The sequence below is a fragment of the Melanaphis sacchari genome, unplaced genomic scaffold, assembly GCF_002803265.2.
Source record: "Melanaphis sacchari strain LSU unplaced genomic scaffold, SCAv2.0 Contig47_pilon_pilon, whole genome shotgun sequence".
Classification (NCBI taxonomy): Eukaryota; Metazoa; Arthropoda; class Insecta; order Hemiptera; family Aphididae; genus Melanaphis; species Melanaphis sacchari.
Window position 1 is genome coordinate 1,077,677 of NW_020271320.1, and position 72,089 is coordinate 1,149,765.

Consider the following 72,089-nt stretch of genomic DNA (forward strand, 5'->3'; position numbering starts at 1 on the left):
CGTTAATTTTAATCTACTAAAACTCTTTGTAAATCATAACTTATTTTATTTTAAGAACAAAAACAGATAAAATTAGAAGTTATGTAGGTATACGCTTTTAAAATTTTTTCAGTATTTACTACACAGTCCATAGGCATCTATTTAAAAAAATCTCGTTCTTGTTAAAAATCATTATCTCTAAGATGCAATAATTTTAACTGTCTCTCATAATACAATTAATAATCATAAAAATGTTAATAACTCTTCAGATATAAATTTACATATAAAAAATGAAATCTATAATCTTCAATATAATAACTTAAAAATTAAAATGTTTTGAATTTTCGACGACTTAACATATTCTATTGTAATTATCAGGTCACCAAATACAGTTCAATACATGTAGTCATTCTTTTATCAAATTGTCATTCTCAGAAATATCTGTACTAAGTTAAATAAAAAAAAAATTAAATGCAGTTAAATTACCCCAAAAATGGTGGTATCGTTCCACTAAACTTCATGAAATCAAACAAAATAATAATAATATTGTTCTTCTCCCTTCGAGTTATCTAGAAAGTTTGAAGTAGATAATTATCAAAAGAATCAGAATTGGTCGCATAAAAATATCACACAGCTTCCCAATGGCAAAATATAACGCCCCAATATGCACCTTCTACGTAGAATTCAAATCAATATAAAACATATTTTCACCAAATTCCAAACATAAAAGATATACCCGGAAAAAAGAAAATTCTAAACTTCTGAAATCACACGCCAAATCGCTCAATAAGGAGCCCAACTCTATCTTTACCATCGTTTATTTATATACTTATACGAGTTTATGCCACCAATCTACTCGGATAAATTAGAAAACCCTCTTAAAAGTATTTATTAAAGTTAACAGCTTTTTTTTTATTTAATTAAAATATCGATTCATCCTAGTAACCGTTATGGCTACGGGTTATTTTAAGTTAAAAAAAAAAATAGGTGAATATTTTAACCTAACCCATAGTTAAAACTTACAACCTATATAATATTATATTACGATTTTTAATTTGATAGTTTTGTACAGAAAAATAATTGCTCTTACAAATTATTTTCAAACGGTAATACAACAATTTATGTTGGTTCACCTTCTTTAAGAAAACTTGTTATGAAGGTGACAATTAACAATTTATGCCAGAAATTAACATGGTATGTTTATATGATAAACAGATACGATTTATATAATATTCCAGCTTGAAGATATAAAAGGTGTTATTTAGCTAAAGTATTTATGAGGAAGAATATGTATTCAAAAAATTGAAGTGTTTAATTTTGGCCTTGACTTACACCGATATAAAATTTGATAGAAATAAATCAGAATAAATCAACTGATATGGTTTGACAAGCAAACATTTTGTTATTGCCATTAAAATATAATTTATAGACTTTAAACATAAATAATAATATGGATTATTTACTATAAAAAAATAAAGTGATTGCTCTCTGTATGTTTTAACTTGGAATTTATATTTTATTGCTCCACAGCATGGATACCACTTAAGAAACCCTTTTTTTTTTTTGTTTTATTCTTACATAATACGTACAATATTATACATTTAAAGATTTTATAACAACATATATCATACGATAAAAAGAAATAATATCGATGATGTAAACTTAATAAAATATTATATAAATAAGTGATAACTGTGGTAATACTGATGTAATTTATGATAGAAATAATTAATTTAGATTAAGTATTTCAAAAGATTGTAATGCAAATTAATATTAAAGTTATGTATTAATATTTATACACACATACATATTATAGATATATAGAATAAATAGATAACATATATTATGAACAGATATAATTTGTATTTAAAACAAATAACATTTTATCATTGGATGAATTTGAAAATTGATTTCGATCAAACTATAGTTTACATTTTATAATAAAGTACTTTTGAAGTTCTTATCTTAAAGTATCCGTTCATCTAAAATCATATAAGCTGTATTACTTTAATAATAGTTTTCTGCCAAAATAAAAGATCACTAAATGATTAAAATTTCATATTATATTTCTAGGAACGAATTGGAACATAACTTATATAAATACACACTGCAGCCAACATGTAAACTAAGTACTTGTAATAATAGCCAATATGTATATGTATCACAATTAACTACAATAATCTCTTTCTAAACGAATGAATGGTGATGAAAAAATACCTTTCGAATACACAAAATGATGATAAATAATAACGATCTATATGGTTATATTACAGTGCATTGAGCGGAATAATATTCCATTATCAAAATACTATTAGAAAATATTAGATAAGTAGCTACTTTTATATGCATTCGCGTTTATACATAATTGTTCGTACAACGCGCCAAAAGATTATTCATTCGATCTATGTTTGACTTATATATACATATATTATAGTTATAATATTACATTTTGGTGAGTTCTGCGTACAGATATATAGAGGTTTGTATTTCGTGGAAATAAGTAAACGATAAAATACGTATTAGTGAGAAACTTATTTTCATCGAAAAATATTATTTTTATTACCGCTCACTCATTTGCATTCTCCAGAAAATCCTTTAGATGATTCGCCACCCCAAGCATATACTAATTATTTTCCTTTGATAATAAAACGAATTCTGGTTTTCGGAATTTTTAAATGAAAATATATTTAACGATTTAGATTTTTATACTATTCCTGAGTGATTTATTTTTTTATAAATGATAATCAAACTTAATGTTACTTATGCTGATGAATTATGAATACACATTTAAATTCAAACGAGTAGGTTGTTATGGATTATTAAAATGTATATTCTAATAAGGAACATTGCTTTGAAACGTTTTTAGAAAAATACAAAATATAATATGTAATATTAAATCTAGTATTTATTACATTAGATCAATTTTTATAATTTTTACAAATAACAACAATATATTTGATATTTAACTACTACAATTTTCAAACCATCAAAGTTCCCTAAGTCTTCCGATTCTTTCCATTTTCCATAATACAAAAAATTAAGTAACTCAATACTACGTATTTTTTTGAATTTTGATTTAGAATCATCGTCCGTCAACGTTTTTATAGAAGATATCTGCTTCATAATTTACTGGAAAAGGGGTAATTTTCATACGAACAATTAAGTTGGTATCGTTACAGAACAGTACCTACTTGAAAATACGTTCCTTAAGTATACTTACTTAAAAAATATAAAATATCAGAATTTGAATAAAAGTTGTTACGCACAGAAACATAGTAATGCGCAAAAGAACAAAACTGAAATAGCAACAACAAAGTCGCGTAGGTACCTATTTTGGGTTGTTTTTTCCATACCATAAAACTACCGAATTGTGATTATGACGCGGTTCCGACAGCATCGGGTTGACATTTTCGCGGAAATTCTGCACGCAGCCGTGTTCAAACTTCAAACCACGGAGTTGACGTGGCGCGGGTCGTAGCCGGCAACGATATGGCTATGGCCCCACACACCAAGTCCTTGGTCAGGGAAAGCTCGGGAAAATGCTGTGGTCACAGACCTCTATTATCACTTTATTATTATTATTATTATTATTATTATACATCATCGTTTTCGCGGTGTTTACGACGACCCTGGCGTATAACACACTATAATAATAATAATAATTATTATTATTACTATTACTATTACTATTATTATATAACAATACGGCGGCAAACTAATAAAATGTCACGGACTCGCGTGCGTCTGTATAGCCGCGGTGGAGGTACTGTAAGAGAACGAGACCGACCGTGGAGGACCCTTCGGCACAAACGTGATGTATCAGTGATGTAAAATCGGAAAAATTTCAGCTCGTTGTGACGTCACGACGCGTTTCGCCGTATACCTACGCCACATTATACGATTTATACACCCTCTTCGCAGAGACGGAGGGGGCGTGGTCGTCGCCGTGTACGCCGCGTATGTATTATGAAGGTAGTGTCGGATGGGGGTGTTCGCGTGGGAGGGTTCTCTGGCGGCGGGAAGTGGTATTACGACGTCGCGGGGGCCGCGCCGCAACGCAAACAGACAGACGCTGCTGTAACGTAAAGATATTCACACTGGGGTGTACCTGAGGCGAGGCCTATGTACTGCTGGCAATAGACAATAGTATTTATACGATGAACGTCGCGCAGTTTTGTTATCGTATAATAATTATTGTTGTGCGTATAACCGCCGATAGATTAACATCTCATTGCGAACCATTAGTTTGGGATATCGTTTTCGGAAAGAAAACTTTATTAGACGTAATTTTTATGTTGAAATCACTGCCCGGATTTAAATGCCCTGAAAACTATCGAAAAATAACCGGAAATACTTTTTAAACGCAATAATTTCCATAAAAAGTTACCCGGTTTTTTGTTGATATACAAGCAAGCGAGAAAAAACCGTGGTTTGATTTTCGGCATTTTTTACACTTATTTATCTTAGTCGAACTATGAATAATACAAAAACTAAACATACCAAATGTGTACGCACGCTCAATAAATGAACAGTATATGTAAGAAATAATATTTAAAATAAAAGTGTCACAATAATTGAAGAATTAAGTACACGAAACGAATTATGTACTTAGGATGCATTGAATATTATTAACATACCCAAAAAAAAATAATGCAATCTCATTTAAATCCAGGTCTTAGTTATAATGGTGGCCCGTACGTTTTTAAACGTTACAGTTCAATGGTAATAATATGATTCCTCGTCCAAGAGACCATTTAGGTCTTTTGAACTTGAAATTTTTATTTTTTTCGGTGGACATTTATGGACGTGACTCGTAAACGTTTCAGAGACTAGAAATAAATCTTTCAACAGAAATTCGATCGTGGTGCTCAATTCTCTCCCCACTCTATACGATTATAGTGGTAAATGTATAATTTAGCAGCAGCAATAAGATTGCAAGTGTTAAAAACATATTACGCAATGAAGTCTAAAATTGGATAATGTATAATTTTTTTTAAATAAAGTCTCTGTTAAATATTTAAATATTTTATTATCGTATAAGCATAAACGTAAAAAAGACAAACAGAATTAGACTAGGTTGAAAATTATTGCATAGAAAATTATATTGAACTAGGCTATTTTGAAACCAAAATTGCTTAAATAGTTTAGGAAGACAGAACAAATCAGGTTTAACGTATAGAATGGGAAACACACTTAATATTATAAAGAGAAAAAAAAATGTTTAGGTTCAGGATAATAGTAAACAAAAATAAATTAAACTATACAGTATACTCGTACACTGACGAAAAAAATTTAATTGTCATATTTATAATATTTATACACTAATGAATAAAAAGTTGTATTGTTTTAATCATTTAAGATTCGAACAATATGATGTATTGTGCATCGTTAATTTGTTGTAATATTATTTATTTACTGTAATGATTATTTTTTGAATTTTCAAAAGAATTAAAAATACGTAATATGTGGATTGTACGACAAATCGATTATCTAATTCAATGGTTCGATAAAATTTAATGCGTTACTAATTATACTCGAGGGACATTCAATCCGACAATAATGTATTAAGACAATTATAAGCTTTATGGAACTCACACTGTTGCATAGACATAGTTTTCTCTATGTTTACGATTTCTGATTTGTGACTGTTTATATATTATTTAAGGCCTATAGATAATTAAATTAATACTGTATCCATATTAAAAATATTTTAACACAAATAACGCTATTGAGTATAGTCTGTTTTTTTTTTTGTTAATTATTAAAAACTTTAATACGAACTATAATCAAAATAATGTCATAAAAAATATTCTATTAACTTAAACAAATAAATAATCATAACCAAAAACATAATATTATGATTCTTCTCTCTGGTACGCGCGTAATAAACTAACACAAAATATAAACTATACTTCCATTATTATTGCTCTCTGGGTCGGTTTAGATAAAAGGGTCTGATTATATAATAAACCAATCTGACTTAATCCACAAAATATTCCTCTTTATAAAACTCATACAATAATTGTTTATTTTCCTGTATTGCCTATTCCACGTATTGGTAATTAACGCAAAAACGTAAGTTGTTGTCATAAAAGTATTATTGTTTTAGTACTTTCATTACCTATTCTTATAATTATTTACAAAACTGTATATGTGTAAGTGCCAGATTTTCAAAAAATCAACTGGTACTCAAATTAAAAAAATGTGTATACATTATTTTTGAGAAAAATTAAAAACAATTTTAAAGGATCCTCCAAATCCCGAAGCACCCACTATGTAGTACGTGGAAATATAGCACACATTACTTAATAGGTATATATTATTTTACGTACTAAGAAAATTTAATACAGTCTATTAATTATTGGCATAAAAATATTATATAATCTTGATTTAAAGTGAATATTATTCTGACATCTAATCATAAGGTATGCACGAGTATATGTCATTATTAAAAAAACCCCTTAAAAATGCAGTTAACCCATGTTATAAATAATTATTATACTGGAATCTAGGTCAAAATATCCAAGGTTATTAAAATATCTAGAGTTAAAATAATCAACTTCTAAGGGATGGTAATATTTTTTTATATATCTTTTTATAATAATGTATTACATCTGAGTATGTTTATAATCAAGTTGTATTCGGCGCTTTCATATTACAGAGTCAGTACATCAGAACGTTCTTACGTTGATAAGGTTTTGTATAGCTATATATATATGCCTCTATATATTTACATCAAAATATACGTGGACGGTGGACATATGGTAATTTATAGACCATAAGCTGACTTATAGTAACAGTAACCTGACGAACGCGTTAATGTTTCCATAAACCTAATCCTTAGAGACTTTGGAATACAACTAGCCTAACGTTTAATGCTTAACGTTTTAAAAATTGTATTCAGAAGATAGTAGTGGCTTTAATTTGGACCGATTATTAAATTAATATTTGTTTTTCGTTTCTTAATTTAATACTTTGTTACATAGTTATACTCGTAGTTTAATTGGTTATAAATAATAGTATTCCCAGTATTTCAATAAATTATGTACTATCTACATACATAGTTTCGTTTCAAACGAGTTACACTTAGTGCCGGATAAACCACCGGTGCAAGCAGTGCATTGTACTGCAAGATCCGGAACTGGACTTACACTGATTATTAATCTTTATTATCTATACTTGAAGTTTTTTTTAGTTTTAATAGTATTGAATCATAAAATACTCATGTTTCATAATATACTCATGTGTATATATTATTGTTACATTTATTTACTGAGCGTAAAAAATCTAAGAAAAATCTCTAATGGCTTTTATTTAATAATTAAAACATTATTTATTATTGAATTTTTTTTATTTATTAACAGTATAATTATCATTTATATTTATTCATGCGTATTTATTATAATGTTTACCATTATGAAATTTATTATTAAGATCTATGATTGTAATAATAGAAATTCCATTTAGTATATTTATAAAAATAAAATAAAAACAAGTTGACAATTATGATGTATCATTTTTTTTTTTTTTTTAGGAAAAACTTGTAATCTAAGTAATACTACCGAATAGTATACAGAGGTTATGGGATTGGAATTGTTTGAAATATTTTATTTAAAAACAATATTTTTTATATTCGACAGAATACATTTTATTAAAAATCAAGAATTTTATTCTAGATAAAATACATGATACTCGTATTATGCTTATCTATAAACGCTTAATTGTAAGATCCAGAATTGAATATGGATCTTAATAAATCTGTATTGTCAACTTTTTTTCATCAAAATGTATAATTACAACTACTTGGATGGTTATTTACTATGCGTATGTGCATGATACGTGTGTGATGAATTTAAACTTCAGTGATTTATGTTTAAATGTCGACAACAATTTATCTTATGTAAATTACTTTTAAATAATTAAGTAGGTAACGTAAAAATCCGGATTATCAAATGAACAAATTGGTATACCTATTATATTTATATATATAGTTACGATATAAATAAAAGCAAAAAAATTTTCATTTAAATTATTGAAAGTCTATGTTGAAATTTATTTAAAATAATCTTCATAACTAAATCATTATTCTTAATAAGTGATATTTATTATTATAGTTTAACATTGTTTATTTATGTCTAATGTCTTAATTGAATAATTGGTAGTTTGTGATAATATAAATATGAAAACACACTCACGTATTCATTCTATCGTTTTGTGTAAAATGTTCAATAGTGCTGTTTAAATAATATCAGCTAAACATTTGATCATAAAATGTGCACGTGCAATAATACCGAATTGTGTGAAGTCATACTCCGTTAGTACCTACATTTACTCACACATAATTTCTTAGAGCCATGTACACGAAATGGTTTCGGTGACAAACTAAATAATATTCACAAAAAAAAAAAAAAAAAATGTTTTTTAATTACATATAATTATTCCGTTAAAAATAAAAATACACGATATGTATTATATATTGTATAAGTATACTTAAAACAATAAGTCGTGTTTTAGAGAGTAAACAACTTGGCGTCAATTACCGATAACGACACGGTGCAGCGATATAATATATTATGATATATATATATATGTATATATTTATTGTTTATATATATTAGTTATATATATGCTATACGATCGGGTCCAAGGTTGATAGTAAGTCCGGTGAGCCTAACATATATATAAGTACGTTCACACACACACACACACACACAAACACACATTAAGCGTATCGTAAGTACCTAATATATATTATTACGACAGCTATATAGGAGCACCGTGGCCACCACGTAAAATTGCGCGTATATCGAGTGACCTATAGTATATATATATATATGTGTGTGTGTGTTTGTATGTATGTGTGTCATTATATTATATACTGTGCTGTATAGATTGGAGTTTGTGGTTTGCGACGTTTGAAATTGTACTGCCTTTACGTATATAAATAAAATAATCGCAAAGGAAAAAACAATATTAGTCGTTTGAATCGTCAGACATCCGCGCGCAAGAGTTTAATTATTATAGTGACAATATTGACTGCACGGAATGATTTCAATCAAACGGCCTATTAAAGTAATCAAATTTGATAAATGCCATATTTTTTTATATTTTGAAATACTTTAGATGGAAATAATACTATTGTCAATTACATGTAACTCAATTTAATAATAACTATACAAAATAAGACTAAACTTTTATTATAAGATTATTGGACTCGTGCGTATCATAGGCGGAGCCAGTCTTCGTGTTCATGAAGTAAAAATATTTTTGGAGATATTAATCCGTCACCTCTATTTTAATATATTATGCTGTACTATACTGTGTATTGCACTTAGCAGGATAACTCACAAAATAAAATTGAAAAACTTCAAGTTGTCAGGTTACTTCGCAGTTACCTGCTGCAGTATAATTTATTAGTATAATGACTCGCTCTGTTCAGAATCTAAAAGCGTCGTGTGTAAAGAGCTTATTTTTTGTCTAGGGGTGCCACCGTATACATTGCACACCCACTTGCTTCATCTACAGTGCACATTTGTATATCTCTATCGAGTGTTATAATCGCGTCTTATACATAGCAATTATGTATTTATATGATGCGATGACATTTTAATAATTCATAATAGGAGCAAACGTTTCATTAATCACAAACATAGCAGTTAGGTTTTGGAAATAATGGTTTCATTCGGTTCTTAGTTGAAGATTTCTAAAAGATAAATACTGTTAACGCAATGGTAAGAATACAAGAAAATCGATAGAAAAAACTGAAATAAATCAACTGAACTCGTTTAACTACGTTAAATAGCTATATTATCTTATACAATCATTATAATTTCTAACCGTAAATAGGAATATTGAGTAACGGACGTTTTAGTTAATTTTTGGAGTGTTATTTATGTAGGTATATATATATATGAATATGACGCTATAAATATTGTATACAAGCGGAGATTGATACAGTTATGAATGTGAGCCATGTTATCGTACGGTGTACATATATTCACAAACATATATATACATATATTACTATTGTATTGCGTATTCATAATTTATTATTGTAAATTTCGTCGAACAGGGGCTTTTTTTTTTTTTTTTTTGTGAGTAATTTTTATTCGCACCACGCGCATAATAATATTATTGTGGTTGGTCGATATACGATCCATGGCGCGATATCGACAACGAAATAATATCAATCTTGATACATGCACGTATATTATTAAAATTTGTTAGACGTACTGTTACTTATTAGTATATAATAATTGGCGTTTTAATACAATAATATACGCATAGGTAGGTAGGTATCGTGTGTGTATACTGCACTGTGTACGCGATAACGATTAACAAATAAGCACGTCCGATTTTTGAAAACCAAACACAATATTAAAATATTTGTATATAATAATATAACATCACATTGTGTGACACTCCGACTTTCCGACGACGTGATTTTATTGTACGTTATTATTATGTTATGATTCTCGTGTATGCGTTTTCCTGCAGCGTCTGCGGTTATTCTGCCGCACAGTATGTGACGCCGGAGAGAAAACACGTGACACAAAATAATATCAGGTGCACAGTTATTATAGATTGCAGCAATACAATATATTAATATACATTTATACGTATAGGGAATCGTTTTGTATACACAATACCCGTTCACGTCGTGTAGCCCATTTTTTCATACTTTATTAACATCAACTTATCAGCATAATTCACATATCAATAATAATAATAATTATTACCATCAATTGCAGACGACAAACCTACAAAAGTTTAGGTAGTACAATCGTGTAAAACAATACTTAACAACTATACAACAATTACATAATATAAACAAAAAAAAAAAATAATAATAATAATAATAATAAAATAAAATAAAACGAAATAAACAAATCTCATTAATAATAATAATAATAATAATAATAAAAAAAAAAAAACATTAATTATTACCTAATTCTAAATAATAAAAAAATGGCTGAGAGAAATTATACAAACAATTTCGGAATTCAAAGCCCATTGTCGAAACATAGAAATAGAAGACGAATTAGAAACTTATCGTTGATAATGGGTATATAAACGTGACATGTTATACCTATCGATTAGTGTTTGATTTTACAGAGTCGATAATTGTAAGCTGACAATAGTCATCGACAAGCGTGAGCCCCTTAACTTTAGCATACACGAAGCTTAAGATGATATAATATAATTTGTTCACTGAAAATATTAAAAAATGAGAAACAGCGAAAAGTAGTTTTATTCGATTGGCTGAATTATTTATCGAGCGTCCTCGTTTTTTAAATTTTTTCTTAATAGATATTAGCTAACATATTTTCTGTACACAGATAATTGCATGAGCCAAATGTCTGACTAATATCATTCATGCAAACTATCCACGCCATTAAAACATTTAAAATAACTACGTAAATAATTATGACTTTACGCGCAGTCGAAATTACGCATTAGAGAAGGTTTGTGTGTCATATATTATCATAAAATGACACCGACCTTTCATTCCGGGATAATTCGTTAGAAGTCAAATTAACATGGGGGTGGTTCAGTGGTAAAGTGTGCGATACGTAGATGTACAGATGATACACGATTCGGATCGAATAAATATCACAAATAATATCAATACCCTATTAGATTTAAACCTAATCAAGATCAATATACATATAGGTGTATTAATATCAAACGGGACGGTAAAATACATTTTATTTTTGATATTAATTTTTAACGTTTCTAACTGTCTTCTATCTATGTAAATATATATATATATATATAAATAATAATAATAATATAATAATAATAATAATAAAATAAACATTTTAGCACTATTTATTTAACAGATGTTTGTGCGTGTACATTACTGTGGCGTTGGCCAATACATATATATGCGAAACAGCACTTTGTACGTTTCTGCGCCCAGTTTAAGTCGCGTCTTACAATTAGTATTCAGATTTAATCTTTTTAATGTTACTTTAATAACGGCGTATTAATAATAATCATTATAATAAAAACAAATTATATATATATATATATGGAAAAAAAATCTGTACACAAACGGGTGTTCGGGTTTTGGTGTTTAGACATTATTAGTATATAATCATCTAAACATAAACAGCTAAATAATAACGAACAGCAAATTTTATGCTCATCGAGCGGAGGAAATGCATTTTATTAGGCGAAATTGGGTATGAAAATATAATGTCAATAATTTTTTGTGAAGCGTATTAATTGTACGCTTTAAACGGGAACGAGTGGCCAAAAAATCGTTTTAATAATACCGTCATTATTTTGTATGCGTCGTCGTGTACCAGATATGAGCACATACGTCGATTCTATACATAATTTACGCATTTACGCGTAATATATACGGGAAAATCTCGACCGGCGCGTTTAAGGGTAGTGAAGCTGGTACCTACTATAATGTAGCGTTGTATAATAATACGGTTGAAAAGTGACTATATCCGAAACGGTCAATAGGCCGTAAAAGAAATATGTTTGGAAACGCGCCAACTGCGATGGCGTTTGGAGTGAAAAATATTTTTGACGTATAGTTCGTGTACCACTCGTACCTATTTAATGATAATTATGCGCGGTCGAATGAAAAAAAAAAACAAAAAACATTACGCTGTTGGTGTCGGTGTTCGGAAGCGTTCAGAATAATATGTACACGAGCGATGAGTGGGTGTGGTTTTTGTGACCTCCGCGGGAATGGCGGAATGGGTGATTTGCCAAATTATGGTAATTAAATTGACGTCGTAATAAAAGAAATAATACATAATAATATTATGTCTATCTGTGTACTGTGTATAACACGATAACGTAAATATAAACCGATAGTATATAATTTATAAATGAAACGATTTCAGTTTTCTGGGTAACTATAAAATTTTCAAAATATTAAATATTGATTATGTACAAACAACTATTCTCGCGAAATTCAAACGCGTATAAGTTATACACCCATAAAGCTTTATTATTGTTATGATGGAAAAAATCAAAAATGAAACGATTATAGCTGTACGCGTCGCGCGCTCCTCGATGTGAACGAGGAAAGTCTATATACGTATTTGTCGATAGGTATACGATTAAGTTACCTATACACACCTACATTTTTTTAAACATTAAGCGTAATAACATAACGCGTATACATGAGTTGGTATATTATTATAATTATTATTATTAAGCGTACGCCGATTTCACATTGTATAATATTATTGTATACGTTTATATACTTATCGGGAAAAGTCCTTTGGCGTTGAGAAGGAAAACAAATATATTATCACTGTACAATAACAAAATAAAAAAAAAATAATAAAAAAAAAAAATCGCATAGGCACTATTAAAATATAAATATATAACTACTGAAGAAAAAAAAAACAAAACAAAACAAATTACTTTATTAGTCTTATCCTTTTGTTATTGAAGTTAATCGCTGTATACGGTTTCAAGTTCGCGATGCTCGGGAACCGTAATTATTGTTGGCGGACGTTGGTAGACACCTGAGAAAAAAAAAATAATCATATTGTATTTTATATTATATGGATTTATTATGTATATTAAGTTTAAAGTAGTAAATCAGTTATTTATAACTTGACGTATTGCTTTAATTAACCTATTTACCTACATTAAAATTGACTTAATACTATTTATTATATCTATAAATTATACCTGTAGAATAAATAACCATTCAATACAATCTCCTTTTGAAAATAGTTTAAGTATAAATGTATAATAATAATTATTATTTTGATATTAAAAAATGTAATGATTAGATTAAAAAATAGTAATAGGTATATTTCATATTTGAAATATTTTTCGTGTAGGTACATTTAAGACAAAATGAAAATCCGAACAAAAATTAAAAATATCGACGATTTCAATGTATAAACACATGATCATACTATAATCAATAATATAAAAAAGATGACTACAAGTCAATTTATTAATTGCCTATTTATTTGAAACGTGAAATACCTGATACTATATCTATTGTACTACAAAATGATTAAAAAATGAAAAAATAACACTTTATACATACGTAGTACAGTCAAATTCGCTTATTACGATCTTCAAGGGACCAAGAGAATCTGATCATTATAACCGAACTTCGTTATATCCGGATTATAAAATGTAACAACATATAAGATATAAAACCAACCAAATACATTGCTTGGAATCGTTTTACCCGGAATATCGTTATAAGCGAATTCGACTGTATCCGAGTATCATACTATTATACACATTACACAGTATAACTAGAAAATCACAGAGAATTAATAAAATATTTAGTTAATTTATAAATTATTTGGTTTATCGTCTTAACTTGGTTGTAGCGCACCTATAGATATTTCATTAAATAATACCGTTTTATACTTTAACGCTAACATGTTTATATTATGTTTTTGACCGGTGTAAAATATAATGTTATGTCTGTTGTTGAAAATCTCTTTTATGCACTGAGAAAAAATGTTTTTCTTTTGATTTCGACTCTACAAATCGCAATTAGCGCATAATAGCGACTGCATGCGAGAAAGTCTCGAAGAACGCGTGCGGTCTGAATGGCTAGTCGTTACCGATGGCCAATTCTCGGGCGGTCAGTTAACCACGCTAAACTACATCGCCGAAGAGAGTGCCTTGTATGTGTGTGTGTGTGTGTGTGTACACTTCACCCACATCAATCGAACGATATAACTGTTTCCCGTGCGTGGTCCTTGTGTATACACACACACACACACACACATATCATATATATATATATATATAATATACATGCCATACTTGCACGGTAAGTTGCACCACCCCGTCATTTGCAGTGTTAAACGCCGCAACGAGATAGAAATCGATGGTTTAACAGACGCACCGCGTGTTATATAGGTACCGTATACTGCTGTTTGTATATATAAAGCGATTCATTAAGCATACTAACCCAGTTTTTTTTCTCCCTTAAATAGTGAACTTATTCAGATTCTGATTTGTGAAATTTTGAAAAATCAAATTTCATACCGTTTAAAGAGTTTTGTGACGGTTCAATTTTTTTTTTTTTTTTTCTTAAATGAGTTTATAGTATTCGTTTGTAACGTTCAGAAAAATCTGAACTTCTTAAAAACGACCGAGTTAATCAACAAAATATAACAATCTAAAGATAATTAATATTTATATAACGCTTTATAAATACTTTAATTAAGTTTAAGTATTTAACTTGAAATTAAGTGATTGTAATTAATGGTCTTTATTAAGATCATAAAAAAAAAGAAAAGAAAAGAAATTATTACCAAGACCGTCGTATTGTCGTAATGCACGTCTTGTACAATAATAAATATTAATTTATTGAAATATAATATTATATTATATTTTTTTGCATAAAGTAATGAGTAATTTTTATTTTAAATAGTATTTCCTAGAGATCAGATTTTTTTTTTATAATAAGGTATGTTTCGTAGAATTTTCTGAACAAACAAATGTATTTACTGTAGGTAACTTGTATAAAATGCGAAGTATGTAATACCTAGAAATAATAGCACATTTGATTAATGCAAATACACATTTTTCATATCTCATTTAGTCTATACAGACTATAATTAAGTCTAGTCGGATGGTTAATTATGATTTAAATTAGTCTGTTCAAAAACCATTCAACTATTTATAACTAAATTATTGTCTGTGTTGGTAAAATTTTAACACGCGATATTACATATTATATTATTATTGTGATGTTGCATTTATAGATACAGTTTTGCGCGTGCATTCTGCATAAACTATAAACAAATCGGTAATCATTATTATTTCGAACGAGACCAGCTCGTGTCTGCGGCAGAGTGTTATTATTAATACCTACACACATATACGCAACACATCCAATAAACATTTTTAAACTACTTTTTATGAATTTGTTTTGACTAAAAAAATCTAAAAACCACGCGCTGAATATTGCAGCCGGTTCACAGGTTTGGCTACGCATGGTATATTATTTTTGTTTTACAATACAAACAAAAAGCTTTGGTGACCTATACCATGTATAGGACATAGGTGAGTGATATTATATCGTCGTGCACATCATATTGAATGAGTACGTACCGTGCGACATGTTCAACGAAAATTTCAACATTATGGCGCAACATAATATAATAATTAATAAGTAATACCTATTTTAATTAGTCAGTGGCGTAGCCAGGGGAGGTTTTAGGTGTTATAACACCCTCCCCCCACCTCCCAATCGATTATTTTAATATTTTTAATTATTCAGTAAATTATAGTGATCAAAACAAGAAGACTATGGTTAATATAATGAAGTTCAAATAATTTTACATTATACACAAAATAATTCTAATTAAAATGCATATTTTGAATGACTTTTTTTTGCTTTTTGTATTCTGACCTGCTACGATTTTGAGTTGTTCTTCCCTGGTATATATCTAAACCTTAAGCCCTCTCCCCATTCAAAAATTTTGGCTACGCCATTGTAATTAATTGTATTCTATTTAGAGCTGCTTCTAATTTTTATTACTAGTTTTTGAAAAAATGCACACTATATATCTTTGAAAAACTATTTTTAAAGTTTTTTACTCTATCATGACCATATATTTTTTTTCATTTCACTAGAGCTTATTTGATTAAAAGCTTAATTATTCGTTTGCAGATGAGAAACCTTTTTTTTTTTTTAAAACAAAAAATCTCGCTTGTGATTTAGATGGTATTTTCATAACATTACAATTTATGACGTATTGTAATATAATATATTATACATTCAAAACTTTTCGTATGTATACACATATTACACCTATTGCGTATATGTTTGTTACAATGTTCGCATATCGAGATTAAATTATCACAATGCTATCAATATATATGCATAATATGTAAAAAAAAAATGCAATCTAGATATTTTTCTAATGCATTTTATAAGAAGCAAACTAAGACGATAACGGAGAAGGACCTGCAAGCTTGTCTTAATATACAAATATTCTGTACCTCTAAATTATTTAATGTGAAATAATATTAGAGAATGCCAAAGATGTGTATTGGTTATATATACAGAGTGATTCTTTTATCGAAAAACAGCATTTTTTTAAAATTTAAATAATTCAAATTTTTTTATCCTTTATTTTTATTGCTTAAATCACTATCTGTCTTTGATTTTAAAGTAGATAGTTATTAAAAAGGTAATTAAATAACAAAGAATTTTTAGAATTATTACGAAAACATTTTGATTTTTTGTTAATCCGTTTGTGAAATATATACTCCGATACTCGTACTACTCAATATTAGGTTTTATTGTGAGATGCTAATGCATTTTACGTTTGTTAAGACTGGGATATATAAGTTAATAAGTTAAGTATTGTAAGGTAATGAACAAGTAATAATAATTAATAATCTGTATTACTGACTACTGTATACATACGTATAATAATTGATTTTTGTGAGCTATTATTGTAATTAACCTATTAATTACAAGACATATAAAACTCGATTAAAGGATTGACAATTTGTACAAATATTTTATTTTTAAATTTATTTTATTTGATAAACTTCAAATAAACAAATTATGTAATTTATATTAGTTATTTATTGTTTTTAACTCATACAGTTATTTTTTGGAGGATTTGAATATCGCTGACCTGTGTGAATATTTGGGTGGTTACTATTTTTCCGTAGCCTATAAAAGTATTTAGATTTATTAGTTAGGGGGGCTGTAAAGTTAGTTTTTTATTAAGAACTCCATACAAATTATAAGCTTAGGGAAACATTTCTAAGTGATTATATAGTTACAACAGTCAAACTTGGAAAATATATAAGATATAATACATAACGTCCCCATTGCGAAAATCTTTTATCAATCATATATAACTTACGGGACACTATGTTGAAGAATAAATTTAAAGTTAGTTGAATTTACAATAAAAAATATAAAATGAACTATATTTCCATTTACCACATTAAATTAACCAATTTTAAAATTATGAGATTTATATAGAAAAAATATAATAGTACGATATAAAGAAAATTTCAGTCATAGAAACTTATTGCCAAATCATTAAATTTTGAAATTATTTCAGTAATATACAAACATTTTATAGTAATAGTTATCCATGTTAAAAGTTGATAGAATTTCCATACTACTATCGTTTTTGAAATATATAGGCATTTTAGATTATTAGACGTTTTTACTCGCAGGGTAATTTATTTCATTGTATTTTAATGGTGATAAATTTCGAGGATTCGATTGTGATAGCACAGAAAAATAATTACACTTGATCAACTGATCGGATCACTATACCATAAGGGTAAGAAGTATAAAGGACTTTAAAAGTTTAAATCATATCCGTAATCTAATAGGTAGTTAAAAACGTGTATTCTACGAAATAACAAAAACGAAACACTTCATTGGCGAGTATTGAAGAAAGTATTATAATCTTAGGTATTACAATACTACCCATATTCACTAATTAAGTGCTTAAATTTTTCATATTTCGTAATAAAAGAAAATACATTGCCAACATCTCATACAGTGGTCCAATCAAAATGATCGAGAGTTATTTTATTATTATATTCTGTTGTTAAAGCATAGGTATCTGAATGACTAACTGCTGTAGCTATTAACTTAATGCTAAAGAAATTATTAAAATGCGTAGATAAGTGTGATGATTCATCAAAAGCACCTCTATAACTGAATTTAGAAATGCTATAAAAATTTCGTGAGTGGATTATTGTAAATAAAAAACAAAAACTCTAAAATCCATAAAAAAATAGTATTATACATTTAAGGTTATTGCCTTTTAAAAATCAATAGTTGGTTGGTATACTCAAAGAGTTTGATTAATATTAACTTAGCATTGGTTACTACAACTTCCAATCACTATAGCCTCCACCTGCACATCTTCCAAACCCATCATCATGAACCTATCGTCCTTTATATTTGGTACACACAGTTTGGATTTTTATTTTGACACTTCAACATTTTCAGTACAATGTGCGTTAAATAATTTACAATAGAAAAGAGGAGTTATCATTTGAACAATTGAAGTTGGCATGTTTTCGTATAGGATATACTCCTCAACATAATAATGTAAGAAATCTCAAAAAAATGTGGTCATTCTCGTGTGTACCTATATTTAAAAATTTCAAAAAATCGAGTTTCGAATAATAATTGCTTTGTTGGTGATGGGGGAAAAAAAAGAGGAAGAGTACCTATGCTCGACGAAATCACACTGTATACGTGTTACACCGCACAAAATATCGCGCGTAATACTTACACGTGCATTAAATATTGTTGTGCAGGTGCATAAATATGGGCGGTTTATTAGAATAATAATGTTCGCGTCTCGAGATTATATATTATCTCGACACCGTACCATCGTCGTTGTGCAGTGCATAATATGAAAAATAAAAATATTTCGATATTTTCCCGTGCGCGTTAACGTGCTGTGCACGTTAATATAATATTACAATATAATATTGTACATCGCGAAAAACACGAACGCCGTCGACGACTATAGGTATGGGTAAGCTGGTCCGAGAGTGGACGTCACAGTGCGACGTAATCAGTGAGTACCTCGCAGTTGTACATAATAATAATAATAATAATAATAATAATACGAGATAATGTTATGATATAGTAGCGTGCACGAGATGCATAATAACACATACACCTGTGTAATATATGTTATGTACAATAATAGCTATACGGCGTGGCGTGTGACTGATAACGGCGTCTACCTTTGCGCGCGCGCGTGTGAGATCGCACACGATAAATCATATTTATAAACACATATTTTATTTAATGGACAGGTCTATAATATAGGTAATATATATATATATATATATATATGTATAAATATATCGTCATTATAATATATACCTGCTGTATAATAATGTAGGTATGTAGGCGAGCGCGCGTTTTCGACTTTTTAAAATATTTTTTATTTTTTTTTTTTTTTTTGTTCGCACGTCGTTTTCGGGGGGAAAAAAAATGATATCGAATCAATTGCCGGTCGGCGCGCGTACCCATGTGGTACGTAAGTACGTTTTATATATAGTTAGATATAGATAGATATAGATAATGACCGGACGTCTTCGGCAGGCTCGTTTGTCATCGCGCCGGACCTGCCGCGCGGCAAGTACGCATTAGCCGTTTATTGCAGACGTCGCCGTCGCGGTGCTGCCCGACGGCTGTGAAACTGACAACACCGCAACGGGGAGGAGAAGGACTGCGCACACCACTTGTCGAGGCGATTTAAACGATTTCGGGCCCGAACGACCGTACATACATATTATACGCACGACGCGCGCACTATAGGGTGAATATCATATTATAATAATAACAATGACGTACATTATCCATATTAATAATAAGGACATTTGTTTGAGCGCGTGAGCGTCCTTGGCCGAGTCTAGCGCACTTGCCTACGCGTGTGGTCCTGAAATTTGGTACATATAGGTGCAATTCTACACACGACGGTGTGCATCCGATCGGAGCGAATTTTTTTTTAATTTTCATTTTAAAAAGGGGCGGCTCGTGCAGGGATTTGTTGGCTCGCAGTAAATGAATAATAATATTGTTGTGCATCATCGCCATTGAAAGTTATAGAAAATAAAATAGTTATTAAAACCGCCCAAATGGTAAATCCTGAAAATATGTATAATTTACATTTAACAAAGTCTGAGACAGGACAAATCAATACTGGTATTATATTTGATTTTTCACGTGCAACACCGTAGCAGCGGTTCCCAATCTGAGGTACGCGAAATGATCTCAAGGGGTACGTGAAAAAAAAATTGACTATTGGTGGAAAATATATTGTTTATTTAAAACGATTTGCTTCGAAAATATTCAAAATATGTTATTAAAAATGAAAATTTGTGTCAGAAATTAAAACTTAACCGTCAACTTATCTAATAGATATGGAGTATATAGAATGTAACATAGAAATTTTTTTTATTTTTTATTTAAATATTTTAAAAGTAATTATGTGAAAAAGTTTAAAAATTATAATGAGGGGTACTATATGGCAAAATATTAAATTTAGGGGTACGGAACAAAAAAATATTAGGAAATGCTGCCGTGTATATAGGACCAGTTAGTATTGTATTTAACTGTAGAGAGAAATAATAGTATAATATACTATATTATACGAGAGTCCAGTAATTGTTTTGAACACTTATTTTTTTGAAAAAAAAAAAAGAAAATTTAAGGTGTTTTCGGAATGAAGAACTCAGTAAAAAGATGTCACAAAGTCGAGACGGAAAATGTAGTTGTGATTTACCAGATTTCGTTTAAATAATTTATTTTTAGTTAAACATCAATATAACCGCTCCATGGTAACAATATAATACTCGTATAATATATATATATTTAGTATAGTTTTCGTATATTTCCCACATTCGAGAATAAAAACGGATAAATTGCTTATTGAAAAGTTAACATTATTATAAAAATAGAAGAATGTCATACTAAGTATTACGAGAAAATAACATTGTACTATGCAAAGTTTGAAAGCTGCACAAGGTACTAAAGCCAGTCGTCTCAAGTTCTTAACCTTAGCAAGATTTGCATATTATTATATATATAGTAATGTCTCCTCAAAACGTATTCTCTCATTTCTTCAGATACCAAAATTATTTATTATTATAAGTTTTTGATTATTTTTTTTTTTGCTCTATCGCACAAGTACCATAAGTGCCATAATGCTGAGTACACTAGAAAAATCGAATACAGTCCACGCATATTATTACAGACATTACAGTACTCATATAATGATGTAGCTTTATGTAAACGTTACGTTACATAACACGTACTTAAATCACATACCAGTTTGACCATTACACATAATATTATGTATACCACATTATCACATATCATACCACCGCGGCACATACCGCGGTGGTATGTCACTGCAGCGACTACATTTATCCTTGGTGGTCCACTGTCATCGGCACAAGAGTGCGACGGTTATTGTCGAGTATTACACGAGTGTCACGGTAACTCACGTTATAATTTATCGATTATTATTATTTGCGTGGAGGTATACGACAAAACCGACTATACTATATTCATTGTTTAAGTCGGACTCGCGGCTACGTCATCTATCGTGTCGTGTGCTTTTTTATCTGACCGACTGTCGTAATAATAATAATAATGATGGTACCTATATGTCATTGCAGGTAACGTCGTCGTTCACCGGATAACCGTCAGGATATCCGACGGAAAATTTCTTTTGGACGGTGTACGACACGACGAAAGACGGCGTAAACGCGAACCCGGCTATTATATCGCAGGACACACATTCGCGAGACAGTACCCGAGCACCCGCATATAGTATTATAAACAGTTAGGCGTACAAGTACAATACAAAGTATAGGTATATAATTTTAGTAAACGCCATCACTCACTTGGATATCCAAAGCGCAGACGCGTACGACCTCCTCGTCTGTCACAGGTAGAGCTCTGGCGAGTTGGAGCTGCTGTCGACGCGCTGCGCGGCGGCCGCGGCCACCGACGACGTGGACGACGTGGACGACGTGGCCACGGCGGCCGCGGCGGCTGCCGCTGCAGCGGCGCTCATCGAGTCCCTGGCCGCGGCCAGCGCGGAAAACCGCTGCTTGTACATGTCGCGTTCCTGCGTCATCCGCGACAGCTCCGACTTCATCTTGTGCAGTTCGGTCGCCAGTATCTCGTTGGCGTTCTCCAGCTCGATGCGCTGGTTCATCCGCTTGGTCCGGCAGCTCTGCGCGTACCCGCGGTTTTTGAGCGTCCGCCGCTTCTGCTTGAGCCGGGCGATCTCCTCCTTGGAGATGCCCTGCAGCCGCTTGTTGAGGTCGCGCACCGGCAGCTGCAACAGCAGCGCGTCGTTGATCAGGTCGTCGGACGACCCGCCGCCGCGGGTGTACGCGCTGCTGCCGCCGCCGCCGCGGGAGCTCACCGGCGACATGACGCTGCCGCTGGACACGCTCAGCGGCCGGTTCTGGTGCGGGGCCATCGACCGCTGGGCCGAGAACAGCGGCTGGTACAGCGAACAGTTGTTCCCGTAATTGTAGGACGAGCTCGGGCTCAACAGCGCTTGGAGGGTCGGGCGGCCAAACGGCGACGCCTTGTTGCCGTTGACCGCAGGGCAACTGCTGTTGCTGTTGCTCGGCTGTATCACGGTCGAGTGTTGGTGTTGCACCATGTTCCACTCGGCGACCGCCGCCGAGTCCGGTTGCTGTTGTTGCTGCTGTTCTTCCTCTTCTTGTTGCTCCTGCTGCTGCTGTTGTTGTTGTTGCTGTTGCTGTTGCTGTTGCTGTTGCTGCTGCTGCTGCTGTTGATGGTGGTGATGGTGGTGATGGTGGTGCGGGTGCTGCTGGTGCTGGTGTTGCTGGTGCTGGTGCTGCTGCATTTCGTCGGAACCCGCGTAATTTGGTCGCAAGTCCAACGGCTCCTGTCCCTGGCGCAACGATTGCGTCAGCCATATCATTTCTTCCATAAACACCGGTTGCCGGATAGTCGTGGCCGGCGGCGGCGAAGAGCTCACCGGCGGCGTGTCGGGGGGCGTGCCCGGCGTGCTCGGATACATCATCGAACCGACGGTCGCGCCGTCGGATCTCGACACCTTGACCGCGGCCTCGCCTCCGGTTATCAGCACGCTGGCGGCCGCCGCGGCCGTGGTCGCCACGTGACCGTGTATCACCATACCAGCGCCCGGGCCACTCACGCCGTCGATTACCTGGTTAAGAGCGTGCTGGTGTCTGATGAGTGGGTGGTGGTGTGGGTATTCCTGTTCGCAACCCGGCGGCGTGAGCAGATAGTGGGGCGGTGGCGACGACTGCACCAGTGTGGCGGTGGCTGCTGCGGCGGCCACGGCGGCCACGGACGTGGGCCCGTTATTGGCGCCCGTGATGGGCATCGGTGGCAGACGGGCGTTGACTCCGGCGGTCCCCCGGCCACCGTTGCAGGGTGGGTGTTGTTGTTGCTGCTGCTGCTGTTGGTGGTGCTGATGGTGGTGGTGATGGCCACCGTGGTCCTGGTGCGGCTGTTGGTGGTGATGGTGGTGATAGTCGGACGATTGGATCTCGCGTTTCACCGTCGACACGTCCAGGTGGTCGAGCACGAACTCGTTGACGTACTCGTCGGCCAGACGTGGATCGTCAGCTTCCATTTCGGTGCACGGGAAAACGATGGTGTCCGGGGTGACGGGGGCGCGGGAGCAGGAAACAGATATCGAAAACGACTGCAAGTAATCGAGATCGCAGTGGACGTAAAGTCACTCTGGTGTTGGGACCAAGTGTTCAAAAATCACGGGAAATACCGCATCGCGAGCGCCAACGTGCAGTATTCGTGTGTATCAATGACGACGACGATATTATAATGACGTAATAGTTCACATCTCAGACGCGCTATGATGACGACGATCTATTGAAATGATATATAAAGTTTACGCGGTTACGGTGATATTATATATTATATATTCTATATATTTAAATATATAATGCGATTAATCCGAATGCCTTTGTACGAAATATAACGTATTATATAATATATTTCTATAAAACGGCGTACGACGACGGCGCGTAAAGCGTATACCTAATATGTACGATAATATTATATACGTAGGTAGATGTGTACCGCGTGAGGCGTACGACACGCGCGACGTGTTCGGTGTGAGACGCGCGGCGTCAGGGTGCGACCGGTGCAGTTTCTGCAATGCCGACGGTGGCCTCAGGTTCGGCGCGCGCTCGCGATCACCGACTCGGCGCCGCGCCGGGTGCCGCCGGTCGGTGGGTGGGACGGCGCACGCTCATTGGCCCGCGCGCGGCGCGTTCCCGCCCTCCGGCGGCGGGGTACTGGCCGCGACAGACACCTCTCGGCCACCGCCGCCGTCACGGCGCAACGATGACGGCGACGACGACGACGACGAATAATAATAATAATAATAAGAGTAATAATAATTAGATCGGCGGCGCGGCGATCGTGTGTGCAGCTGGTTATTGTTTCTGTTCCACTTTTTCGAATTTCCCGGCTCAAGGTCGATCCAGTGTAGTCTCGTCCCGCGCGGCCGCTCTTGTCGCGCGCGCGTTCCGATGACGGCGGATGATGACGGCCGTTCTGCCGACGCTGAGTGTCGGCGATCGGCGGCGGCAGCGGCTGCGGCGATGGTGGCGGTGCTGCAGGGCGATGCGACGCCACCGCCGCGCGCGTACAAACGATATTATAGGTATAGCTGAAAAATAAAAACGATTGCCGTGTCACCGTAAAAGTCGCTTTTTGTCGAGTCGTCGCATATAGGTAGTACATAGGTACAACGCGACAGATATATATTATTATAGTCAATAGTAATGAGGTAATATAGGTAATAACAGGTTAATGAGTAGGTAATCGCATATTATTGTTTTGCATAGGAGACTGCAGGTGCAGAGTGCAGGACGACGCTGCGACATATTAGGTACGCGGACCGTCCGTCATCAGTGCACACATGCGGCGGCGCGAACAATGCGTATGTCAACACGTGCAATTTTAATACCTAACAAATTTTTTTTTTTTTTTTTGAGGGCTCGATAACTTTTTTAAACGCGCACCCGCCCCGCTATAGGTCTTATCGAGTGGGTAGTACCGTGTCTCGAAGAAATTGGCTTCGCGTGCCGACGTGTTGCCAATTTGCAATATCGTATTATTATATGTATAGGAATTGTACGCGGGATGGCTAAATCTCCTAATCAATCAATAAGTTATATGAAAACCTATCACATAATATAAAATACGTTTTTAATCATCGTATAGTGTATATATTATTATTTGTTTGATGACTGATTGTGCAGCGAGCTGCTCTAGACAGAAAACAGCGGTTCATTAATAATCACAGTGATAAATTGTCAACCAATCAAAGTGCATCAACTCGTCGTCTACTCTATTATTACAATATCACACACACACATATATATATATATATATATATATATAGACACTCAATAGACATGATTATATTATGTAACCTATGTGTTATAGGTACTACATAACGGGTTAAATTATATATATATATATATATATTATATGTATAATACGTGGAAATCGTCTGTTTAAAAAAAATGTATTTTGTTCAAAATTGAAATTATGTATATAAATTATGATTTTTTAGTTAGTTATCTATATGTAATACGACTTAATAATATCACCTTTAATTTACCTACAATATTAATAATTATTATTACTTTTCATTTTGCGCGATTTTGAATTTCACAATTTAATACATGAGTAAAGTACGCATGAGCACACACACCACACTGTCCACACCACACTACACATCAATCAGTTTAAATAATTATTATTGGAGTATATATATAGTTCAATAACTGTCTTGATATATATTGTCTAAACAGTACTTGTGATGTATAATATACATATATGTAATACAGAAAACTACGATTAGTTGTAAAAAGTCACTAAAATAAATAATACAATTAAAAATGTTAAGTTCTATAAAAACGAGTGTGTCAAATTAAATTTCAAAATGAATTAATACATATTATACTGTTAACGTAGTAGTTTATAATGTCATCATTGCACGATATATATTGTTAGCCAATCAATTATAATCGTGAGGAATAAAGTAAGTCTGTCTCTAATTGCTAAACGTAGACACTACTCTAAATGATCATCAAAAGGTGTAGAAGAGTATTCAGATATAATACCTAAGTGTCACGAGAGAAAAACTATTTTACGCAAACAGTTTAATCAATCAGAAGTATGCGTGAGCGCGTATAATGTAATTGTAATACTGTACGTATTGTTGTAAGTCCTAAAAAGAGAGGATGGACTTTGAATCGAGATCAACCGTTTTGACACTCTTGGTCTAAATATGCAGTACGTATTATATTATACCGATGGTATGTGTACCAATATAATATATATTAATATTATTGTGTAGGGGTCAGGGGATAACGTGTATCGATGACTTATAAAACTTCTCGCCCGCGTGTGCACTGGAACGATGAAATTATCTGAAACGATATACGATATGCGCGTACCTATATTACATACATATTATACGTCACCCACTATGTATAATATTATGCAGTCAGTAGACGCAGTGATACACTGACCTATAGAAATGGCATATTATAAGAAATCGTATAACATGCAGTTTTGTCGAATTCGACAGTCGATAAATTATTCATAATAATAATATATTTATGTGTGTTGTAGTTTAAACGAAATATCGTTAATTTATATTATATTTGTATACCTATAATTGAATGTCTATTTCGTGAAATGGCGTTAAACTACCCCCTCCTTTTTTTAGAAAAACGTTTTCTCTTATTTAGTATAGATGCGCTTTTTTAAGACAAATATATATGATATAAATTATCATCATAATATGTACAAAATATGTATATATATGTACATACCTACGCATCATAATCTACATAAAGATAGGGTGTGATAAACACACCGCATAAAATATGTACTTACTACATAAATGTTAATTATATATTGATTATACGCATAAACATTGCACTTCTTGTTATAATATTTACACAGTCAATGCAATCGATAAGTGATACATAATCATCTTGTACAATAATTTTTTGATTGTTCAGGTAATAGGATAATAGGGGTTCTATCTATATTTTTAATTTTATAACTTTTAAATTGTCTGTGGCTACTTAAAACACACTTATTAAAGTACATAAAACTTGACAGATAAAAATAATTAATAATTACATTATATAACATATATACTGCGTGCGATGATGAGTATCTACGATTATATAAGCATAAACATTAAAGAGTAATGGTTATCATAATATAATACATAAATACTTTACCTGATAAATACTGCATAAAAACGTAGTAAAAACGTTTTTAATTTAATTGAATAGGTACATTTAAACGTATCAAAATCATACAAGTATTATATATCTTAATATTATACCTACATGTATACATGTATATAAGAAATTGATTTGTTAGTGATTAAGTCTGAGAAAAATCAATTTATAAACTGGAACAGACTTGGATTTGGTTTATATACTTTTATAATTATGCGCATATGTACTCCATACTTGGTAAGAACACTCATTTATAATTTTTGTATTAGGAGGAATTTTTTACGTTTAAGTATAAAAATGAATATAGTAGCTGCGTATTTCATAAACAATACATTTTGACCATAAAATAGTGTACATTATAGAGATACATTATTGTATTAACAAAATTAGTAGTGTTCGGGTGTTCAATTTTAGAATATTGTAATAAAACAGAATAACAATTAGTAATAATGACTAGGTAATAACCTTAACCGCATTGTTCCCTCGAAATAATCACGAACAAAATGTTAAATGCACAACATTTGATTTTCACGTATATGCATTTACATATAAATTTCATGACCACGTAAAATGTCCCCGAATGCGCTTTAAAATAAGGCCTTGTGGTATTCATTGTTAATTTCAGTTATATCCTCTGTGCCTTGTCTTTAACTAAATTTCTGATGCACTACATCTTACGTTACTATACTGTACCTAAATATATATCTACACACGATCGATATTTGTACTCTAAGTATATATTATTATTATTGAATACAAGCATTGATTATAGAATAGACAATAATAAATAAAATAATCATATTATAATAATATCATATTATAAATAATCATCTATAATCAATGATACAAGTATACAACGATATAGAAACGATTTATAGTAGTTTTAAACAATACACGCATATATAATTTCAAATATTTTCAACTGCATTTTTAAATATTTTTCATTAATATTGTACCTATAAGGTTTTAATCTTAAATAAAATAATATATATAGGAAATATATCGGTAGATACCTGGCTGAATTAACGTTGTTTTCAATAACAATACAATTACTTATATATTATAATAATTATAATTTTTTTCCGACCAACCAAATAATAAGTATTCTCAAGTTTTAATTATTATGTGTATATTTGCAATTATTTATCATTAAGCATAAGAATCACGTTATAAGTATTACTCGTATATTATGTTATGTTGTATCGATAATTCTGTAAACATCTACATATTTACATTATTAATATAATAGTTATTTTTATTGAAAGCAGCAGTTTTTCAAATTTATCGTGGATTGATATTCTTGTGTCATTTTATTGAGAAAACACTTATGAATTATTAAAATAAATAGTTCATAAGATGCCTACATATTGTAAATATATATATATATAAAAGTCGTGGTAGTTGTAAATAAGTAATAACACATAAATATAGTGCACTTTTGTTATCTACGGGTTATAGTATTTATTGTTATTATTTTTATTTTTTTTTATTGTACCTTTATATATTATATACATTTTAAATACACATGTAGTTTTTAGTGAAGCCATTGCTTATTAATTCCATTGTAAATGCAATGTAATGATTACGAGGGCTTCATATAATAAACATCTGATTATAAAATAATATTATTCATATTACTTACATATAGATATATAATATTACTATTTTATAATTGAAAAACTTTTTAAAATACCTTTACGTTTTTGTTAAACGTTCACCAATTAAAATAATTAATATTGGTACCTATATCTATATAGCCTATTATACGTAACCTACACCAACTTAAATAGAATATGATTATCATTAACCACGGTTAAGCTATTAAAATTTATCTGTTTCAAATAAGGAATTAAAATATTTTTCTACTATAAATGTAATTATTAACCCCCATAACCATAGATCATAAGTCCAAATCGGTTTCTAGTTATTTTTATATACAAGCAGTATAATTTTAATGAAAGTTAACACGTTTGATGTGTTGAACTCAAGTTAATAACGTAAATAGGTATAGAACACACATTAAACATATAATTATTCCAAGATAGATATTTCACTATTGGTTAAGTAGGAATTGAGATACCATAGAGAGTAACATTAGGACATGAAGTTAAGTTATATAATTTGAGACTTGAAAGTAAAGACTGTATGAATGGGTTTAATTCGATTTTTTTTTAATCGTCATTTTAATAAATATTCTATGATCAAGTATATTAACTAATAATTTTCCATTTTTTTAAATTTTTTTTTCCAACGTCAATTAAATTTTAGATTAAAGAGATAAATACCTACCCCTTACCTGGTGCACAAGATATTCGTTAATTTATATAAAAATATATTTTTAAATATATTTATTTTTCAGTTATTTATTGTATAATTTGTATAGGCGTACGTATAGATAAAATGTTAAATTTTTACGTAATATACTTTTTTTTTTGGTTTTTTTTTTGTTCGTCTATCCCAAACTACCTATTTTGAATATTTGTGATTTATGTATTTGATGATACAAGAATGTTGGTTGAATTAGATTAAGTTAAAACTTAAAAATTAGTTAAATATAATTGCAGTAGTTCGCGCGATGGGTTGTGCAACTTAGATTCCCAAATCAGTAATCTTTGCGTTGTCGGGTAGGATTCTTGTGGTCCAAACTGTTCAAGTGTCCAAAAACAAAATCCGATAACCACTATTTTCTGTTACAATGCGCAATATTATAATGCGTATTTTAACATAAATGTCAAAGGTGAGTTTATAAGTACATGTCGAGTACAATATGAATTTTAAAAAGATACATTATAAGTTAATATATACATATATACATATGCTTAACATAAACAAATTTTTGCACTTATAAAATACTAATGTTTAATAAAGTTTATTATATTTCAAATAATTTTTATAAATATATCATGCACGTGATTTTATATTGGGTTTCAATATGTTTATAATATTATAAAACGATGTTATAAAACATTTATTTAAAACGATTTACATGTTTAATATAGAATTGCATAACGTTACTAAAGTATTTAATTTATAAACTATTTGGACTATATTTTACTTATATCAGAAAATATATTCTAATTCTTAATCTTGATAATTATGAAAAGTATTCAATACAAAATTGGCATGGTTCATAAGTACACACACCCATAAATCATGTGAAATTTTAAATTGAACGTATTAGTTATTATAATATTACATATATATTATATTTTATATTCATGAATACTTTTTATATACCAATATATTATCGTTTTGATTAAATATCATTTAATTATAATATACAGATAGGTAGATTACATTTAAAAAAATAATAACCATGAGGTCCGTCAGAATGGCACTCGGAATTAAAAAAATTGAAGTATAACTAAAGTAGAGAAATTAGCAACCTATAGTTGTAATAATCTTTAACCTAAATCTTAATCTCCAAATTTGTGTTTCCTTTTTCGGGTAGGTGCTAGGCCAATTAAATTTTTTTCTGTACGGGGTGCCAAATTGGTACCTCAAATTATAAATTTTCACTTTATACTTAACTATAAAGTTAGTAAATAATTCGTAAAGATTGATAAAATGAGCTATTTATAATGGTTCTTTAGACATATATAACTTCGTAGATATGAGTATAATGTATATACTTCATAGATAATTTAAAAGGTATCTATGTTTCACGTGCTATTTAAAATTGTTTTGTTTTTCTATTGTATTAAAAAAATAATATAACATTACCCTGTATTTATATAATATAATTAGTTAAATTGTTATTGTTGTTTGGTATGTGTTTTAAAGAAACATTTTAATATAAAATATTTTTGTTGATTAACAATTTGGTCAAAAATCGATATTATATATTTATTTAAAATATTTTAATGAAGTTGTATTGTCTACATTTTTTTAAAAATTATCTGATTTACAAAAGATTCCTACAGTTAATTCGACAGAATTTTGTAATAATTATATGAATTATTAATATAAATTATAAAAGTTACATAAATACCTACGTGATTACTACAGAATATTATTAGATGTGTAGTCAATATTAAACACTACCTTTTATGCATTTTATAATTTACACAATCAATATTTGAAATTAAAAGAAAAAGTCGAGTAAAAAATATCTTAAGAAAAAATCATATCATTGATGAATACTGTCTGAATTTTAAATAATTAATAATACTTTTTAAAACAGATGTACCTATACCTTTATGTATCTATATTAATTGTTTAAACTTGCATGGTGTATAGACGAGTTTATTTTTTAAATCAATTAAATTAAGAGTATTAACCTTGACGAGAAATTATTGTTATCTTTAACTGATGTTTACCAGTTCATAAAATTGGCTAATAAAAAATAATTAAGTAGCATTCACATTGATAATGTAAAAAACATTTTATTGCCAATCTCGGTTATATTTATCCTCGAGCAACGTCTGGTAATACAGTTATAAAAAAATAATTATAATAATAAAATATCTAAATCTTAGTGACATAATTATGGGTGAGGGTACTGGTATATATCTATCCTCCAATAACTTATATATATATATTTTTAAATAACCGTAATTAAGTTCTTGCGAGCATTTGGCAATAAAATATTTTAAGATTTTAAAATAATAATTAATGGACAGTGGTTCACTGTTATCACAGTGAAAACATTTAACTGATAAGAACTTACAACTTATGACTTCTGATATGATTTTAAATCATCTAAAACTCATAGTATAAACAAAATTAATTAAAATTGTTAATAATTATTCATTTTTTTTTTTTGTAAATTACACATCAATAAGACCTATTAAGAATGTAATGCATTAAATAAAATGTTTTTTACACTTGTATGCCGAAATAACAGTAAATAAATGCTCTACATTTATTTTATTTTTAACAATTTCGTTAAAAATTCTAATATAAATTTAGTATAACTAAATGATAATATAGAATTTAAAGGATAGTAAAAACGTTCTATATACAGAACTTATCGTTTTGACTTTTTTAATCAAGAAAATCAATTATTACCATACGTCATTAATTTTTTTTTCAAAGATTTCAATAGAAACCTTCAATTATTTGTCATGGTTATAGTTCAATTAATAAAAAAATCATGTAAAAATATGTCAAGATCTTAAAATAAAATTTAAACATAAATTTGGGATTCAAAAACTTTAAAAATATTGCAAATATCCTAAATTGCTTTAAAAAATTAAAAAAAGTAACCTTAAAATTAAAAATTATCAAAAAATAGAAATAAATGTAAATTAAAACTTTATACGTTGATTAAAAAATATATAAAACACGTTTATTATAAAACGACCATCGTGAAATTAGATTCAGAAAGTGCATTGAAATTCCAGTCGAAATTATTAATTATAATCTTGAATTTAATTAATAGGAACGCTAAAATGGAGTAACAATGTCGTCAGAGCATCAGAACATAAGATTGAATCCCGAAGACATATTAGACGTTTTAGTAAAAAAAAAAAAAAACAAAAATGAACTTTATATTATGAATACTACATTTAATTAAATTAAATTGATTTCTTTATTGCATTAAAAACTATTATTAAACCATTTACCTAATTTAATTTATAATAATAAATTAATATAATATTATTATCTAAAGAGTTTAATGAACAAGGGGAATGTGGAGGGGACATAGCTCATGGTATTACAGTTATAAAACTTATATCTCACCTTAGAACTAATTCCAATTACGGCACTAGTAAAACTTAATTTATTTTGATAGTTTAATTGTACTTCATTAACAATCAAGTATAAGTATCGATACGCTTATTATAAATTTAAGCCCATTGATATTAAACAGATGGATGCCGCAATATATAAAAGTCCTAGTGAAATATAAGTAATAGTGTAATATCCATTACAGATAACCACAACATCATTACATATCTTTCCTAAATGTAATTTAAAAGTTGGATACATTTTAAACTTTTTTTTTTAATGTTTCCTCTATTATTCCTTGTAATTTGAATTTAGAGTTTTAAGCTGACAAACCTATATCTACATAACTTATAAGGAGGTATATATTATAATATCTTGATATTAAATTATATAAAATTTAAACTAGTTCAAATTTAAACATAATATTTTATCATAACAATAATATTTAGAAATATAATTAAGTCAAACGAAAGCATTCTTTATGAATAATAAATTCAAAAGTTGTCCAAAATTATTTTGTCAGCTATTTGCATTAGATCTTAGATTACGTCCAATTAATTACCAATCATACGTGTTTCTTCCTAGCTTATCCTATTAACTTCCTGGTAAAACTATTGATACCGCTTTAAACGTGTTTCTTTTAATCAAAAGTTATTTGAAGCAAGATAAAATATACATGGACATAGGATTTACTATATTCAAGATTTAGATATATGGCCATAGCCGATAACCTTAACTAGAGGGATACCGTATACCGTTTTCATTTAAATCAAATATGATGAAAAACAATACAATAATTGAAAATTTAAAAATACAGATTCAAAAACATGACAAACATTGACATAGCTTTTTGATTTATTTTTATTATTATCTAAATAAGTTGAAAATGATTAAATTGACGATTTAATGATGATATTATAAAATTAATATGTATACAAATTGATTGATGGTTTTAATTATATAATAAGTATTGGAAAATTAGTTAAATGAAGATAATAAATACTTCCGCCAACAATGTAAGCAAAATGTTTGTTTATACGTACAACTTAAAAGTCAGAACAAATAACTGATTACTGTTTGGTAAAAATAAAAATACATTGATATAACTAAACAGACAGTTAGTATTACAGTTGGGGTGAATAAAAAATACCATTTTAATTTTCTTCTTTACTATTTTTTTTTAATATCAATTTTAACTACGGTAATTATTATCATCGATAAACTCTTAAATCTATTTTAATTTATTATATCTTATTAAATGTGTATAACATTTAGAACATTTTAATAAAATATAAATATTTTGATATTTTTAATTGTAAACAAATTGATAAATTATTAGGCAACACAGTTTTATTTAAAAAAAAATTTAAATCTCAGTACAGATGAATACAGACAATGATTTCTTGATAATGATGTAAAATTAAAATATTATGAATGTTAGAATTTAGGTTGAATTAGATTAAATTTATTATTTATTTTTTTTTTTTAAGATAAAAAAGTAATTTAAATAATAATTATTTAATGTTTTGTGTTTGTTTTTTAATTTAATTTTTTTTATAACCACAATAAATCATCCTCATTAGCAATTTTTAACGCTTCAATTTTATACGAAGGAATGTGGCCTTATATAATAATTATGTAATGATTTTAGATATGAGAATAATTTAATGGTACATGAATAACGCCGAATATTTTGTTAGAAATTTTTATTTTTATTATTATTATTTTTAATTATACATTAAATGTGATAAATAAACTTAAAACGTAACTAAAAATTACTATACTCTTCAGTCTACAATCTAAAAGATTATTCTTTTGTTGAATTACTACAAATATAAAATCAAAACATTTTTACAATTGATTCAAAAATTCATTATAATTAGCGGCACAGTAGTTTTGTATGTTTTTTCAAAAAATTTACTGATAATTATACAATCCGACAACCAACTTTATGATATATAAGTGAACAAGTACCTAACCTAATCATGATTATTAAAGCTTTTCTTGTCCAATGGTCAAAAGCAAAAAATTATCTTTATTTTACTTGTAAAAATATTATATTATTTAAAAATGTAACTATAAAAGTGTAGTCATTTCGCGTATACAAATACAATTTCAAATTAATAATATATTATTATTTTGCAGCTATAGTTGCAGGTTATTATAACGTTTTATAAATTGATAAAATATTAATGTTCTTTGATATCATTTTTTAATTAACCGTAATTTATTAATGACTTTTGTAAATGAAATGGATATTTATTGCTCGAACCTCGCGGGCTTGTTTATATGATGAAAGCTACTTACGTACCTATATAATATTACCTATAATATAATATAACTAGCTCGTCTCGAATCCGTAATAATATCATGTGTAATCGGACGAAGCGGTAGAAAAATGACATTAAATGTAATTTATAATAACATAAATATATAAAGGTATATACGTTTAAATAAAGATATAGTGCGCAATTTCAATGTTATGCGTAAATACATTACATACATAGACGTACGAAATTATTAATTTCAATCGTATGTACGGTGCAGAGATGTGTGCGAATATCATTATCATAATGTACAATACTCGGCTATGATGAGTTATTATATTATATATTATATATATGTTTATTATTGTATATATATAATAATGTGAGTGTGTGTCTGTATAATGTTGTCTCGCCGAGTAGTTCAAAGAATAACACACGTATATCATATAATATTATTATAATGTAAAGCGGCAGTTATTTTCATCGCCCGAGGACTTACGCGCGGTGTGTCTGAGGGAAAACAATTTTTTTATTATTTTTTAATCATTGATTTCGTAAAGAAGAAAAAAAACAACAAAAAAAACAAACCCCAGACATTGTAAACTCGCTGACGAATCGTTTATCGAGTAGTCAAAGTTGCATTATGGGCGTTCTGCACGGCGGGTTTAACGTTACATGTTATGCATTATTATTTTAATAAAAATAAAGAACTCATTTTCTTGACGCGCTGTCCGTTCGATGGGCCTATAGTACAATGGTCGGGCACAACACCACTACAGGAAATGACAACATCGATGCGTGTCCAATAAACGAACGTCTTGAAAATCGTATTTTGCTGACTATTAATGTGAACGTCCGCATACATGTGTATTATTATATAGATGTACAGTTGGACGTCTGTAATATTAAGTGTGTGTATATAATATACAGACATTATTAGCATAATATGAATATATATAAATTGATAGAGAGAGAGAGAGAGAAAGACACATAAGCACACATACAATGTGCCCAGTATAGGATAGAAACGGCACGAAAAGAGAGACCGGAAAAAAATTTTTTTCAATAAAAAACATTTTTTTTTGCTTGTGATAATTACCGGTCGATGTTCTAAACGGTTATTTATTTTATACATACGCCTAAATTTTTTTATGGGAATATTTTTCGTGTATACTATATAGCCACAACAAATAAGCAAACATAAAATAATATTATATAATATGAATAGTTGTTAAAATTTTTTATACATCAATATTAATCGAAGTGTACTATATAGGCATTAATTATATCATTATAAAATATTATATATTTGTAGATTTAGATTAATTCTCGTTAGATTACTTTATCATGCTATTAATCGTGATTATTTTATTGCAATTTGATATTGTTCAAAATTAAAATACTGAATAACTCAATGATATATATAATATACATAATAAATTGAATATGATACACACGCAGATGAAATGTATACGAATATTATACATATAATTATATATATCAATAGATATACAGGACATACATTGCTAGGCGATTTTTTTAACAATTAGCACTTATTATCTAGAAAATCATAATTTTTTTTTTAAGGAATTAATGTCTTACATGATTGGAAGCCATTAAAAAACCATATTTTAGAAAATAATTGTATTATTTTCTATTTAAATCGAATAATTTTTGAGGTCTTAAACATTTTTTTTTAATGAAAGTAAATATTTTGAATTTCCTATTTCAAAGCAAAATATTATTTTAAGCATTTATGTATAAAAATTAAATTACAAACACGGAAATTGTTAACTAGTTATAAGTATTTAACGTTTAAATGAGCAAAGGAGTGGGTTAGTTACCCCTAGTGCTGCTCCAAATCACTCATAAGAACGTTAATAAATCATTCATTAACTAGGTATTACTCGTTATATAAAAATTATTATTATTTGTAAAATGTGATTATGATCGATAAAAATTCTCAGAAAAATATTCTGTTTTGAAATAAGAAATTAAAAATGTACACAATTATTTAAAAAGTAAGAAAATTTAAGACAAAAAATATTATTTTATTTTCAAAAACTTTGTTTTATAAAATCTTCTAATTATTTTAAAATAATATTTCCTTAAATATTAGTTTTTTATTATATGAATTATGCTTATAGTTAAAACTTAAAAGCCAAATTCATGTTATTTTATAGCTTTATACAATTATTAAATAATGAATTACAATACTTTTATAAATCAATACCAAAATTAAAGTTGATAGTAACTTGTAAATATCATATTTATATGATACTAGGTAGTACGTACTGTATTGTTGATTATATATATATAGTATGTACTACAGTTATGTAATCTGCCAATTATTATAACATTTTACAAAACTTAATTACACTAAACTTAGACCTTTCTGTAGTTATTTAAAGAATAAAGTTATAATATGATACGTATTAAATAATCCATCATAACGTCAAAAATGTATAATGATGAAAATAAAATTAAAAAAAATTATTAAAAAATTGAATTATTTTTACAGCCACTAATTTTTAAGTATCTAATTACATTGTATTTTGTAAAACTAAATAAAAATGAGCTATTAATCAAATAAAACAAACACCATTTTTAATTGTATTTAATTATTAGGAATAAAAATTACAAACTATGGGTAATAAAATTTGAAGAAGAAACAATTCAATAGGTACATTTATAGAAACGTTAAAATATTATCAAATTTTGCAAAATGGTTAAATAAAAATAACGAACAAAAATCTGTAAACATTTTACTTGAATTATACTTTTTCTACTAAAGTTCACTACAGTGTGAAGTATCAATAACATAAAAACGTAGGTGATAAAAACTAAATGAAAATTAGGTGGATATTATATAAATAAATCATTATATACCAGTGCTTTAATGGCCTCATTAAAACATATAACGTCAGTTTTTTCAAAGTTCATAACTCAATGTATATATATAAAAAAAAAAAAGAACAGTTTAACGATAAATTATATTGTATACGAAATGTATATAGGTACTACGATAAACGACACGTGTATTATTTTGTTTATTTTTTAATCTTTTGGAAAATTATTAATTTAAATCCTTTAGGAATTACAAAAAATAAAAATAAAACACGTTGTATTTATGCATATTTAGTGAATAACTGAAGCAAATAATTGATGTAAAATACATGTTTTTTTTTTTTTTTTGTGTGAAAGGACGGATTACACGTGTTATAAAGTGTTATACCACACCACTATATCGTTTATATTACGTAGGTATACATTAACACTATATGTATTGATATATTATATGGCTTCTAGAGTTCTATCGACACCCATACGGCCGCTATTCGAGATTGCAGATATGTGAGCTATGTATACGAGATAAATTTAGATGATATGGCTCCTCGCGGTGATCGAATGGTTTTTTATACTTGTTTTTTGATGTATATGCGGAAGATTATTCGACTGCAGTGTAGTATTACTATAATTTTTGTTACATTAAATGGTTTTTAAATTTTTGATTTTTTTTTTTTGTTCGAAATCTTTGTCCATGGTCTACACTTAACACATCCTAATGTAATAATATAATGTGTAATATTGCACGGAGTAAGCGGATATACTAAAAATACGCAAGTTCAACCAGACAAGGTTAGGTTAGTAAAGTAAGTAAAGGTTAGGAAGTACAATACGTTCTGATAGATTTCCACATGAGCGTAATATAATCGATGAATATTCGATTTTTCAAAAAACGGTTTTCGTTCGAAAACAAAAAAAAAAACTGCATCTACAAACGCGGCGGCGGTCGACAATATTATCATGTACATAATAATATATAATATTTAACGATTCAACTGGTACGACTTCTAAACTTTGTTTATCGATATTTTTCTTGCTCTTCCCGGCGGTCGACGTACAAAATTGTGCAACACCGCGATAAACGTACTTCTACAATAACGCGCGCATAGCACCATCGCGTATTATTTATACAGCTACATCCATCGCTCCACAACCCTTTCTGTACAGATAATAAAAAAAAACTACAATGTGTCGACGACGACGCGTAGATCCCATGGCTGTTAGTGTTACACTTGTGTAATGATACTATGTTATACGTGTTTACATGAAATACATATTAAATTATTTCTTATTATAATATTCTGACAACGGCACGCGACGGGCTGTGCATTGTATACGATTCGTTTTTATTGGTCGTTTTCCTTTATTTATGTACAGACGTCTTTACCCGTACAATTATTACTATTATCCAAATCGGAGTACAGTATATTATAATAATAATATGGTATCGGACAACGAAACGTAATTGTTCGCACGCGTTCTTTTCCCCGACGACGACAGTGGACGCATAAAGAGTGGATGCATAAATAACGATAATGACGATGATCTTACAACATTGTATTATGTGACTGTTCTGTTGTCTGCGTTAACTAAACATTCACAAAATCGACCACACATTTTTTTCGATTATTTAAACTGTATCGTTCCAGTTGATTTTTCTATTTTTTATTCTTTTTTTCGTTTGAATAATAAATCATTACAACATAATTGTCATAATATCTGTATACGAGTAAGCACGTTAGCTGCTGTAATATGTAAGGTGAATTCGCTTTGTCGTGTTTCTCTCAATCGACTACCTATACCTATTATAGTTACTTACCAACATAATATATAAAATTCATCAATTGAATATATTATATTCTTGTATTTTATTTTTAGTACAATTATACCAAACGCTTATTTTTGGAGATAATTTGTAACTACTAAAGTGCTTATATTAAATTATAATTATTTCGTTTAAGTAGAATTGTATTACACGAATAAACCCAATTATTATTTTTTTTTATGAGAGTATACATGGCAATAAGGCATATACTTATTGTAGTTGTCGAGTTTAAGTAAGTATAGACGTTTAAACTTACAAATATTAAAATATAAATTTATAGGTAGCCGGTAGGTATAACCCCGATGCTTGGATATTATTTTGTAATATTCTAGACATTAAAAGTAAATCATTAATTTAAAAAATAAAAATATAAGTCTACAAAGTGTTTCAACAATAGTAATCTAACTTTCATAATTATTATGAATGTATATTGACATCTAATAACGCCTGCGTATGATTGAAATATGTGAATTGAATTATTCACAACTATCAGTTACGGGATGTATTAATCAGTGTTTAGTATTTTCTTCATAGGTTTGTTAAAAATTCTTCTTATTTGCAGCGTGATCGATTTGATTTCTGTCCGCGCTCATACTGTACAATATAGTCTGACTAGTTTGTTAATAATTAAACAGTGCGGAAATGGATCGGGATGGGAAAAAGGGTCGTCGAGCGCGTGGGCCCGCGAAGCCGTACGACGAGGTGCTGAAGCCTTGTTCGTAAATCGCGTTAAGCACACACTTTCTGGTATAATTTTTCACACACAAACGTACACGCCTGGACACGGTGTAATAGCCCTCGCCAATGTGTCCAAGTTTGCACACCCGGAAAACGGTCGCGTGAGACTATATCGGCTTTTACTTGTAAGGCATTCCGAAAAAAACTCTCTATACCCGTTGTTGCGAAACGTCGAGGGGAAAGCGAGGGGATAAAATCGTATAATATAATATATAAAATAAAAATATAACGTCTGGTTGTTTTTCTTATGATAAGAAGGGATAAGTCCAAATATGCAATCATGTCACCGTAATGGCTGAGAGCTTATGTCTATAATACAGATACAAAATCGACTAAATAATATGGGCGAACGGATATAAATATGACAGAGTAAAAACTGATTTAGTGATATGTTTCGATTTGACGCGTAATTAATAAACGTATTTCCAAGTCGATTAGATATATCGCTATATTTATGATACAATTTAATATTTATTAAGAAATAAAAACTAGTATATAAATATATATATATATATATGTTTATGTGTCTTTTTATAATTAAAAGCATAGTTATTAGAAGAAATAAAGAACTTAAGTTATCGAAACGAGTACCTATATCAAATGTATTGTCTCTTTAGAAAATAAAATATTGCTTAAAAGTACTGATAATATGGTAATTGTTTATTTTTAATATGGTAATAATAATGATAAATTAAAAAAAAAATAAAATAAAACCTTTTAACTACCTAGGTATAACAAGATTCAATTCTTACAGCCAAAAAACAAATATACAATAACAAAATGATTTACCAACTTTGTTCATTTCTATTTTTTCTTTACTAAAGAATTTACTCAAATTTTGATTATTATAATTTTTAAATATACTTAAAGACCATAATTTCTAATTCTTGAAAAAGATATTTTATATTTTCTGCTAAACAATTTACAAAAGAAAAGTAAGTCCTTGCTTGAAATATAGAAATTTTATATTAATCTGACACTCTTTAAATAATGTAATAAATTTCAAGAATTTAAAAATTCCAAAAATCAGGTTCTAAATAACTGTATTATTAAAGAAAAAGGGGTAAGAATGCTTGGTGAATCACTTTATGTATGCATAATATATATTTATATCGATAATATTATTTATGTAGAAATTGTAGTGAAATAGAACTCTTATTATTTAGTTAAAATATAGGTTAGTGGTTGTCGGTTGAAGTAACGACAGAAAATGAGTGAGGGTTATAATTAACCACGTCCCTGTCTATAAAAAATTTTATTGACCTAAAGACCTCTCAAAGTTTGCCCTGTTTATCTTATATTGACATTAAAAAATATATTACTTGTGACATGCCTATTAAATAGTTGTATCCTATTACTAATAAAAAATAAATTATTCGTCAACATTTCGAAAAATATTACGAGAAATTTAGTAGGAGCTTTTAATAATGTTTACGAACACATACGAGTATTAATTATATTTACATATTATTTATATACTTTTCTAAATTCATTATAATATTATATTTGTCTTTATTTATTTATTTATTACTTTTTTTTTTTTGTCATTAAATACATCTGATGATGATAGTAATATATTTTATTATACTTCAGACCGTCGCTATTTTATTTAATAGATAAACTATCACCCATTATTATTATTTTTTTTTTAGATTTAAAAATTTAATCTTATCTTATATGTTAGTTAAATGGCGAGAAAAAACATAAAAAATAAATACCATTGCCTTCATTACAAGCCACATATTATGTAAAAATTTCTGACGAAGCCACAGCAGGAAACCAAGAGTTTTTGAACAAAATCATTTATAACTTATATAATATGTATTATTTTTTACTTAGTTTTTGTGTTCAATGAGTCAGTACGGAAACTAAAATGGTTTTACAATGGTGTGTTTTTTTTTTTTTGTCTACAATAACGTTTTGAGGTAGTAAAATTAAGTACTCTGAAAGTTCCAATATCGATTAGGAAGTAAGAAACACTGCAGATGGTACTTTAGACGCGCCATTGTTATTAATGTTTAAAGTAGTTTACGTAAAAAAAAAAATTACAATTTCGTTAAAATGTCGCGATTGAAAATACTTTTTAAGAACGTACTTAGTTTTATACCAAAGCACGATACAACATTTTTGGTTTAAAATGTATGGAATCGACTTCATAATTTAGATATTTGTATAATATTATAGTTGAAGATGAAGAATTTATACAAAAAAAAAAAAAAAAATGTATATTGAATTTACTGGTTATTTGTTAAACAATAAAATAACGGTAACTTGTTGTGAAGATAACTTATATTATTTTATAAGTATATAATATTTACTATGTATAAAATAGAAAAAGTAAAAACTGTTATTGAGATATATCCTATAATTATTAATTAATATTAATAGTTATACGTATATGATAGTGATAATTTTGCTTTAGATTCATTCGTCCATTAAACCTTAAAGTAGTTTTACTATTTTAGTATAATATACTGTATTGTATTGGTATACTAGGTACGCGATTGATTAGTGGTAGTTAATAACAATACAGTAACAGCTGCCAAAAAAATATAATACAATTCATAATCAATTAAAATTAAATTTAAAGAGAAAAATTTTGAATAGTAAAATTTTAATTTACGTCACATTGCTTTACTAATAAAATTTTACCTTTTAAATTTACTACATAAATAATCACGCGTTTAAAAAAAATTGTTCTTATAATTTATTATTATCAGAATTTTAATATTTAAATAATTTATTATGAACTCTAAACCAGAAAATAAATTTAATTACCGCTACAAAAATCTTAAGGTAACATTTTGCTATGATAATACTTCATATGATTTAATCTTCCAAAAGAGAATCAATTATTTAACATGCCAAATTTAATATTTTTAAATACTATTAAAATAAATGAATTTAAAACAATTATTATTCCATTTTCATTTTTTTTTCTCTAAATTGTAGAAAATAACCAAGTCTGTTATATTTTGATATAAATCCATTATTTTATAAATTAAAAAAGTACTGGAACAGTGGTTTCTGTGTTAGACAGTATCGTCTCGGTTCGTTCGTTATGGCAATAATTCATTTAAATTATGTTCGTAGGTATTGGATAGGTTGTTCAGGGGTGTGTACTACAGCATATCCCACTGTGTTTGGCCCAGTTAATGACTTTTTTAAATTTTTTTTTTTTTAATCTGTATTTCAATAATATAGGAATAAATAAATAGACTAATAAGATTATACATTTAAAAAAATGTGTAGTTCATTCTGTATAATTTTCTTACTATAAATTAAAAATGAAATTATTATTTTCCATAAAGTACCTAAGTAGGTAATTATTTTAATTTTATAACGGCTTAAAAAATATACTTATTATTCTAAAAATTATTTAATAAGTGATTTCGAAAAAAATGTGTGTTTTGGGTTTAATATGATCAAATAAACTGTAAATTAAGGATCAAGGAAATTTTTGATTCTTTGTGCTTATTTATAATATGCTAAAATGCTTAAGTTGACTTTAAATAATTAAAGCTGTATTTTTTCAAAAAGAAAAACAATTATTAAAGTTATATAAGTATTGATTACTTTATAAATTACAATTCAAGTAAACCTTAAATAATATAATATTTTATTAAAAAATGAATTGCTTTCATTTTTATTTAAAAAAATTAGTAGTTTAACCAATAGTATGTCTAGTATGCGTTTTTTCTTATAAGGAAGAGAAGTAAAAATAACGTTTTCCTAATGTTTTCCTTAGTACCTACCTATTACGATTGAGAAAAAATAAAAACAATATCACAAAAAAATGAAAATTTTCAAATTAAACAACAGTTTTTAATAAAATCAACAAAATTGATTTTATTTTAATTAACATATAAATAACTGTAGTGACTCCAAATATTTTTATTTGAATTGTTTAAGAATAATAAACATTTTTAAATTTTTTTTTTATTTTTTTTTAAATACATTTATTTATAAACATTTAAAATGTATGACTTTTTAAATTTTTATTTTACTCACATTATGTGATGCATTTTTGTGAGTAATTGAATTTTTTTTTATTTTTTCTTACCAGAAATTATAAATATCAAGAATAGTATTTAATAGAATTATTTTTATAGATATTTTAAGTTAAAATTCTTACAATTTATTATTTAATTAATAATTTCCCTCGAACTTAAAAAAATTAAGCATTTCCTTTACTGTAAAAAGTAGTAAATACAATTAAAAAAAAAAAAAAACATATATTTTTAATTATTGTGAAATCAATTTTTTGTTTCATTCTGAATATAAAATCTATCAAATTAGACAATTATTTTGAAATTTATTTTATTTTTATATTTCTCTTTTTCAAATAGCAATATTGTATACATTAAAATTATTATTTTTTATTAAATAAAATAATATGAAATATTATTATAACTATAATACGAATAAAATTTAAAAAAAATTGTTTTAATCAAGTAGATATAAAGTATTTATTAGCTTTAATATTATTATTTATTATAACTTAATACAAGCTGTTTTTTTGTAAATTAATTTAAAATTGCCCTAAATTATTGAACAATTAAGCAACAATTAAATAATTACTTAAAATACATTTTTAATCTAATCGAATAAAATAAATAACCTTTTCTGGAATTATTATACGATATGTACATATATAATTTATTTGTTTTACTACAGGTAATATTTAATAAAATAAAATATTAAGTTTGTAATAATGTAATATTTAAATAATTAAAAATTAATATGAATTTATCATTTATCTACAATATTTTGATTATATGTAAAACATATATGTATATGCATATAGTATTCGTGATAATTTTCTGTAAAGTAACAATTATTACAGTGGAATCAATGAAAATTCTTACCTTGTATATTTAAGAACACAAAATAATTTGTTTTTACCAAAGATTGTGGTGTTATTATTTTTAGAAGACATTATCGGCTTTTGGTTGTTGCCACTTTTTTTTTTTTATTACAAGAGAAGGGGAATACCCCTACTCTGAGAAATAAATAGACCCGTGTTATGTAACAACCCGTGTGCACTGCAGTGTGGTGATAATGACCCCGTCACATTAATGACTGATATACACACTTTGGAGACCTGTCGCTTAATTACTTAATATCTGATAATATTACGCGAAAAAAAAATGCAACTACGACTTTTCCACATACATTCCTATAATAAACGTATACTATTTAAATATTATAGTTACTTACTATAAGTTTAATCGAGTTTCTTAGTTAATTCGCCATTTCAAGTTGCCATTGAAATAACATTGTAACAAATATGTTCTGGGCGCACACTTTTATAATAATATACACAGCATTAACACACTTTATACACAATAATCCGCGAATGTATGTATTAAAAGTGTTTCATAACAGTGACTCAAATCGCTTTTTTTTCTCTCTTTCTTGTTTTTTTTTTTTTCTAATCGGCAGATATGCGCTAATATAATAAATAAGCGCATAGAATATTTTGGTTGATAAGGCGCAACTAACACTAGTTATCAAAATATGTAACATCTAATTACTATGCGGAGTGCAATAAAGGTCGGGCACGTGCAACGTGCATATTTTAATGACGTAATTGATAACATTTTTCTAGATAGTTTTTATTTAATTTTTAATTTGTATTTTACTTTTTCGGAAGTGAAGTTTCGTTTTGAAAATTGTTTCTCTGCCATAAATAATAAGTCTACTTAATCAATATATTTGTGTATAATAATTGGCACGGTCCTTATCTATCTGGCTTGCCATAAATTGGCCGCAAACGAATTTAACCGCGCATAAGCACTGCAGCGAACGTACAGTTTATGTACTACAGCAACAGTAGTAGTGTACGTTGGCTTATCATCGTCCTTGTATATACCTACCGGTGCTATATTTTATATGCAATTTGTATACGTACCGCCGTTTGAAATATTATAAGTATATTAAGTAGGTACCTATCGGTGGCGATGTGGTTATTGTTTTTAGTTTTTACTGATTGTAAATCACGCCACAGCAATAGTTATTAATGTTATTTTACGTGTTCAAATGGTTATTTTAACCATACAATTGGGTTTACCTAATAAATGGAAACGGCGCTCTCTGTTCTTTATGGATGAAAAAAAAAAAATTAAAATTCGTAGGCCCGATATCAATTAATAATGTTTGGGTTAATAACCTTTACTAAAATTAATAGAGCTCATGTAATATCGGGTTAAAGTACCGGTAGATAGCATCTACTTTATAGAGAGTGCCACAGAATATTTCACACCGAATTACTAATACTATTATTGTTAATCTATATGATTTGTACACGCGAATTTTAATAATGAAGTATCCAACGCTGCAGATTTTTACTGTAGCTATATCGATATATCGGTGTACGTATAAATTTTGTATTAAAAATAAATACGAAATTGTATACAATTTGTAAAATGAAAAACAATAAGCAATTTGTTGCGAGATTAAAAAAACTTAACGATGTGATATAAGAAGTCGTCCAGTGACACCAGTACATCACTCATGATAAATTGAAGTCTTAACTAAATTCGATTGAGATTGATCTATATTAGCAAGTGCCAGGCTAAGTAAATACATACAAAAGTGTAACAGGTTAATGACTTATTTCCAAGCTTACTGTAGATAAAAATTAGAATAAAAAGGTCTCAAGGTCAAAACCGAGATAAGTCAAATGTTAGTTGTAAATATCCCTTAATACATTTTAATATATTTTTATATACACAGTGATTCATAAGCATGCTGATAATAATTTTTTTCTTTAACAATGAATTTATCCAAATAATGATTTTTGTAATTTTTTAAGTATACTTAATGATTTCAATTATTTAGATTCATTACATCATTCAAAGTGTCGTTGGACAATCATACTTTTTTCAAACGAGAATGAACCATTTTTACTCTAAATTGTTAAACAAATAATTATTTTGAAAATATTGATGTTAATAAATCGTAATTCAAACGAATAATTTCTGAGCTTACAAAATGTATACAATATTTAAAAATTTAGGATAAATAAAAGTCCTTAAAAATGGTTAACTGTAAAAATACTAAACAGATTTAATGTTGAATCTAATAATCAATATACTCAGCAGACACAGTTTTATATATTATAAAATTTTTTTAGTTTAATATTAATTATTATTGCTTTCAAAGATTCGTAATATCTTACAAAACAAATCACCATGGACGTAAATCCTTAGTTATTATATTTAGAACTAATCTGAATTCTCTATAATATATAAAAAACCGTGAAGCAAAATACTTTTATACGTCTTGGTAGGTTCTCTTATTTCAATAAAATAATACATAATTTTAAAATGACCATCACTTAAATTAAATGTTTATAAAATGCTATTAGTTGAATGTTTATTTATGTAAAAATAGATCTTTCTAGAAATTCATATTTGTTTATCTTTTTATTAACTTAAGCTTTTGAATCTTGATAACTATTTGTTAGATAATAGTTACTATACAGGGTATTTATTTTATCAAATAGTACTCATTACTTAAAATCTATTAACTTTTTTGAAAATATTTTTCTAACATAACTTACAGTTAAAATAAAATAACATTAAAAAAAAAATTATATTTTTTATGTTTTTACCTTCTTGGATAACAATATACATTATTATTACGTAGTTTGAAATGGAATATTTTTAGGAATATTATTACGATTTATAAAAATTGTATTTTGAACGATTTGTTTATGAGTTATAAGTATTTAATTTTTAAGTGAGCAGATTAATAATTATAATAATAAAAAAAAATATAGGTATTAGGGTATCCTACTATCAGAGCCCTATCACTCAATTATTCCGCTAACCAAACATTAAGTATTAAAAATGCATGTTATCATTCAAAAAAGTTAAAAAATTAAATAAATAAAATGAAAAAAATACATATTTTTTTTTTTTAAATGTTGTTTTATTTTGACTGTAAGTTATGTTAGAAAAATATTTTCAAAGAGGTTAATATATTTTAAATAATAAGTGTTACTTAATAAAAGAATCACCCAGTATTAAACATAAATATAGATCATTATTATGGTTTAATAGTTTTACATTTTAATAGCATACCTATACCATTGTAGGTACTTCATATAAGTAGATCTTCAAATAATTTTAATTCTCACTTTGTATAATATTTTATTATATACGAATATATGATATAATATTTAAAATTTGAAATAATAAAACATTAGTGGTTTATCACTCACGTGGATGAATTATAAAATATTCACACAATATAAACTATGATACTATTATGACGTTGAATTGAGTTAGGCAAAAATGATCGACTCCGTTTGTATGTATGTATATATATTATATATATTATATAGTTTAAATATTCGTAATACACTGATATTGTATTTGCATATAAATATATATAATATATATAGATTATGTACACAAATCAGTTTATAATTGAAATTTGCTCACTTTTATAGAAGTGTATAAATTATATTGACCTATATAATGTTTTCTACGTAAATTCGCGATGTTCTATATTGTGGTTGAAATGTGTATGAACACGCCTGTCCTGATAACTACTGTATAATATCATTATGTATAAATAGGTAATTACTTAATACTCTTACATAAGCGAGGCGTTAGTATTATCATTAATAGTTTAATCGAATTCGCACGAAGTACGTTTTAACTAATTTATCTAACACATTTTCAATTTATACAATTTGATCACAGCATTGTCCAATAAACTTCATGTTAGGTACTTTTAACACCACGTTCATGATGTTTGCATCCATGTCATTTATAAACTAATTATTAATTTTCCGTAAACAGCATTTCACTGATATATGAAGTATATTTTTTAGTATTATATCATTAACATTTTTTTTTTTTTTTTTTTTTTTTTTTTTATCGAAATAAAATTGTATCTAATAAATTGGTATATCGAATCTTATCTTAGTATATTTTATATACGTATATGGCGAATGTGAACTTTGAGTATTGTTTATTAAATTGTAAATTTGTAAAGGAAAACTCCGTAGTTTGATCGTTATATAAATGGATGTGTATAGCTACATTGTGTGTGGTACCTATACATTCGATTGCAATTATGATAAGCAATATTATTTATTATAATCGTTAGTTACGATTATTTTTCTTATTCTATCCCATTTAGCAATTACATTATAGACTATGATTTCTTATAAAAATGTACTAAAACATTAATATAATAAATTGTACGTACAGCAATACTGAACGTGGCATTAAAAAATATCGTACAACACATAATATCATATGATTTAATTTTGAAATAATATCACTGCTCTGCTATAGTTTTTAAACAATGATGAGTCGTGCGACTTGTACTGACATTAAACTGCAATTTATAAAAGGTCAATCTATTAAAGGTAATAACAGAGATGTATAAATAAGGTGTTTCACAAAATATGCAATTTATCTTTTTTCAAAATCTGATTATGGAATTTTTTAGCATGATGCTAAAGGTTTTCCGTTCCATTCAAAGAGTATTTTATGACGAAAAAGCTTTTGTTTTTAAAATAAGAACCACTGTTTTAACTTAAAATTGTTCAGAAAAAATTTTTTTGAATAATTTTGATGTATTTAAATCAAAATTTGAATAATTAGTTGAATTATTAAACATTATTCTACTAAGAATAAAAAGTAATATGCTTACAAATTTATGTTACATTGCAGCTAATGTTAAATATATTATGTGATTTGTATGTAGGTAGTTGAGTACTTATTATTTCTCCGCACTTGAACAATGTATAATATAAATATTAAGTATAAAATGCTATTTGGTTAATATTACTTGTAATAATTTTCAAATCAGTTATAAAACATATATTATTCTTTTTTATGTAAAAATAATTAGTCGAAACTAATCGTTCAAATTTTGATTTAGATAGGTACCCAGATACATAAAAATTAAAAATAAATAAATAAATCTACTAAAAACTTTTAAGTATGAAAGTGCAATGTTGGTTTGAATTACTAAAGCTTGTATAACCACAGAATATACTCCTTAAATTATATAAAACACATGATCTGTTTAGAAATTTTGAAAAGCAAATTTTGTGAATATAAGTGCATTATTAAAATAAAAGTGGAGGGTTAAGCAAGCTTGGAAAATCTCATAGTAAATAGTAAATTGTTTACTATTTAAAGAAAAATCATAGATTGGTACATTTAATCGCCGCATTATATCATAGTAAAAATACTAAATTATAACAAAATATCATAATTATTAATTACTAAGATTTTCTTTCAATAATTTATATTAAAAACCAATTTATTATGTAACGTTCAATTTAACACTCACAGTTATAAGTTATAACATATCTTGGTTATATCACCAAAACGACAATATCATAAAAAGGCTTTTTGTCATCAGTGGTGATTTACAGGGGAGAGATTCAGGGGGTACTGGACTCCTCCGAAAGAAAAAAACCTATACATAAATTCCTGCAGTATAGTTTAGTAATAAGTATAGAATTTGGTATTCTGTGTATTCTAACGAAGATTTCCAAGTTACGACTAATTTTAATGTGTGATAAAGGCAATAAGTATATGTAAACATATATATGTATGTATCTTTGGTATTAGGTACGCATATCTTTAAAATATAAACTTTATCGCACAGAGAAACTGATTATTGATGAATTTCAGTGTATATATGAATCAACAATTATTGTTATATAGCTATAATACAATATAAATTAATGGCTTTTATCTATTATAGGATATTACGCATTTTCTATTAGTCTCATTTTTTCTTCAAGAATTATATGAGTAACGACAAACTAGTGAACCAGTAAACACGAGTTTATTATACTTTTAATATATTAACATTAAGTAAATACACAATAATTTGCTTTTATTGTATCTCAGCGGGCGTCGTTCATTACCGTACACTTTTATACTTAATTCCGTATATGTTCCCTCAAACTAAACCGTTCATTACCGCATACATTAATATACATCAATAACATATTATACATTTATCTAAAATAACATTATCGTTTAGTACCGCACACTATAGTTAATCATATTTAATTAAGATCACAAAATCATAAAATAAAACTTTTGGAATTATATGCAGATTGCTATAACTACACGTTTTTCATTTCATCAAATAAGATACGATTATGGTTTTTATTGTCCAAATATTAGTATCTAATAAGTTAACAGCATTTAGTATGAATATGTGATCGTGTCTCTTTTTGACTTCACATACAATTTGACAAGACTTTATAGTGCTTACAACGATTTAACATTGAATTCGTATAATGGATGATGTGATACAAGTTTACATAAGTAATAAAGATACGAAATAAATTATTTACTAAATCTATACATATTGAATTTTTCGTACAAATAAAAATTCCGGAGACTTAATTTGACGTTGCAATAATAAGTTATGCAGTGTTATGGTGACGACAAATACAAGTATAAATGTATTTATTAAATAGAATAAAAATGATCATGACCACGAAAACAATGAAATCAATTCGGATTTAAAAGAAATTCGATGTGCCATTAAACGTAAGTCACAATTACAATTACCTATATGAAAAACCATTAAAAATTATAAGGCAAGAACTATGTATGTCTTTAGTGAGTGCAGATAACAATTCATAACATTGATGCTATGAGACAGTTTATGTATCGTGAAAGACGAAAACTTTTACCCCCTGTGCCTATGTCACTATAAGATACTCTTAATAAGATAAAGGAATTAAACATCACACTAAATAAGAGTCCGCTCAAATAATTATAGGGACATGTAAAACAAATCTATAATTTTTTTGTAATGAAGTTGAATTTATATTAACAGACGAAACTTTTACTTATTGTCCTAAATATTTTTACCAACAATACACTATTCACGGTGTTTATAAATAATATTATGTGACACTTGTTTTTTGTTTTTTACCTTCAAAACCAAAAGAAATTTATAAACAAATGTGGGAAACATTAAAAGATTTATATTTAAATTATGCCAATAGTGTATTCCAACCTTCTCTCTTACTATTAGATTTTGAACTTGGAGCTCACATTCCTGCTAAAGAAGTATATATTTTAATTATTATTAAAGCTTATTAAATCCTGTCGTTTCCAGCTTGATTAAGCATTGTACAGAAAAATCAATTCTATTCCAATATTAAAAAAAACTACGATGATATAAATTCACAATCTGGACTTTGGTTAAAACTTTTTTTTGGTTTACCTTATTTACCACCACATTTGATTCCTGAAGCATTTGTTGAGATAATGGGTACTTATCCAGATGAAAAACAATTTTATGATTTTGCTAACTATATATTAGATAGCTATATTAAAACCAATTATTTTCCACTAATATCGTAGGCAGAAAAGCTCAATAAAAGTACAAAAACGACGAACGGCGCAGAAAGTTATCATAGTCAACTTAGGCATGAATTTTATGTTCCACATCCTTCTATATTTTATTCAGTAAGAATATGTATTTAAAATAATAATTAATATATTTTGAGTTATTATTAATTTATTTTTGTTTATTTTTTTTTTCAGATAGATGTATTAAAAAAATAACAAATTATCACTGAAACCAAATTTAGACTCATACAAAACGGCAACGTAAATCGTACATGTAAAGTATATGAAAGGAAAAAAGAAAAATTATTTTTTTTTACAATAAAATATGCTTAATTTTTAACTGTCAATCAAATGTGTGCGGTTTTGAACTATCAACCTTTCAAATTTACCTTTTCAACAATAGTATAAATGTGTGCGATATTGAACGATGTAAAATGTGCGGTTATGACGACCGCCGGTCTCAGCAAACTTCATTAAGTCAATTTTTTAAGAAATCCAATGATACAAAAAATATAACACAAATCTTCAGTTATTTCCGTAATTTTACCAAATAAACGACCAATATCTATAATTATTATAAACAATAATGTCAAAACTATCAAAAAAATCTAATAATATCGAATCAAAAATTGAAGTTTGAACAAAATTTAAACAATTTTGATATAGGATTTAATTTTAACCGTTCTTTAACAGATGTAGAGATAGAAGAAATTCTTAAAAATATTTGGAAACCTGAAGAAAAGACTAAATGAATTTACCATGTTTATTCATAGAGGAGTTAAAATTACCGGTTAGGAAATTACTGCTAATGAAATGATAGATGAGTTAGCAAAACAATCAAGACGACTGGAATTTATTTTAAGAAATAATATTATATTATATAGTTCGAAATACAATATATATTACATATGACCATACGAGTATATATATAATTGAACCCATTCAAAAACTATATAGAGACGCAATTGTTAAAATTGATCATAAATTATATTAATTATATATAATCTGTGGACCTCCCAGAAAAATTTAAAAATACGCCACTATTGGTCATAGTCAAACGGACCGGAAACTCGCTCTGTTTGGATAGTTGTTTTTAAGTATTGAGTGCATTTCCGTTATTGGATATTATCATATATCATTGAATATAGTCATTGGCCATTGTAATAGATGAGTCAAGTTTAAATTCAATGTATACAGAAAATGATTCTGAGCGGAAACGGTTTAGTCAGCTACTATATTAATTATAATATAATAATATAATTTATAATTCGTAAGTAGGTACTAAGTAGGTAGTCTGTAAAACTTCTATAAACTACAAACATACCAACTTGTTAACTTCAGAAGAACGATGTGAATCGTTTTGTAAAATACTTAGTTTAAAGTTATTTCAAAAATTGTATAGTTTATAACTTGGACGTCCTCACTCCTCAGGCATTTTTCTATGGGGATAAATGAAGATTTTTTTTTTATTAATTTTATTTATAGTAAATTATTACAATTAGGTAACAAATTTAAAATTCAAAGGGGGCAAGTGCCCCATCTTGACCTCCCTAGGGACGCCCATGGTGTATAGTGAATAATGATATTCATAATGATGAAAAATTTCAAGTTTGAGTTACAACCAAATGCCTATAAAGTGACAATATTTTTCGTTTGAATTTTTTATTTCGTCAACATTTGGATTTTAAACATACAAAATATGTGTATATATTTTTGATATTTTAAGAAATTATTCTTTGTTAATCATTTAACCGATAATAATATGATCAAATTTTATAAAAAAAAAAAAAAACCTAACAAAAATTAAATAACGACAAATGTAAAATGTCTAATAAATAGCATTAAAAGAGTAAAATATTTGCAAATTTCAAGTCTGTCTACGTTTGTTGATTTTTGAATTGGGTACAACAAAATAACAACACAGCCAATTGATTTTAGTCTATTATGGTTTTCCTTGATTATTTTTTTCGATTTTTTCCTAATAATTTTGAAAATCATATAGGTAGGACATATTTTATTCTTCACCACCACCATTTATATCCGATTTTCCATTCAGAAGTCACCACTCAATCTTACAAAAGATCGAAACCTTTTCTTTTTTTTTTTTGTCTAAAAAATGACGTCGGATAAAAATTGGCGACGTCGCTCCACTTTTAATCAAACGCAAATTCGTTCGGAAGAGGAAAGTTTTGTTATTCGTTTCCGTCACATCTCGAAACATAATATTTTCTCTCTTGGACCACGCGCCGTTACCGAGAACTGCCGATGTGGTCCACGGCTACAGTGTAACAATAGTATACCACTACGCACGGCTACATAACATTGTTATAATATATTATAGCCGCGCAGAGCGTTTCTGTTGCTCGCCCCTCTGAAACGGTTTTATCTCGTCTCGCGACTAATCATTTCTTCGAATCGTCGTTCGGCCGGCGCCGCGCCGGAGTTTTCGCCGCGCGTTCGGAACGATACCGTCTTTCGTTCGATCACAATATTGTTATTTCACACGTCTTCGCGATGTTATGGGCGTACGAGGGCAAGAGGAAAAAAATTCACGAAACCGATCCGAGGGCCGAGTGGTAGGGGTATGGGGGGGGGACAACCGTGTCGGAACAACTACAATAATAATAATTGATAAAAAGGTGCGGGAAACGTTGCGTGCGCGTACGGGGAAATTTTTTTTAATAATAATAATAATAAATTCGAGAAAAAAAAAAAAAAATAACAAAACGTCGTCTACCCACGGCCGGCCAGTGACTCGCCTTCCCACCGGGCCCCGGTTCTGTGAAATCAGCAAGACTCTCGCGTATTTAATAATATGATATTATTTGTGTACACACACACACACACACGATATATATATATAATAATAATATGCAATATTCGAATTATGTGGCGTGTTTTTTTTCATCCCGCGCGATAATATTATAATAATATATTGTGTTCGCGTGTGTGTATTATAGTGTTTTACGTCGTATTCTAATGTCGGCGTCGTGCGACCGACGCGGTTCGGCGGGCCCTGTGAAACACCTAGTCAGCGGTTACCCCGCGACGACCGACGCCGACTTACACACACACACACACACACAATAATATATAATATTATTATCTCGTATTTTATGTATTAAGTATAATAAATAAAATATAATATATATATATATATAGTTATTACGATTTTATGTGTATATAATATTATTATCATATATTATCGTATCGTCGTCGTCGTCGTCATCATCATCATCGTTGACATCGCGGCGACCGCCGCCGCTTGTGCGATTACACATTTTTTTTTTTTCTAACGCACAATGTATAAATATTATACCTACGTGAGCGTTTAAGTGTAGTATAATATCTTATAATATTATATATTATTATTTTTATATACCTATGTGTGTGTGTGTGTGTTCTTGTACAATTTTTTTTTTTTCATCTACTCGTATACAGTTTTCGTAATCGAACCTTCTCCGTCGAGATAATAATGTAGATAATAATGGCCGCGGCATTACATTGTATATAATACGAGTACATTATGTCCCATCACAATTATTATTTTCATATCACAACGATTATCATTACATTCCGTCTCAGAATCCCACACACGCACATCACTCGTACAGTGTACTGTTTTTATGTGTTATATTGTATCATATAATATCAAAACGTGTGAGTCGCGATTTTCGCAACAATCATCTAAGCTGCATCTGTGTGTGGCAATAAATACGTTTGTCGCTGATGGAAAATAAAAAAAACTGTCGGTGTTCTTGTTCTTGAACTGGTGTTTAAATACGTAAGTCTTTTCATATCAAGACGAACCGTAATGAAATCACGATACTGCGTTCGATTTTTGTACAGATAGGTGATAGTCCATCGTTTCTCAAGCTTTTTAGTGTCACAACCCCCCAAAATAGGTATAAAATATGATCAATCACTTTGCGACCCCCTATAAAGTACAAATTTGAACAGTAAAAATATCATATTGTCATTAACCGATTAACCAAACGAAATAGGTATACCATTTCGGATACTACAGATTAAGCAACTTTTAAATGTTGCAAACAAACTCAACGATCACACTAATAATTATTTATTTGATTAAATTATCATTATTATTATCATTTTGAACATATTTTTTTTTTGTTCAATAAAAAAATTTAAATAAAAAGGTTCATATTTTGAATCGGCGTTTTATTATTTTTGACCTACATAACCCTTAGTTGAGATGATTGCGACCTCCCTGGGGGGGGAAGAGTCGTGACCCCCAAGTTGAGAAACACTAGGTTATATGGTACTTATAACTATTGTACTTAAAGCAGAGGACACGTTATTAAATACCCTAAGAAATGAAAAATGAACCATACAAAGTTTTTAAAACTACTTAATTAATATCGATTAATTAAATTATTCTACTGAATAATACTTGGAATACCTTACATTTTTTCCGTAATTTTCTAGTAACATTCTATTGTGAGTGAAAAGCTTAGATTTCTAAGTAGGTATCATTTATCGGTCAAATAGGACAAACATTTTTCATACCATGGTCATTAGATTTGACAGTAAACGTGTAGTATATAGGTGCATTTTTGTTTATAAAAAGTTAAATTGTCCATAACTAAAAATATAAACAGTTAAACCTTTTTTAAAGAGATTTTTCTTTCATAACTTAATATATACTTATTATTTGTCACCATTCGATTACTTTTCCCGGAACACGTTGTACCTGTAGAATGTAAAATAAGAACGGCGTTAAACAAGACATGAAAAATATATGCATATCAAGTCGAAACATGTATGATGTATCTATATAATATGTACTACAGTATTTATTACAATAGTAATAGATAATATTAAAATTTTTACATTTTTACATTTAAAAACAAAACGTAACATACATAAAAATTAATTTAAAATACCTGTAAATACCATAAAATTTACTCGGTGAAAATGTCAAATCCTTTCAGTTCTTAGTTTTCAAATTAATATAAATTTCATCGAAAACTGATTAAAAATGATTTCAAATGCCCACAATAAAATAATGTATGTTAAGCATTAACTATTTTTTTAAATTCTAGTATTAACAACATATAGTGAGGAGTCTTGTAATGAATTTTTAAGCATATTTTTTTAGTATCATGATACTAAAAAATTATATTTACGATTAACATTGTTAGTTATCCATAAATACTTGGTGTTGGTGGTTATTGACCCTTAAGAAGTTATTGATGTTGTGACTTAAAAATCAAGAAAAATTGATATACTTTTTAAAACTGTTTTAAATATGAGAAATATTATACCGAATATATTATTTATTGAGATTTAATGTACACTCTAAAGTCATTATACCGGGCAAGGGGTAAAAGCTACGACACAACAGCTAACTTTTCAATCAATTTTTACTATCTCTCTCCGTCGACAAATCCCGAGAACGCCACTAGTTTGAATTCAATAAGCGTATATACGTATGCACAAAATTCATCATATTAATTAATCAGTCGTCCGCACATATAAATTAGAATAATAATATATAATATTATATTATGTAATAATATTTTTATAGCGTTTGAAATAAAAGTTTAATCTTAAGTGTCAAGTTTACTAGTACCTACAATCTATATTATAACCTACCTCTACAGTTATCGCATAACATCGTAGTCTTTATATAATAATATAATATATAGTTTATGTGAGTACCTATGTTGTGCGCGCACGCGCACGCGCGCGCGTATGAGTGTATACGCATAGTTTACTGAATGACCTTATATACCATATATATATTAAATCTAAACACAAAGTATTAGATGCGTTAGAAAACAATTCCTAGTACCTAATTATACAGTTTTTATTATTTTTTTAAAATAGATATCGATAGAATATGAACATTGTACGTAATACAAACTATGCACTACGATTTTTTTTCGCGAATTCGTTTCTAATCATTTGTTTTTATGAAGAAACTTTCGCAACACACACACACACACATATATATATATACCCAAGTACACATCAAATGTTTTTTTTTTTTTTTTTTTGTCTAACTGCATGCTAACATACATGGCATAATAACTATACCTAAACGTTATGTGTATCGGATTACCCCACGACTGTGTATATTTAATTACAAATTCGGCTTTAGGTATCGAATGTAAACCATGTTTGATGATGAAAACATATTTACTTTTAAGTTTTTAACACACGCACTACGTTTTTTACGTTCTATTCTCTAAGTACCTATGTGTGCTTGATCGGAAAGGTTTACTGTCGTAATAATATTCGATTTTTTATCACTGAAAGAATAAAATTTTAAATTTTAATTAATTTAGTGTCTGTTGTAAATGACTTAAAGTTTTTAAGGTGATATTAAGAGGTGTTTTTATGTTATATGCATGCATATAATATAAAGTTGGATATAAATAATTATATAAATAAAAAATGAATCATTGAGTTAATTGATCGTCTAAAAAACCAGAATTAAAATTTAAGTTTTTTACCATGTTTTGGATTATGATGAAGATTTAAAAGAACAAAAGATTCACTCATACTACACAGATATTCTATGCACATAGTTTATACAGATAAAAAGTATATTAATGCAATTTGAGTATCTATTTATAATGGTTATAACGTTATTCTTAGTTTAAAAACATTTATTTATATTACTTAAATAAATATTTTACTGTTAGAATCTAATAAAAATATAATATTATTAAATTAAACGTCACTATCTATTTCTGTCTAAGAAATTTATATCATATACTTAATTATATTTATAAGTAATAATATAATAATTACCACTGATTTGAGTAGAATAAATTAAACAATTATCTAATAATACCTACGTATACATCTCTAAGTTCTTTAAATAGTTCGAAACTAATTTTTTCAAGTTCCGATATATTAATCGGGCTATTTAATAAAGTATGAGCATCATTAAAGTTATTTTTGGAGATAGTATATGATCGAAAACTATATAAATTTTTTTTTGAAGTCAGTTTTACTATTATTTTTTACCTAATGTAAACAAAAAAATTAGGGTTGAGGGTTTTTTCTTTTTTATTCTGCGTAGTTATATTTATTTCGATATATATTTTTCTTTAATGATTGTTAATTGTTATAGAAATTCATGTTTCATAATTACTATTAATTATAGGTAAACTTTCATATATTAGTATAAAACAATTATTAAAATTATTACTTATTATAATTGTTACGTTTAAATCTCAGCAGCATGATTTATGCAAAAATTTTGTTGATATCTAGTTAAAAACACAATTGCTTCCTCTTTTTCATCGTTTTTTTGATAATTGTCCACTAAAATATCTGAAAGTTGATGCAAAAAATAGGTATTAAATCTTAAATGCATCTTGTGTATATTCGAGAATATACTTGCTCTTACTGTACTCGTATTCAATGCAGTTTATAATACAGATTTGTAGTTGTTTTTAATCAGTCTAAATATTTCATTGTTATATCGTCAATTTAATTTATACTATTTTATGGATAATGAGGAATACACTATTACTAAATATATGGTTTAATAATATTTGTAGTTAAGTAAGCGGAAACGATATATATACTATTTACTTATCACTAACTAGTAATATTGCAGAAGTTTAGCCTAATTTAAACGTCGAAATTTTTCCAATTAGTAAGACATATGAGTATATGACTTTATAATAAATATATTTTTCTTTGATTTCGATGTTTAATACATAATATTATATTCGATTGCAAATATTAAAATGAAATATATTCATTTTAATAATAATAGTAAGTTATGATATAGGCAAATAGGTTTATCAATACGATTTTCTCAGAATAAAAATAAACCTTTAGCATAATTAGAAAAAAGTTTTAATTATTATAATAATTAAATATGAATCATTCAATTACAAAATATTTCTTATATTCTTGCACAGAAAATTATTGTAAAAATATTTGTTTAAAACAAATGAAAAAAAAAATCATATTAATTAATATTGGTTTTATTTTTAATAGTAATTAACCTATTTTTTTATAATTAGATACTTATATTCATAAATGTACCTATTGCAAAATATAATGATCAAATGATAATATTATTAAGATAAAATAATCAAATATAATTCAGTTGGTTGACCCTTAGTGTTTTCAATCAAAATATGTACAAATATTTAACTTCACAACAGATTTATGATAACTTAAAATTTATTCAATATAATAAAAATGTCTATCATATAAATCTTAATTAAAATTCTCATAACATTGATTTACGGTAAGTTTATAAAAAGGTTTTAATTAATTTCAAAAATGTACACAAGTATATCTGTACTTGGGGGATTAGGGTTAATGTCCATTTTAATAAATTATGCGTTTTAATAACTTTAGGTTCTAAAAAATATACATACTTACTGGTTTCTCAATTATGTTTTTTGTACTTTATTTTAAATTTGGAGTATAGTGAGAAAGATACTGCACGATTTTACTGAAATGTTTATTTTTTAATTGTATTTGATCAACTCCTTTGACCAGGACACGTCTAGATCTAATTTTTACACGCGTATGTACTCATTTCTAAAAACTGAATATTAAATATTTTATTCAATTGACTTTTTATGAGGCCATTTTTTAAATTTTAGATATAAAAAATTGCGAAAATAAATAATTCTGAAATTTTAAAATGTTTACTAAATGCGCGCAATTTATTATTTTATTTTAAGTGATGATAACTAATAAAATTTTTATAGTTATTTTTTTTTTTTTTATTTATTTTATAATTCAGTTATATTATAAAAAATATCGAATACTATACAATTTATATTTATAATTACGTTTTTAAGTGGCATAAAACCTATAAAATTTATGATTTTTATAATCTTACGAGTATGCTTCTAATTTTATAAAATTTTTCTGATAAAATATTAGGAAATATTTATTGAAATATTGATAGACTAGATTACTGGTAAAATAATGTAATAATATCACATATGTAAATAATGTATTCTATAAAAAAAATAATTTTCATCCAATGGATAATTGATTTTCATTTAGGTAATGTCACGATTACAACGTATAATATATTATTATTTTTAGTCATGTGATCTAAACAATGAAGGAAAATACTGAAAATGATTTCATACATTCGACTAATGGTTAATGAAATGCTATACAATATAAAGTTATAGCAGATACCAAATTGTTGTGAAGAGCTACTTCATGCCCCCTTTTTGAGAATAAGTGTACGGATAATTTTTCATTACGTTCAACACGAAGTCCTCCACAGCGTTTATAGGTCACGGTGTCATCGTCTTGAATGCAGTAGATATACTATACATATATTATACTAGCATAACTTAAATTATAATGAAAAACACACACACACACATACAAGAACAAACATTTAACGTATTGTTCGATTTTTCCTTAGAAATTTTAGACTATAGAAATCCATATAAATCGGCCAAATGTAAATTAATTAAAATTATTTGTTTTAAAACACTAATCTATAATATTTGAGCTTGGATAATTTGTTTGATTATCAATATAAAAAGCGTTAACACTGTTAACTTGTGTGTTCCATTATTATTTTTTACTCCACATAATATATACCCGAGTAAGGATTCGCCAAGCTATTATTCAGTTGTAAATTTCAAAAGTATGTTTAAATAACGGAGAAATTATCAGTAAATCTTATTCAATATAGTGTAAAATAGCTATTGTATGTGGATGGTTAAATGTGTAGCTATACATCTATGTAGATCTGAAAAATTAATAGAAGTACTTTTTTTTTATTACTTTATCTCAATTTCCAACCGAAATCATTTATTTTTGTTTAATGGTTTTTGTCGTTTTGTACTATTTTTCATTTTAAATAAAAGATTTATATTATCCTTAATTTTCGTTGTTTCTTTAATCAATAAAAGCAGTTAATTTTGTTCTTAAAAAAAATTAGCAATACTTAGTAAAATATAATTACAAAATTTTTCAAAAAAAAAGTATATTACCGTACTTATAAATAATCTAAATTTTATAGACCTTTAAATTTTTAAAGAAATATCAATATTATGATTAAATTAGAAATCCTAATTAAAATTTTTAATATCTATAATAAAAAAGCGGGCAAGTGGGTACCGCTCTGCTGTACATTAGGGGGTGGGATGAACCTCGGACTAGGGTAGGTTAAATTTGAATGCAATGATAGGTATCATTGTATACGAAAAACGATTCTGAACGGAGATGATTTGTCAGTCTAGGATATATTATATTTAAGTATTGTCATACATTCTATTTTGAAACAAATATTTTATTTTTCAATTAGGACGTATTTGCAAAAGTCATGGTTAATCAATTAGTTATTAATTTTTATGAATTATACCTACAAAATAGTTTGCAAATATTCATGGTTTTGACGAATTTTTGTCAATATTTTAACTTCAAATGCTAATAAAAAAAAATTGTGCCTACTTATGTATTCTTAACATTTTTTGATCACTATAGGAATAACTTATGAGGAATTTTGTATTAAATGTTCAAATATTTTGTTTGGGCCATAAAAAATTCATCAACACTTAAAAAAAAAATTTTCAGAAAAATTGAAAAATTCAGTTGTCTATAAATAGCTCAAAAAAAGTCAAAATATTTTGAAAATTAAATCATGTAAATAAAATGCCAATCTAAATAACTGGTAAAATTTTCAAGTATCTACGACTTATACTTTTTGAATATTAACAAATTTTTAAAATAGTTTGAAGATAAATCGTTATCGTTACGCTAAAATTTAAAATTCAAACGCACTTAAAATTTTTCCTGTAATGATGCCTCGAGTTTTCACTATAGCTTCTTGAAGGAAAACTTAGGGAAAACATAGTGTAGTATTTTTAATCCTTAGTTATAAACTCAAAAAAATTTATGATTTTTCAACTTCAAAATTACTTACAATATTTTGCGTTTTCGATAGATTTCGTAAATATTTGAACTATAAACCTTTATAAAAAAAAATTGTGACTAACGATTTTTAATTTTTTTTAGCTACAATAAGAACAACTCATAAGGAACCTTATATTAAATTTTCAAAATTTTTTAGTTATCCAACATTTTTTTATCGATACTTCAAAAAAAAAATTCTCATAAAAATCAATAATTTCAATGGTCTATAAATAACTCAAAAAAAAAAATCAAAATTTTATGAAAATATAAAATATAAACTGTAAATAGATAACACTAACATAAACATTTGGTGAAAATTTCAAATATTTACAGTGATTAGTTTTTGAATTACCACCATATAAAAAAATCGATTTGGTCGAAAACTGGTTTTGCGTAAAAATTCCCGTTTTTCCGTAATTTTTTTTTTTTTAATTTTTTTGAAAACTGTTGGAAAATGTTTACTTTTTACTTCTATAATGCACCGAGGATATTCACTTTGCCATCAGAAATCACCCCCGAAGTTTGAAATTGAATCATTATTTCGACTACTTATGCTGTACACAGACACACACCAAAAAAAAACTCACATCATTGTAAAATCAATACATTCATCACTCCGTTCAGAATCTAAAATTAGTTATGAGAAAGTTTAAAAGTCAAGAGATATTAATAAAACTGATTTATACCTAATTAATAAATAAAATTATCTATTAGAAAAAAATATTGACAAATAAAATATGATTCAATCAATAACTTTAATTTAAAATAAAAAATGATTCATACAAATTTTGCAATGAATTAAATGTTAAAAAAAAATACAAAATTTTGTTACCACTATCACAGTATAACCTAACAATATTGAATACTTCAATGTTAGTACCTACCGATTTAATAAATAATGATTTATATAATTATACAAATACAATTTTTTTTTTAACTTAGAAAATGGCCGTGTCAATTATAACCATTAGCTACGTTACGTATTACATACCTCATTATAATTTATAATAAATTAGTATATAATATGTGGTTAATATCGTAAAACAATATTAACCATACTGTATTACATTACTTGATTGTTAATTTCTGTTTGGTTTAGTTTGGAAGTCCAATAGATGTTCTATAGATACGAGATCTAACAATATTAATACAACTACACTCAATAGAATCTAATTTCTAAGGAATTAAATTCATCATAGTTTTGCATGTGTAAGCAGCAACTATTAAAACATTTGAAACTATAATTATCCAAACAATGCATAATTTTAACCTGGAATGACATTAAAATAGGTATTACTTATTACTGTGCAAGGATTATATTTTACTCCAATTATACAGACAATTAAATAAGCATTTTTACTTAACGGTTTTTTTTCTTTTTAATAGCATTTAATTTGTTGTCATGTATAGTTTATCGGTTTATTAGCTATAAATAAATATCAAAAAATAGAGTTATAAAGCATAGCTCATTTAAAATGTTGACCAAATAGCAATCATAACTCGACTTATTTTAGTATGCAATTAATTTGTAGCTTACTCTGCTATAGTCTCAAGTTCTAAAAAAATAATATATAAATACTTCAAGTTTCGAATCTCGATTCCTGATTATAACGTTATATGTGTATAGGCGTTTACAGGTGTGGTCAGAATTGTACAGTAGGACACAAGTGTTGCTAAAGCCTGAAATCTTTCAAAAGAGCAATTATTATTAATCTTACAATAGAATAGTGTCAGTAACAATAGCAAGGATTAGATGCAGAGAGATAAGACCACAGAGGTATATATGCCGGTGAGTACCCACAGGATTACTTACTTACTTACCGTATGATAAAATATCACTCAGCCGTACGCATAATAATGTAATAGGTAATCAGAATTGTTGGCAACGAAATTAAATATCCCGTATTTAGGTAAATCGATTTTGTAACAAAGTCACGATGACGACTGTATTTTCCATCATATATTCATATGCACGTACGGACGACACCGCGGTAATTCATATTGTATTCTATTATTAATAAAACGGCCGTCGATCAAGTACGAGACAACACACATACAAGTGTACCTATAATGTGGATATAATGTCAACATACAGTTTTATTATTGATATACATCAATACGTACGTTATACACGTGCGTCGTCCAGTCATCGATATATATATATTTTCATCAACAACGCGAAAACTTGCATTCCGCAGAAGGGATGAAGCTGTGTAGCGGACGGTACATGTGTACATACATATATATATATATATATATATATATATATATACATTTATAGCGTATTATATCGCGCATACGTGTTGGATATACGTACGGGGTGAAACGCCTCGCCGGCCGAGGGTTGTTACCGCGGGGCGGCGGACGCACACGCGCGCGCCCTCGGATTCGGTCAAATAAATCGGTTCGAGAGCGGGAGCTCGCGCTCGCACAACCAACACACACACAATCAAGAGGGTTATTGTTTAACCCGTTGTTAAGTAATTGTTATCGCGGGGCGGGCGGAAGTGTACCTGGTTCCAATTAATCCGCGCCCCCCAAACGATATTCCGGTCTCCTGTGGCCCGCCGACCGCGGCCAATTAAATAATCAAAACTCATTCACCCGACACCGATTGCGCACTTTGCCTGCTGCACAAGCACAACACAAGCACAACTCACAGACGCGCACCGCTGGTACACGAGAGTGTTTTCGCTATATATGTCTATGTGTATTTAGCGTACATTTGTTGACGGATATAGCGTGTACGAGCGTGGGTGTGTGGGTAGGTGTGGTAGTGTTCTTGCGGACTCACGAGTGGGTATGTACCGTCGACTCGTTTATCCTGTGTGTGGAAATGGTGTAAAAAAGACGGTCGAAACTATGCGACGTTGTATAATCGTCTGTGAATACGTGACAGGCAATACTACAATATAGGTACTATATAGCAAGTATAGTATATATTATGTATTAAACATAGGCGAATTGTACATTTGCAGATACTAAATGCTTTATGTTTATATGGTATTTTCGTTGATAACGCAATACATATTATTATAAATAATATTAAATATTCACGAGTCATGATAATAAATTATGATATTACGTATATTAATATAATCTTTTTTCTAGTTTTTTTTATCCCTGATACAAAAGTCAGTACCGTCTTTATAGATAATTTTATAACTGTTTAACGTCGGTTTACAAAGGAATACATTCATTTTTGTAGTCGATACCGGTATTTTCTATGTATATATATAAAAAAAAAATACTGTTTGAAATACTTAATGTTTATATCAATTTTAAGACTATCTATATTTTTTATTTCCTGACAAAGAAGAGAATTCTTTTTCAAAAATTTTAAAAATTTCGAAAATTTGAATGTTTATTAATATTGAATAAATAACTTTTTGTTTATTTAAGCTTATAAATTTTAACCGACATGAATAAACTTTGTATGATTTAAAACAAATATTCATATTTTAAATACCCATGTATATTTGCTAGAATGAAAGAAGTATAATAATTAATAGGATATCAATCACTTACAGACATTTGTTTAACTTTTACATTTTTAATAAATCAGCTTAAAATACCACTTTCATTTTCGTTTTACTACTTCAAGTTATCTAACATTCAAAGTTTTTTAAATTGTATGACAAAAATATAATGGATTGCATAACAATTAACGAAACAAAATTCCTACAATTTTAGTAACATAACAATTTGATAAAACCCTGGTAAACAAAAATATTATTAAAATTATCAAACCAAACTTATTTATAGAATTTATAAATCTATAATACATAAAAATATATTTTTCATTGACATACGTATTTGTTCAAAATTATTTGCAAAATATTTAATTGAAAATATTTCTTTTTGATTTTTTTTTTTTTTTTTTGAATACTGAATTGAACCTGTATGAGATAATTTTTATACAGTTTTCTATATCATCAGTGTCATTCATTATAATTACATTTTTTCAACATTTTTATAGAATCTATGGGGGGGGGGGGGGAATTAAACATAATATAATTCATATACTTATAATATATTGTTTTTAATATTTATAAGAATAAAATACAAAAAAATAATGCATATTAATTAATTTCTTTTTGAATGAAGTTTTAAATATACTTTATTAAAGGTCTTCACTACTAAAATAAATACTTTTAAGGGTTGTCTGGTCCTCAAAGCCCTGGGAAATGTCAATATATGGCTGCTTAAAAAATAAATTAATAGGAAAATTATTATTATTTTAAATACATTTTTAATTTATAAACGACAATTGTAATTTCTTGTTAGAGGGAGAAGTAATAAAGAAAAATGTATTTCAAAACTCAAAAGCTATAGTCAGTTATAATATTATAAACTAAACCAAAAATTATAATATAAAAATCATAAATTTCTTTTATTTAATTAGTTGAATGTACGAAAATTATTATCTGTTTAAAATTTGAAGTATTAAAAAAATTAAATTAATTGAATATTGAACTGACGGAAGTTCAAAGTTACTATAATAAATACATTTTAAATAAACCAAATTAAACCATTATATAATATGAGTGTAAAATAAAAATAATATTTAAATCGAATCCAGAAATCGCTACGTTAAAATCAACTTGTTAAAAATAACGAAAAAATAAAATCCATCATAATTACATAGTAAGTTTCTAAATAAAAAAATAGAAGAGCCTTTTCACTCTTTTGATGTATATTAATTATACTGTTTTTTTTTTCAATATCCAATTTATTTATTTATCTAAAACAAAAGTATATTTTAAACGGGATAATAAAAATAATCATAAAATAAAAAATTTTCCAGTAGTTTGAGTTGAAAAAAAAACAATTTAAGTTAGTCTGTTTTATATTTTCTTCACTTATATTTGCACATTTAAACTTTTTTCAATTTTTCAATATCTTAATTATAATTGTCATTCAATTTTCTAATTATGCATTGTAAAATGATTAAGTAGTATTGAAGTATATCTTTAAACTGATCACATACATATAAGACTGTAATTATAATATTAATAATATTGATAATGAATTGAGTATGATTTAATAGTATGACAAGTATATTACCTTTAAGTACATTTAATGACTATAAACAGTGATTTGGTTAAAATATAATATAAGAAAAGTAGTAACTAATAAGTGAATACATTATAGTTTTAATTATATTATGTTTTCTATACTTAAGGAACTAAATGCAGCTATAGCATTTATTAAATTGAGTACAATAAAAATGTAACAAAGTATAAGTTTGCTTTGCTGTACATTGGTGTCGAGTTGGCTGCTGATATTGGTGTGATGATATGCAGAAACAGTCTATCAACCTATATGATAAACTATATTTTATGGTATGATATTTTCAATATGCATAGCTATTGAAGTCTTTTATTTCTATTTTAATATTACTACCTAATTATTTTCCAAAATATTGTATTTATTAATATTTAATCAATATAATTATATATATTTTACCAATTACATCAACTAATATAACTCACGTGTAATATTTTTTCGTCAAAATCTCAATTACAAAAAAACAACTGTGCCTATGTATTTTTAATAATTTTGTACAGATAACTTTTGTGGGATCTTGTATTAAACTTTCAAAAATGTTGATCCGGAAAATACTTTTTTATAAATAGCGGAAATCGCCCTCAAAATTGAATACTATAGTTACGAAGCGAAGTATCTTCTTAATGAGCTAGGGGAGATTAAAATTATTGATTTAGTAAAATATATAGGCTTTCAACCACTTAACTTCTGTAAAAAACTCGTGGTATTAATGATAATATTTCATTCGTTAGAAATTAGATAAATTACATGATGATAAAAATAGTTAAATTAAAAATAATTACTATAATAATAATACGAGTTTCCGTGTCATCATTTTTTGTAGAAAAAAAAAACTATATAGTAGGTATAATTTAATGATTGAAATGACTATCTATAAAATTTAAAAACTAAACTGCAAACAAAATGTTTTTAAATTAAAAAAAAAAAAAAAATTGAAACTTACACCATTAAATTATAATTTTTTCACTAATTACTGTAGTAACTGTAAAAGAAAAAACCATCTAAGTAATTATCCTCCGAGATGCTAAAGGTCCTTTACTTTTAGGTACAGTATAAGACATATCCAAACACTTGGTAGATAAATGCTGAATCTTTATAATGAAAATCAGAATACAATAAAAAAGTACCGAAGACTTAAAAAATCATAATTGAAAATCCAGGCTATTTATCTTTAAATTTTTAATATGACATTATTTTCAAATGAAAGAATCAAAAATAGTGTTTAAAACACAATAAGTATAGGTTTATTCTCCTGGATTTTACACTTATTGTATTAAACATAATATATTTTAATCGTTTTAAACCATTTGGAAAGTGTTTAAAACAACCTTGCTAGATATATTATTGATGATTCTAACTTTAAAGGTTTCTATTCGATTTATTGTGTGAACTAAAAATATAGTATTTAATCTTTGATAAATACCTGAAAAACAATTGAATAAATGTGTATAAAATATGAAATAGGTAAAAAACGATATACAATTTCCAACTTTATCTTTATTGGATAAGTCGAACATTGTTTAAAATTGTTGCCATGCAGTTACAGTAATTTATAATTGTTTTCGATTTGCATGATATCCGCCATAAAAATCTTCTGATAATTAATATATTTTTTATAATATAACGCCTACTATTCAAAAATAATTATATTTTTTTATATACTATTTTAAGTAATGTACTATCTTTGACATGTAAAACAAAGTGATGATTCTATTTAAAAAATCGTTCGATTAAAATAAAATAATATCGTCGATGACATACAAATGTACCGTAACTGTTTTTGTAGTTTTACATTTTCTCATTTTAATATTTATAATAATACTTATAACTTATCATGTGGTTTTATTTGTTAATGAATAAAATTTATCATTAATGAAGTGCATGTTTTGTTTAATAAAATATTTGTATTCAATATATAACTCTTATTACATTTATAGTGGAAATATGAAACATACAAATTGATACATTCCTGTGGTGACCATTCATATTAAATCTATGTAAATATAATATGTATAGCTAACAACATAACAACATTGTACACTAAATTAAAATTATGTTTATGTAAAATGATCTACAAACTTCCATTTAAAATGTATACTTTATTGATAATATTAATAAAAATTATTTTTTAAATTGTCTGCCTTAGCATTTTTTTTTTTTTTTTTGTCAAATATATAGATGTAAATTAGTGTTACAATATATGTATTGTACTATAATTTTTCATTGATTAATTTAATTTGCTTATCTATCAGTAAAGCAACAATCTATGTTATGTACACTCATACTCATGCGTATTTATCTTTAAATAATAACCCTAATTTCAAATATTACTTTGTCTTACTATATTCTGATACGAAAACATATTGTATCAAAAAAAAAAAAAAAAACAAACGAACCGATTCACACGATGTTTGTTTATTTAAAACATCATTTATTAATCATTAAACATACTATTATAATTGAATGAAAAAATGTTTGATTATTAATAAATCATTTATAGTACCATAACATTAATTTAATATTCGTTACCTACAACTATATTTGAATATGATTATTCAGCTATAAATATGTTGATGTTGACACTGATATGACTAAAATTGTTAAACTTAAAAAAAAAACTTTTCAATTAAGTAA

At 28.0% G+C, this 72,089-nt stretch overlaps 1 protein-coding gene across 1 annotated transcript; it reads right to left on the reverse strand.

Moving 5' to 3' along the window:
- Window positions 1-13,310: 13,310 nt before the first annotated feature.
- LOC112598352 (alpha-protein kinase 1) lies at window positions 13,311-24,858 on the reverse strand. Its single transcript, XM_025344777.1, has 2 exons — window positions 22,369-24,858; window positions 13,311-13,481 (listed from the first exon to the last, which is right to left on the reverse strand). Exon 1 carries the CDS (start codon window positions 24,108-24,110, stop codon window positions 22,410-22,412), a length of 1,701 nt encoding a protein of 566 aa, XP_025200562.1. The 5' UTR covers window positions 24,111-24,858; the 3' UTR covers window positions 13,311-13,481; window positions 22,369-22,409.
- Between the last annotated feature and the right edge of the window lie 47,231 nt (window positions 24,859-72,089).

Excerpts from the sequence above, each read along its gene's own strand:
- LOC112598352 (XM_025344777.1), bottom strand. The coding sequence starts at position 24,110 with ATGGAAGCTGACGATCCACGTCTGGCCGACGAGTACGTCAACGAGTTC.